The sequence below is a fragment of the Dreissena polymorpha genome, chromosome 2, assembly GCF_020536995.1.
Source record: "Dreissena polymorpha isolate Duluth1 chromosome 2, UMN_Dpol_1.0, whole genome shotgun sequence".
Classification (NCBI taxonomy): Eukaryota; Metazoa; Mollusca; class Bivalvia; order Myida; family Dreissenidae; genus Dreissena; species Dreissena polymorpha.
Genome location: NC_068356.1, coordinates 80915106 through 80987194, shown reverse-complemented (window position 1 = coordinate 80987194; position 72089 = coordinate 80915106). Strand labels below are relative to the sequence as shown.

Genomic DNA, 72089 nt, shown 5'->3' with positions numbered 1-72089 from the left:
AATATGGGTTTTCTCAGATTTTACCTTGTGACCTTTTTTTGGACGCGTGTGAGCCAGATTAAAACTTTGCATAGATATTGTCAAGATAAACATTCTGACTAAGTTTCATCGATAATTAGTCATTTATTTGGCCTCTTAAGCAGTAACAAGTTGTTTCTAATATTTTATCAAGTGACACAGATTTTGGACGTACGTTATCCGGATTCGATATCGGTCTAGAGATTGTCAGTAGGCCTACAAACATTCTGACCAACTTTATCGTGAGTTATACATATGACCTCTAGAGTGGAAGCAAGGTCTTTCCAAGAATCGACACGTGGCCCAGATTCGAAATCGACCCAGACATTGTCAATGTAAACATCCAGACCAGTTAGCCTTAAGACTGTTAACGAGCTCAAAGCTGAAGACGCACAACGGACGAGGGCGATCACAGTACGTCACCATTAGCACTTCTTGCTCGGGTGAGCTCAAAATAGCATCAACAATAATTGAAATAAAAAAGTTCGTCTCCAATTTCGTAGCTTTAAAAAAGTTTACAAATGTCAGGGTTTCATTGCTAGTTGTTCGCGCTAGCAAATAACTAATGTAGAGCGAGTTTTGCAAGTCAGTCTGCTCTTAATTACGCTAGGCGAAGCGTCGTTGTATTGGAGAGTCGATATTGGCCAATGAGAGCGCACGCTTTGCATGAGCGACAGCACTCGTAGGACTGCACTACCTGCAGTAAAATTATGACGAACAAGCAAATTCGTTGAATTGATATTCCCCGCCAATATGCTTCTGGACACCAAAGTGTTATATTTGACACTCAAAAAAGCATTTTTTCAAGATACAAAGGGCCATAACTCCGTTATTAACAGATGGTTTACAATGCCATTCTGCGTGCATCATCCTCTTATCCATATATATATACTCATACCAAGTTTCAATGAAATCCGCCAAAGCACTTCCAAGATATGGCTCCGGACGGACGGACGAAAAGACGGACGGACAACGCCAAAACAATATCCCTCCGCCTATGGCGGGGGATAATAACGTACATGCCTCTAGGAGCGTCTGCTCTACTACGCTAAAATCACCGCATCTGCCTGTTTATACTTCACCACTGGTACACTGCAGACAGCGAGTGTGTGTATAATTTATCATCAATAGTGTTTAACAGCTTGTGCGACAACATTGGCCAGTCTAGTGTTTATCATTGAAATCTGTACATATTGGCTGCTTTCATGGAAAACGGGGTTTAATGCATGTCAAATAAGATTAGCCTGTGCACACTGATTAGCCTGTGCAATGCACACAAACTAATCAAGGACGACACTTTCTGATTATATGGTGTTTTTCGTTTAAAGAGAGTCTCTGGTACTGGGATGACAATTAATGCATATGCATTAAACCCTGTTTTCCCAAAATGAAGCTTAAATTATCTTTTGTATTAATGATTTGAAAAAAAAACACATCTCTACCTGTGCTTTAAGACACACTCTTTATAAATTTGAATGTGTTGTGTTCATTTCAAACTTGCAATATAAAAAGATAAAATAATTTTGAAAACTGAGTTGCGCCTAATATTATGCAATAGCGAACAACTTCAGTGCCTTCAGCGCTTTGATTATATATTTACCAGTAATACGAATTTAAAGAATTATATTCTGCAAAAACACATTTGCACTAAAACAAAGAGCAACCACTCGATAATTGCCGGTATTTATGTAACGTATTGCAGTTTCTTCCCTTATACATGTATGGTTGAGCGGTAACGGGTAAGGGCATCTCAAACATGACGGCCACAGCCCTCGGGCGCCTATAGTTCGGAAGTTTATTACTCCCATTTGCGCGTCTATGACCATGTTCTCTATTAACAATGTCTTCTTATTTACGCTTAAATTCATTTAACAATGTTTGTTAATAGCTATTCATTGTCGATTTTTGTTGATCGTTGCTGTACATAAGACCACGGCAAAGAGCGGCATTTGCAGTTTTTTGACGAATGTTGTAATTATCGTTTTGCTGTTTCGTCGTACGCCCTGGTTAGTTAAGTAGTCAAAGCACTGTTTATTACGTATTTTGTCGTACATCCTGTTTAAACGAAACCATTGTCCTAGCACATATTTTAAATGTTGAATGTGCGACGGGGTCCATCCCATGTCTCATGTCACTGCTGCGCTTACACCTTGGAAGAGGCGACAGGCGACAGGCTTTGTGATGGACGGCATTTATACATGAAAACTCATGTATTCACCTTAAGGCAGCTCCGTATCATATCGTTGGAAAAAAGATAGACACAGGAAAGGCCGATTTTGGTCAGAGGCGCGTGATTTGAACACACTTGGCAGAGAATTATCGCGTGATGCTTCTTACCAAATATTACAACTCCTTGCCTTGGTGTTCTTATATTTTCTAAACATTCCGGTGAATTTTAATTACAATTTGCGGTTCAGAACGAGAAAACGTTAGAATATAAGGTTAACTCACAAACTGACGGACAAAACGGTATCCGTAAATCTCCCCATGGGCACAATGTGCTCACGTGAATTAAAAATTCGGATAAACAGATGGATTGTCCATATTACATAGGCTTAATATTCAGAGATTGGAAAGATGTTCGTACCCTGAAGTATGCAAGTTTTTCAATCGATCGTATTAAGTAGGGATAGTAGTCAACGTTTTATTATTTTAAATTAACCAATTCTGAGATACAATTGTGAAGGACATAAATATGTCCTAAGTATAAAACGAATGCGTCGATATGTACTGTAATTTTCATTTAAGGAAGGCGAAGACTGGTTGATAATCTCATAAAAATGTACAAATAAAGGATGTCAAAATCATTATTTTATTATTTTGTAAGATATGAATAATTTAATTGCACCCCCATATCTTACGGACAACTATCTCAACACGAGTATTTTTTCGTTTACTAACTCCGTTTTCCAAGAGTTCTACAATAACAAGTGTTTCAATGTTCCTAAGTCAACTGATCACTACACCTATTGAGCATGTTTACCAGAACATTGGCCTAGGCACGTCATAATTGTCACAGCATGACGGAAGCAGTCTCTTGTCTACTTATTCAAGCAAAACTAATTAAAATCACTGGTAACAGTTGAACGTCGTAACCCGTGGCCATGGTAATACAACGGCTCTTTGAATAGTTTTCTCCAACTCGTCAGAACAAAACATCAGGATAAAGACAGAATTAAAATAAAAGGAAACAACACAGGGTGTCTATATGCTCTAATTTATAAAATATTTATTCAGATCTGTTTCGGTAGTGCGTATAACCCCTGATAACATCACCACAGGCAAATGTCAGTTTGCAAGCTCGCACATTTACCTCAGCCGGTGCCTATGCTATTTATTAGTGAAAACATAATTTGGAATGACAAATAATAAAATTATAACGAAAAATCAACTTATCTGAAAAACAGATCTCTATCAAATATATACATAACACGTTATTCAACTCGAAACGACCCGACTAAGAGGTGCATCGCTTTGAACAGCCATTTTTTCTTATCAATTTTGCAGCGATTTTCACGAACTCGGTCTTATTAAACGCAGAAATAAATTTTCCTTTCTGGAAATGTATATATCTTGCAATATTTTTACAAATGCTGGGTCAAATTTTAACAACTCGTGTGACCTACTCGTCAACGATCTGACCCGATCAAAGACTATAATCTTCACGGAGTAAAGGGCGCTTTACCAGTAAAATTCACGGTCCTCGATACCATAATTAAATAAAACGTAAGTAAAAAACATTCTAACCGTTCTTGCCATTACATTATGCATCAAAACTAAATGTCCAGTGCCTTTTGAAACCTTTGTTTACATACATTTCAACTAGCCGACATTTTAAACACACGAGCGATTTTATTTGTCCAACGCGAAGGTGTGTCTTTACGTCGTGAAGAATTCATACTTAAATCGGGTCAGATAGTTGATGAGTAGGTAACACGTGTTGTGTCGCCCCTAATTAACCTCTGCGGGCCTCACAGGCTAATCTGGGACGACAATCTACCCTTATGCATAATACCAGGTTTCCCCCGAGCGAGGGTCTGTTTTCACAAAATCGAACCGTAAAAGCAAGACACGATGTTTAGAAGACATGGATCGGAATTAACATAGTTTAATTAAAACACCACGTATCATTCTACATCAAAGAAAGAAGTGATATTATGGTTTGGAAAAGCCCATTTGATAGTATGATGATAACTATAGCCTTGTCTTGGATAGCATTGGTATTTGATTTAACCGAAGATCGCCGTAGCCATGCCTCGATTAAAATATAATTTATTTGATTAACTAAAACTATGATGATGACAAATGTTTAAAGTTACACAGTTATGACCTACACCATGAACAGTTGTCACAGAAAAATGTTTTTAATCGACTAGTTTGTTTCCTGCCTGGTCTATAGGTTAAAAAATAATGCGGCAGCTAAACATAGAACCAAAGTGATATGTTAGCTTTGATAATTTGCATTCGCATTAAGCTGAAGTTGCCATGTTTTTTATGCCCCGAAGGAGGGCATATGGTGATCGGACTGTCCGTCCGTCACACTTTGCGTTTAGGTTTCGAAAAATAACCATAACTTCTATGTCGCTTCAGATAGCAATTTCATATTTGGCATGCATGTGTATATGGACAAGGCCTTTCCATACGCACACAAATTTTGACCCCTGTGACCTTAACCTTGAACTTAGGGTCCGCGTTTAGGTTTCGAAAAAAGCTCATAACTTCTATCAAGCGTTTATAGGGGGAATAAGTCATCCTATGGTGACAGCTCTTGTGTATAAATCTTTTTTTTTAAACTGTGAAAACAGAGCTTGTGAGTTTTACAAAAATATTGATAGAAATAAATGCTTTAAATATTAAAAACGATTGTATTTTCATATAAAGAAATAGATATTTGATTAATTCTCATCTAATCTGGGACGGCACTAAATGCACATGCATTAAGCCCCGTTTTATCAGAACGCGACTCATATGTTCATGGTCATAAATGTTCACCCGAAACATCAATCACTTAAATTTCCACCATCTTAGCAATTTTGCTCATTCAGTTAAAACTATTTTTGCTAGAACTTAAACCATGTTTTATAACACTTATTTACCTTATGACACGACAAACTGGTAAAAATGAGTAAAGGTAATGTTTCTACAGAACTATTAAAATAGAAATATTTATCCATTATAATTAGATTAAATCTTTTGTTTCGTGGTTAAAAGACGAACAATTTATGGGCAGCACTGAAAATTGTATATAATGGACTAATTCGAATGAGAAAGGTAAATCAATCAATATATTGTATTAAATAATTTATATTTTAGCGCATACAGGTTTTAATGGTGCAGAATGTCCGTAAATGAAAAATGTATTGTTTTTTCGAGTTTTCACGATGACAATCTAAAAAAAAGAAAAAAAAAGAAGGTATCGTTTCAAAAAAGAAGCTTCAATCATTCCTTTTGTGTTTTGTGTCATATTTCTTCTTCACGTGTCATTATATTATGTTTTTGATTGATAAAATATTTTTCTCTATTGAAAAATCGATGTATAGCGGTGGCGAGAAAAACAAAAAACTACGGAAGCCTCTTCATGCCATAAAATCTTTTGTTATTTTACTTTCGCTAGGACAAAATTGACAAAACTGGCTCTAAATTATTATAATTAAAAGTTTGAGGGTTTTGTATTATATGTATACACGTTTTTGTCTCATTTCAGAACGTCCAGTAACAAGGAACTGTGCATAATGTGCAACATCTGTATAGTCGATGCAAAAAGCAGCAAAGCTTACAGAAAAATGGTGCAGTTCGATAAACGGAGCAAGAAAAAAAACAAAGTAATACCATATTTGGCAGACCCGGTCAGTTCGTTCATGTGGAATGTAGACAATAGTATTGTAATCAAAATATAATTTCCCAGGACGAATAACAGAAGAACCAACAATCTGAATGTAGGGCATCAAGATCCAAACTTGATTAATTATTTTTTAAAGAACACTGCTTGTTTTGTTTAGCCGGCAAAATGTATTAAGAAAAAAAGCGGTCATGCTGCATTGGCTGTTCGGACTCTGGACTTTCAGAGGACATTTCAAGACATCTGTGAAACAAACAAAGATGATTGGGCTGCTGCCTTTCGTTCACGTTTGCAAATTGTATCCGACTTGCCAGCAGCAGCTGCAGATGCCGTGTACCGTCAAATGTGCAATATCAATTTCAGAACCAATAAGGCAATTCCTGTCTACTTCCAACAAGAACACCTGGAAAAAAGCAAGACATCCTCAGGAAGACCAAGAGACGCTGATGCAGGAGACGCATGAAGACAGTTGACTTTTTAAATGGAAATGGGGATAAACAAATAACTTTTGATGACTTTACAGACAAAATGAAGAAAATGTATGGTGATAAAGCTTATAGAGCTCAATACAATGAACATAGATTGAACGAATATTTTGAGGAATCTGCGATTATAACAGAGATAAATGGCAAACAAAACATCGAAAAAACTGCAGCATTAATACTTCATGATTTGTATTGTGCAAAGAGATATGACGATCCTTATAAAGAACTTTTTGAAAGCAGCTGCAAAGCTTTTCAGTAATGATTTAAAGACTGCTTATACAGACACAACTATTTTGTGTATCCAAAGTCCACGTTCACGGGGACTTTGTTGAAATCACAATGTCAAGGGCAGGCGACTTAAAAAAACTGAAACATTTTAACCGTGCTCTGGGAAAAACGGTGCCTGTGCATTTTTCACATGCTATTAATGAACGACACTTTGCGCTTGTATTGTATTTTTCCTTTAAGGGGAGTCGCTTGCTACCGAAAATCCAGTGTGGGCGGAATGTGTCGTCTCTTATTAGCCTTTGCGGACTGCACGGGCTAATTTAGGACGCACGTTTTACAAGACGAGGTTCATTTATATCATTTCCATTAAATTTAACTGAAGTTCGCATGTTTTGGGAAGATGTATGCTTTATGGATAATCTGGTATGTTTAATTTAACAAATTAGTCTGAATATTAACAGTATTTGTTTGATAACACTCCTACTACTTACAAATGAATACTCCTAATACTTAAAAATGAATATACAGATGTAAATTTTTTAATTAGGCTTTGTTGTCATTTTTTTCAATATTGGGGAAAGGGTCAAGGAGACTTATATTTATGTGCGTGTTAGTTATTTGTTGTTGTGTTATTTATTTTATTTAAAAAAAAATTTTTTTTTTTTTTTTTGGGGGGGGGGGGGCATTTATTTCCCTCCGAAGAGGAAATAGCATTACAAAGGTAATTATATATGTCTCTATAATTTGCCCAAATATAGCCTCAGTAATACTAGATACTATTAATATGATCATCCAATATTTCTGCGAGAGTAGCCTTGGTAGCTTGTCTTCAACTTAAATGCTACAGTTCGGCCTAAACAGAAAATGTCCCACCCTGCTCCCGTGAACCCTCACCATGCCCTTTTTTAAACAAATTGTTAAACAATACATTTTATTTTAAGATCTAATAAATTGAATAAGTGTCCTCAGTAACACTTGTTCTATTAACTGTAGAATCAATGTATTAAATGAAAATACATGTCATGTGAAATATTTGAAAGACACATACTATATAAAAAGGCCAAACGGAAAATACATGTTTGGTTGTGTGTGCTAAAGTGTCCTTTTGAAAAACCTAACCATTTCCTTTTCAAATCCAAGCTTATATGTGTGTTTTATTTACAATTATTTTCATCCCCAAAAGATGCATAGAATAAGAATCACATAGATCACACATGGGCTATGCTGAGTCAATAGGAATTTGTCAATCTTAGATTAGCCATTTTTTCAATTTGAAGTGCGAAGCCACCATCAAATGGTTTGTTAGCAGTTATAATATATAAGGTTAAAAATCCTTAAAGCTGAAGACCAGTTAAGCATGTTGTCTTAGCTCATGTTGAAAAGGCTTTCCTCGCAAAGTTTCGAAGTTTTATCACTTTCTGTATTTTTATTCTATACTATAAAACAAACAAGTGTTTTTACACATTTTATATCAATTCATAAATATTTGACAAAATCGTGCATACTCACTTTGAGAAATTTTATTTTATTCTTGTACAAAGTTAACTACGGTACAATGAATGAGACAAACTACAAGCTATCCTACTATAATTTAAATATGCATAAGTCTTTGTAAAATAAAGATGTACATGTTTAATATTTCTATGATAAGGAAATCACATTGATTTATTCACTAAATTGAGGCAGCACTACAGATTTTGAGATAATTGTATTGCAACACTATCTTTAAGCACAATTTTATACATATAGAACAGAAGATTTAAGCATAAACAGCACATCGTCAAAATAACACTATAGCAATAATAAATGCATACACATGCGTCAAAATAACAACGATTTTGTTTAATATGCATTTTTACTAATATATGATTTTTGTGAGAATATAAAATGTAAGAGAAGGCTCTTCCTTATTTTTAACAAAGTTTAGTGGATGATAATGATTGAGAAAAAATATTCAGTTATGTATCATATACAAAATTTCAATTCTGGGGAAAAATATTCTCTATATATTTCCAGCTCTAAGTTAAAATGCTTTTAAAAATACAGAAATTAGTAAGACGTATCACTATAGATTTTCTGGTATCATTCCAAAAATTGGAACATAATCATACTTGGTCTTCTTCTATTAACGTCAGGTAAAAGTGTATTTCTAAAATTATCAAACAAAGGGAATATCAAAACGAAAAACAAAGGGAATATCAAAACGGAATGCTACTCATCTTCTATAGACATTGTATTAAGCTAATTTGAACTGCCTAATTAATTGTCTGATAACAAGCAACACCCTATAGGTATGGTAATGCTGTCGTCTTTGGCGAATTATATCAATCAGACAAATTCCCCAGTTTATTGTACTCCAGATTCTATAGTCAATGTGCTGAATTAATCAAATGCACCAGTTTGTTGAACTCTAGATTATTTATCTTGCCTGATTGAAATAACAAATCATGCCTCTTTTTTTTCTAACATAATTATTTGCTGAAATTGATGATTGACAGCATTTACTCTTTATGACTCTTTATAGTATCAAAAAGTAAAATGTTCACTTGTTTATAAGACCTCCAAAGTTCAGGCACAATGTGCCCATACTTGATAAGCCTTTGTGGTTTCTAGTGCAACTATACTGATGCAAGACTGACTTAAGGGAATACTCATTGTGGTATTTATGTATTCGGAAAATGATGTTAAGTATGGAAGCTGTTGTATTTGGCTTTGAGATCTTATTTGAGGTGTCATCGCAAAAGGAAATCAACTGCTTTTGGAAGCCACGTGTGAGCGCTTAAAGGCAATCATGGCCCTCTTGGTCATTCCTTAACTACTACAAGTAATTTCGCTGATTGTTTCTTTTTTTTTTCGCAATCGAGACAGCAATTTGATAAAAGAAAAGTAAATTGTTTTTGTGTGTCCGTTATTGTAGGATTGATGTCCAAGGACATACTCAATATAGATAACTATTTCCTAATACCTTTAGATCATTTTCCAGTGAATAAACCTCTGTACATTAGCAGAAAAAAATATCAGAAAATCAGACACAACGCTTACAGCAATTTTGTGGGTGGCATCCAGGATTATGCCATAGGTGATCGAGAACAGGAACAAAACAACAGCCTAGAAACATATGACTAATGGCACTTTGTAGCACTTCTATGATTCACGCAATTCGGTTTTCCAATTTTGTATAAGCATACCTGTAACTCTTACTCCAAAATTTTCAAAAATATGTCTACATCCCCTACCCCTTGATTCAGCCACACATCGTTAAAACCACAATTACCTAATATATTGTTTACCATGTAGACCCAAGATCCGTGATTGGGGTATGTTTCTAATTCTCGGAACATAATATCACAAACAAGTTTTACATATTTAATATAATGCGTGTTTACTATCTTTTACCAATATCTAATTACATTAATGCTATGTCAGACAGATAACGATGTTATTCCTTGTTCTCCATATATAAAGTTATTCTGTGTTTGCCTTCGGATATTTTGCAATAATTCAAATGTATTCGTTCTATCTTTATATTGCTCTGTAAACCCCATTTTTCAGAGCCATAACTTAAAACCGGGTAAATTAATTTATCAAACATTTCTAACCTGTGTTGCATTGCAATGTTATAAAGTTTCGACAGATATTCTCTTAATTTAAAAATAGCTTTCAAAGAATGTCCTCACAGGCTACCACACGTTTGGGAAGAAGAGCCCCCTGAGGAAAAGACAAAACCAAAATATGTGAAGTTATCAACAATTTTTAAAACGTCGAATAGGAATATCATATTTCGTCTTAGTCTTCCTCCTTTTTTTTAAAACCATGACTTTAGTTTTTTGTGTATTATACGTTTACTTCCATCGATCACAGTATTGTTTTAACAAATCTAACCCTTTCTGTAAACCGGTTTCACTTTCTGAAATCAAAACAATATCGTCGGCATATAACATTATGAATAATTTTAAAGTGTCTAAATTTATTCCATTATAATTATTTGTCAACAAATATTCATCAATGTCATTCAAATACATCGCAAATAAAAATGGAGAAAATGATTCGCCCTGACGTATCCCTAACAGGCGTGTAAAACAATCTCTAACCTCATTATCATATTTTACCATTGACTTAACAATACTATTCATTGAACGGATAATGTTTAATATTTTCCCTATAATACCTAACTTTCTGTTCATATCACAGAATATCGCTATGTTATCAAATGCTTTTGTAAAAGCTATAAATGCTACGAACAGTTTCTTTTTCTTGTTTAATAAATGCTTTATTACATATGCGTACGAAAATATTATCTATTGTGCCCATGTTGTGTCTAAATCCTGCCTGAGCCTCAATATTAACATTATACTTTTTCCACCCAAATCCTTAGCCGGTCATTTAAAACTTTCGTAAATAATTTGCATAGTGTACTCAGTAAAGTAATACCCCTATAGTTATTCGTATTAATATATCATCTTTCTTATGCACTGTGACCACATAACCCTCTGACCATGTTTCAGGGAAGTAACCCGAATAAAATTTTTTAAATAACGTGCAAAAGCTATCGCGAACGTGTCTATCTCACATCCATAATTAAAAAATTCGTTAAGAAATTTAACTGGACCACCCGATTTACCATTTTATCCCCACGCTCCGAATAAGAACGGGGGATATATGGTTATCTCCGCCGTCTGTACGTCCGTCGTCCGTCTGGCCACTATCTCCTCCTATTAGCACTAGAACCTTGAAACTTAAAAACATGGTAGCTATGAGCATATGTGCAACAGTGCACTATTTGGAATTTTGATCTGACCCCTGGGTCAAAAGTTGTGGCGTGGGGACACCCGTCGGCCGCGCCATTTCTAGTTTAGTTTTTTTTAAACATTTTTTTTATTTCTTGTGTGGTAATTATATAATTTATTTCTCCAAACGTAATGTTTAATTCTCCCCCTAGATATCTCTCATTTGAAAAATATAAAATGTCTTCATCTGGTTGAAAAATCACAGAATCGGGATCGTGTTTGCAGTTTATCATAATAATATTCTATTTCTAACGCATTGTTTATAACCTAGCTGTCACCAGGTCCCTCCTTGTTTCATAGCAAGGGTTATTTCTGTAGTAATAAAGAGAAGTATAACAATAATTCTTTAAATTCTTACAATTATGGTCAAAGTATACAGCATCCTTATTCATGGGCGTCTGCAGGAATTTTCCAGGGGGGGGGGGGGGGGGGTCAAGGGGGGGGGTTCTTTCCCCTTGCCGCCGGAGGCGTAGAAAATTTTGAGAGTAAGGCCAGATAATGGTGCATCATGAAGTATATCTGGAAGGTTACGAGTTAGAATTTGGAATTGATAAATTGACTGTATTGGAGTAGGTTATACCTATTTTTCTCTCCTTTGATCATAGTGACTTTTCTCATATAAATCTAAATACAATTTCTGACGCACATAGGGACTGTAAAAGCAAACATTAAGTATTTCAGAGAGAGCCCTAAGAGAAGACGGCTTGTTCCGAACACACCATTGTAAAGCGAAATAAGGTTGACTGCAAAGTAAAAAAGTATACGAATCTTTGCTAACCATTTCATCGAAATACGCCGTCAGTTAAAATATATAGCGCAAAACGAGCAGAATACAAAACTACGACAGACTGCACATCAGCTATGGACGGCAAGTGGAACGGCGACATTTGTGATAACGCTCCACATAATAGCCAAATATTCGTCCATTTTAGAGCCCATCACGCAAGTACTTCAGGTTGTTCAATTAGACATAATCGGTGTCAAAAAACACGTTGATAAACTGACATCGATGTTCACCGATCATCTAGAAAATGCGGATTCGATTTTCGCGGAGGATATATTCGGTCCGGCATTAAAAACAGCCGAGGATATTGGTGTTACAATGACAATACCACGGCAATGTGGCCGTCAAGTAACCGAGCAAATGTTGGTGGAACCAGTGAAGAATAATATCGACGCACAATTTATATTCCGTCCAGTCTCTAGGAAGCCATTTTTCATAATCTAATATGCCTGCGTTCATGTTATATCAACTCCATCCGAACCACATCAAAATTTCAATCGATCAGACTATAAAGATACAGTCCTAACCATCGACGAATTTTATCAAATCGATTATTTTGAACAAGACGCTATGTCATGGTACAACAGGAACAAGAAGGAATCCATCAAACAGAATGAGTAAGATTTTGTTGACTTGGTCAAAAAACGGATTTGTTTCCGGCCCTGCGTTAGGTGATGATCATATTATTAACCCTGCCCCCACCACTTGTACGGTGAAACGATCATTTAGGTTACAGTATACTTAATAACCGTTTCATGTAGTGCTGTAATCTCTAAAAAAATATCATAGTTGATTCGAAGCCATGCTGTGCACTTTAAACTAGTGTTCTGTCTTTATCTTTTGGAGAAAGTAGTAAGGCATGAATATGTGCTCACTACTAAATCCCTGAAATATGATTACCTTAGAGACTAAAGGAAAACATTGCACTGAAAAAGGTTACATTGCACTATAAAACGGCCGGAAAAAAAGTTGCAAAAACAGTCGATTTTGACTTTAGACAAGTTCTTTCTTGGTTCGTGCATGACATATCTTTTTTATTGCACAAATCGACTCCACTTAGAATGGCCTTTAAGCAAAGGTATGGGTATGGGGGTCTCTATGTGCAAAATGTTGCATTTATTTTCGCTTAAAGATGGCGCCTTTACATTGAATTATATAGGGAAACTATTTAGTATATTGTGACCTAAATTTAGCACGCTGAGACGAGTCAAGACATGGCTAAGATCCACCATGTCCGACGACAGGCTCTCATGATTATGCATGATGAGGTTCACAGGGATCGGATCAACACCGACAGGAATATTTTTATTCAAAAAATCATCGAGAAATTCAGCAGAGACCCACATCGCCTTCACTTCCTATTAAGGGATTGAATACATGTTGATTGTTAATAAATTGACTTCTCCGCACGAATGAATAATTTTTAAAACAATTTTTGAGAGTTAATAAATTGTGCAATAACCGCATCCATGACTTGCTTACATGTAAATGGGAGTTGGTGTTCGTGTGAAAAAAACTAACCAGGGGTCATTCTGACCCAAATTGTTCAATTCAGGAATCATAATTGTACATGTATATATTTTTCCATATTCAACAATCTTTTTCGCTCATCGATTTTCTAGTCCGGGGGGGGGGGGGGGGGTCAGCTGACCCCATTTGCCCCTATGTGCGGACGCCAATGTCCTTATTATGATTTTTGTTACAAAAATTACTATGTAAATTTTGTTTAAATATAGGTTTACATGCCCCATCTAATATATCTGTAAAAGCTTGAACATCTAAGTCTTAATCCTCATGTGAGTTTGCCACAAGAATGTTTTAACATAGAGATTCAAACTGTATACCGGTAGTATTTTCTTCCGAGCTTAATACATGCATATACAAATCTTTTTGACTATCATCCCATTTAAAATAAACGAAATAAAACAATGATCGGACACAATATAAGGGTCGTCAATGTCAAATGTTTAAAACAATTTAAGAATATCACTTTTGCACAAAACATATTCGACAACGCTACACGCTTGTGTGTTTACACATGTGAATTTACCAATGCCTTTATTTGTATCACATCGGCCGTTTACTATCCTTTAACCTGTCGATATACAAAAATCTAGAAATATTTTACCATAATCATTTACTGTTTTATCTTGACTGTTTCTTTCAATTGCATCATCCATTACATAATCATCTGACAACATGTTTAAACTATGTTTATTTTCATATTCTGCATACTCTGGCTTAATGCCCACACGTGCATTTAAATCCCCACATAGTATAAAGTTACAATTATTGCCATATACCATACTCCTGTTCGAAATAAATAATATCATTTGTTAATAAATCAAAGATATTTTCATTATTTAGGATTTCTTTACTACTACATTGAGGCACAGTGTATATCAAATCAAACAGAGAAAAACGTCATTCTGCAAACCAAATAAGTTAACTTTCAATTTAAGCAAAATTATTATACAGTCCAACCCCATTGTCGCCCTCTGGATTTTAGTGTGTAACCACGATGACTAACGGTATTCCGTAGTGTTCTGCCTCGTTGCCTTTGCAATTCATGGGATCCCACGCTTGTTTTCACATTAGATCTAATTTTAGAATGCGCTGCAACGTCACTTTTGATTGGGGGATTTACGTCGGGGATTTACATCGTTTGTCGTGTTAACATTTCTGGAGTTCGGAATCATCTTTTGTGTGGTGTTTTTATCTGTGTGTGTGATAGAGAGAGTTTCTGCGTACGACGGTTCATGTTGGAGTTCACGTTCCGTGCACAACCGAGGTATGTTTTCACGTTCTTTCAGCTCAGTTTGTTCAATGTCACATGTTATGGTTTTGTTTTCATTCTCGGTGTATTGTAATTCGGATGGTTCTTTCTTCTTCTTCGTGTATTGTACTATATCTCTCTCTTGGGCATTGTCGTACAAGTAAAATGGTTTAAAAGATCGCGGTGTGGCGCAGTTAAAATAATTTTTAAAACTATTTACAGATTCATTGTGGCTTATTAAATAATAAGTTATTTCGATGCCATCCCTTCCTTGAACGCTTCAATACTGGGGGCCGTCACAAGGTGGTTAGGCAGTTGGTTCCACAGTCTTGTTGCTGACGGAAAGAAGGATTGACGGAGGCAGTCAGTTCTGCAGTATGGTGCGATGTATCTAATACTGCTGCCTCTTGTGGATGATATAGCAGGGCGGAGGTAGGGGTCTGACAGAATATCAATACGGTTATTGATTATGCGGTACATTATGGTAACCTTAGATGTTTGGCGTCTCGCTTGAAGGGGCTGCCATCCAATGTTTGCTATCATCTGTGAACTACTGCTTGTGGTTCGGTAATCCCCTTTCACAAAACGAGCAGCTCGTCTCTGGACTGCTTGAAGTTGGTCAATACATGTTTGGGTGTGAGGATCCCATGCGGTAGCAGCGTACTCCAGTATTAAACGCACTAATATGGAGTATGTACGTTCTTTGACAGTGGGACGGCAGCTGGACAGGTTGCGCCTCAGGAAGCCTAGACTGTTGTTTGCCTTCCGGGTGACTGCAGCTACATGTGGTTTCCAGGACAAGTTCTCCGAGATAGTCACACCAAGGTATTTGCCTTCCTTTACAGGTGCGAGCTTCTGACCATGAATAAGGTACTCTGACTTTATGGGATGCCGCTTTTTGGAGATGTGTATGACTTCACACTTTGAAGGGTTGAAGGACATCTGCCAGTCTTTTTCCCATCTCTGTAAGGAATCCAGGTCAGACTGGAGTGTTATTGCGTCTTGTGCTGTCTTGATCCTTCTGTATAGGAGTGTCATCAGCAAATAGCCCTGTTTTTGAAGTTACAGAGCCTGGGAGGTCATTGATGTAGACCAGAAAGAGCAGAGGTCCAAGGACAGAGCCCTGGGGGACGCCTGATGTGACGTTGTCCGTGTTGGAGAACTGTCCTTCAACTAGTACCCGTTGGCTTCGACCAGATAGAAAACTTTCTATCCAGGTTAGGACTGAGCCTCTGATTCCTTAATGACTCAGTTTCATGAGGAGTCGTTGATGCGGAACAACACCGAAGGCTTTCGAGAAGTAGTCGAGTAGAATCGCATCGATCTGTTCGCCAGCGTCGAGGGATGCAGCAAGGTCCTGTAGGGTGAGGATAAGTTGCGATTCGCAACTGGGTCTTCGCCGAAAGCCATGTTGTTGGTCAGCCAAGATGTTATGTTTGTCTAGATGAGACATGACTTGGCTGTGGATGATGTGTTCCATGGGTTTGCAGCATACAGATGTCAGAGAGATTGGGCGATAGTTAGCCGGGTTGCTTCTGTCCCCTTTTTTGAAAACTGGGGTTACATGTGCCGACTTCCATTCATCTGGGGCGCGTCCTTGCTGTAGGGAAGCAGCAAAGACAAGCCTAAGCGCTGGGGCAATTTCAGCTGCACTCTCCCTCAGGAACCGTGTTGGTATCGCGTCAGATCCAGTGGCCTTGTGGGGATCAAGTGTCTCTAAGGGCCGTTTAACTCCATCAAGTCCAATAGAGAAGTTGTGGATTGTTGGAGATGGTCACCAATCAGTGTTGGGCGGTAGCTGTGGTCCTCAGTGGTGAACACACTACTAAACTGCTGGTTTAGTATGGTGGCCTTTATTTTGGGGTCACTGTGAGCTACGCCATCTCTATTCAGTTGTCAAGTTGTTTACATATGAGTTGTAAGCTCGCTTTCACTCCTACTTGGAGCTTTTAGGCAGCTGATTGTAGTGCTCTTTGTCTTGGGTGTCATTGGATTTTACAGGCTTTCCTGTATGCACGTTTTTCTTGTTCAAGAGACGTCTGATCTTTTTATTTACCCAAGGTTGACTGTATCTTGGTGAAGTCATTTTTGATGGTACATTGCTGTCAATGGCTGTCGTGCAGAATTCTTTGGACCAAATCGTGTCGATGTTTGTCCTCTAGCTGAATTTTGAGGTGAAATCAGATGAGAGATTTCTGTCATGTAACAGCTTATAACATATCGTTTATTCTTATGAGTTTATTCTTATGATGGAAATTAATAAGGGGATATTTCAATAATATGTATATGCAATGGTAAGATAAGTTTGAGAATTTAATAATACATCTTGGTAGGTATTTACATAATGTAACACTTTTTCTGTTTAGTCATCATTGTCCTAGTAATAAGAGGTGCATGGTCACTGGCGAAATACATAGTGGACAACAATGACGTACATTCGACCATATCTGGCGGTCAACATAGTGTTAATTATACACGAACTGCTTATATAAACAGCTTATATAAACAGGTTAAATAAGCCTAAATAGTAAGAAATAATTTAACGACCAGAAAGTGATGGACATTGTTATAACCCGTTTAAAGCTATATTTTTTATGGTTATGAGCTTATGTCAAAGTGATGGATAAGGCTGTTTACTCCTTAAAACAAGTGGGTCGACGCCAAGGTCACCATTTTTGTATAAAAGGGAGCCGAGCCACCGTCGAGGAGAATCGGTGGTTAGATTTGAAAAGAACTTGGAGAGTTGTCACGTCTTCTTGACGTGGCAGCCATGTTGGCTGCCGCGCTGTAAAATTGTATTTCGTGTACATTAGCAAGCGTTGTGTTAAAAGAAATATTCGACAGAAATAAATCTCGATGAAATCAGAAATGAACTTTGGTTGTTACTGTGTGTTATCAACGAACTACGTGTAATTACGTGACATTTCTAGCCATTTGTTTGAGGCCTTCGATATTTGCTTGTTTCCAGAGGAAGATTTTGTGGCTGATGGGTCGTTGTTTGGGTACGCTATCAGTTGTTTGGATAAGGACGATGTCATGATCACTTATTCCAGGAAGGGGTTTTGACTTTTCTATGAGGGATGGTCTATTTGTAATGAAGAGGTCGAGTGTAATTGTTGTTTCTTGTTGGGAATGTTACTATTTGCTCAGAGCCCGTATCAAAGATGGTGTCAATTAACAGCTGGTTAGTGCCGACCGGGTTGGAGTTTCCATCTATAGCGGAGCTGACCCAGTTAATGTCGGGGAGATTCATGTCACCTGCAATCTAGATAGTGGACTTGGTGTAGTTGGAATGTAAATCCCTGATCTTAAGGCACATTTCTTCCATGTAAGCTTGGTCTGTGCATGGTGAACGGTACACTGCGCAAACTATAAGGGTTGGCTCCCTGGTCTTTCAATAGAGGCTGCACAGATCTCAGTGTTGGTTGTTATGTTTATTTCCGTGCCAACGATACTGTCCTTGGCTGCTATCATAACCCCACCATGGTGGCTATAGGTTCTGTCCCTTCTAGTTATAAAGTGATAGCCAGGAGGGATTATTTCCCTTTCGTAGAAGCCCTGGTGCAGCCATGTTTCGCTTCCAATTACGATGTCTGGCTCTGCCTCCTTTAGGAGTAGCCAGAATTCAGCTTTCTTAGCCCGCATACTTAGGAAATTGATAACAAGTGCGCGTAGGGACCAAGTGTTGCTGTCTTTTTCGCTGCCTTTGGTGGGTTTCCTTGCGGGTGAAGCAGTGTGCATTGGAGAGCCGTTAGAGCTGATAAAGGACGTGGAGCTGCTTTGTGTGGTGTTTGGGCTTCTCGGTTAATCGTTGTTTTGATATAGTATACTGTACGAATTTTCTGTGGCTATCGAGGTTGCAATGGAGTCAATGTGTGTTGTTTCAAAGAGAGTAGTCGAGAAGTTTGGTAGTCCGCATGTACAGCAGATCCAGCTGATGTTTTTCGTTGCTTAGAAGTCTGTTAGCGGCATGTTTATGCATTTACGATGAAACCACTGGTCACAGGAATCACAGGCAATACATTCTTGATTGGATTTACACGGCTTTGCACATACACCGCACGGAAATCTATAGGTTGGTCCTGGGTGGGGATGAGAGTCACCGGATCTGGCGAGCTTAAGGTTAGGTGCGTAGAATTTTGATGGAGAGGCTTCGATAGATAATAGGAGAAGTAATAACGATATCATGGAGATATGTTGAAGATCATTAGGGAATGGATCTTCAGTCACCAGAATTGGTTTTGTATCCGCGAGTTTGGATGTCCTGACACTGGTGCACTTCTGCCGAAAGTTACATTGTTGACATCTGTCGTTTACATTTTTATCTTCACAGGCTTTGTTAGTGACTACTGCCAAGAAAGTATGGCATGGACATAAAGGGACACCGAAACAAACCATAAATCTTACAAATCGGATGTCTTAGATGTTGATTTCGTGCGAGTGAAAAATAATCTTTGGATGAGAGAAAAAATTTCTGTTTGCGTCACACAACGACCTGGACCTTTTTTCCCTATTGTTTTTCCGGACAATCTGATTCTTCAAAAAGTACGCTCTCACTTTCACTTTCACTGCCAGCTGTGCTTACCTCATCGTCTATTACTGTATTTGCCGAGTACAATCTTTCTTCTTTGCCTGTACGTGTTTTGAGGTATTTTATGTTCATTTTTGTAAGTGTTTCCTACTACTAATCTGTCATGACGTAGTACTTGAAGGACCAACTAATTGTTTTTAATGAAAATTCAATACTGCTCCAGCAGCTGGAGTTTCACTTCTTTATATTGAAACCATTCGGGATACATGTCTATAATTGTTCTGCCATTTACACAGAGCCTGGCTGGATATTTAATTTGAATTTGTGCCTATGCAGTCTAGAATTTCTGGCTTTTTAAGATTTATACAGGCTTGATAGTGCTTTTGATATCTCTTTAGTGTACTGCCTATGAAGTCCAAATGGCCTCCCTTTTAGTTTATAACCATTTTCCATGATTGGTAGGTATCCACGTAATCCCTAAAACGGACTACCATGGTTCTTGTAGCATCTCTACTCTTAGGGTCAAAACGGACCATTCTATGTGCTCTTTCAATATGCATATCATAAGTGTCAATATCTAGCTCATTACTAATTAAATTCAAAACAAGTTGCGTGCGGTTACCTTTCAGTCTCTCAGTAAGTCCGTATATCACTATGTTGTTCCTCGTGGCATGCTTCTAGACTCTGCATCTATTGATTTGTATGTGAGTACTTCAGACTTTGATCTTCGAGGAGTCTCTCAATTTAAGTAGGCTTACCCTGTAACTCCTTTATAGGTAATTCTTGTTGATATATACTGTATTTCCTTGTTACATTTACCCTACTGATTTTCAATTTCACTAATTTGTTGATAATTTTTGTTCAGTTTTTCATTATAGATGTGAGTTTATCATCTACTGTCATTTTTGCTAATGAATTTGAGGAAATAGACTCACTTGATCCACTTTTAAATGTTCTCTTCTTTGTTTTGTTTACAGTTTCAAACCCGCTATTTGCGCATTTTTGACCTTCCGTAAACGTGTTGTTTGTTTCAATGTTAAACATCATATAATCCTCACTTTCCAAGAAAATTGTATCTTCCATTCTTTTATGAACACTTCACTATATGAACGCACACACAAAATTAAATTATTACTCTTTAAAGCTTAAACGCGACTTTTAAAAATTTTCTCCGTTTACATAACTACACGGACCAGTGACCCGTTCCATGATATTAATAAGGACGATTGTAGTATTGTAATGAGCCCTGCTCTGAAAAAAACAGGGCTTACATGTAACTCATGTGCGTAATGTGTAGTCTCAGAACAGGGCTTACATGTAACTCATGTGCGTAACGTGTAGTCTCAGATTAGCCTGTGAACCGCACAGGTTAATATTGAAAAAAATACTTTGCGCTTTCTTTGTTTAAAGGAAGTCTCTGTTATGAAAAATGGTGTCTATGCAGAAAGTGTTGTCCCTGATTAGTCTGTCGGGACTTCACAGGCTGTTTTCTGGGACGACACTTTACGCACATGCATCATGCATTCAGTCTGGTTTTCACAGAGTGAGGCTGACATATATTTCCTTTCTACTTCCTGGATTATGAGATAGTAAGGAAATAAAAAAAGATAAAGAGTTATATGGCAAACATAAGTATTGAAATTGTGTTCTTTTCTTTCTTTCAGAATTGTGAAATAACAAGGTGAAGCATCGAAAAAGAGACATGATGAACAACAACTTCTTTGCCTCCGATAAAGAGGAATGTTTTGAGGATGAGCAGGAAGAGGTGAAGCCGAACAAGGCACCGGATGGGGGATGGGGCTTGGTGATTGTGTGCGGGGCCTTTGTTGTCACACTGTTTATGGCAGGTCTGCCTGCATGCTTCATAGGACTGATAGAAGAGATGCAGGAGGATTTTCCTGTTCCATACTTGTTGTACGCGCCACTTGTGATGGACGCTTTCATTTTTTTGTCAGGTTAGAATACCTTTACTTATTACCAGTATTTAGTATAAGGTAGTTGGCGATCATATTGTGATGCATAATTGCAAAAAAAAAACTGGCTTCTTACAGAATTTTGTTAAGGATTTTGTTTAGTCTAAAATGTCTCTGCCATACATAAACGTTAATAAAAATACTTCTTTTTTTTGTAATGTGGTGAATGAGAAAACCATTTGAAAGCATGAATCAATATGAATGGTACAAAAATCAACTTAACACAACTGTCCTATGTCTGCATTGAAAACCTTTCAAATCATAAACATCATTTCAAATTGCTACATGAATATACTCAGGACTTTTTTCCTTTGTTGTGAAGCGGCCTTGGTCCCCTCATTTTGTGAAGAAAAAGAGTCACAAACTCTTCACAATTGGGATGTGTCGCAAACTGTTCAAAATTGTGATCAAAATTAGCCGTGAACTTCTTCAATTGGGAAAATGTGAGCTGCTAACTTATTAAAATTGTGAAAATTTTAGTGGGAAAGTTTTCAAATTTGTGGAAAAACATCAGCCATTCTATACAAAGGGATAAAGCCATGATACTAAACTACGGTAATAACTTTTTTAACGGTAGTAAAACAATTTTTAATTATCACTGTCATATATATGCAAATTGTAAGAATTTAAATAAAATAATTAAATACCATCTTGTTAATTTATATTTTCCTCTAGGGCCCCTTGCCAGCTTCCTGATACACAAGTTTGGGAATAAAATAACAACGTTTGTGGGAGGTGTCCTCGCCTTCCTGGGAACTCTAGTCAGCTCGCTGGTACCCCACCCTGCGCTCATTGTGGTCTTCTTTGGTGCAATAGGAGGTGAGTAGGCGCGCGTTAGAGTAACAATGCAGAGATCAAAATGAGCGCAACACCTCAAGCCCTGCACTTTAAAAAATTGTGAACTTGGCTCGCCCAGGTTCTTGGGTTCATATTTGGGCCCTTTAACTTATCTAAAATAATACCATTAAAATGTGTGAAAGTTTGGTAGAATACCTTATTTCGATGACCTCTTACCATGATCATTACGTTCCATTTGTCACACATGGGGGTCTTATCGGATGCCATTTCTTCAGAACATTTTTTTCCCAAGCAAACAGTTGTCCTTTAAAACTGGTCATATCCCAATAAGGTTAGAAACTTAACTTTTAGCCATTATGCCCACTGTTGTTCTTTCAACACTTCTTGTAGAGAGGATATACGAGTTCTCTCAGAGAATTATTTCCATGACGGTTCATTCCTACGCTAAAAGTTTTTAGCCCAAATACCAAACTAAGAACATTTAATTGCTGTCAAAGTACTGAAACATCGAAACTAGCACCTATGTAGTTACTAGAGTTACAATATATTAAGATGACATTTAATTCGCTGTTCTGCTGCCAGTATGTCTACTGAATTTCTGCTGCATTGTCCTGAGGTGTTTGATATAGTGTTTCTATAATGCCTAACATATGTTTTTCACAACAACTATTTTGTGTGCTGCGCATACATTACTTATAAATTCTTATTAAATTTTGACATTTTTCGGTCTTTTGAGCTTACCTTCAATGTATTTGCCCAAGTCACTGGTTCTCATACTTCAAATTTGTTGCTTTTCAGGGACTGGGCTTGGCATAGCCTATCTTCCATCGAAGGTTATCATCGCCCAGTGGTTCCAACACAAGCGAGCCTTGGCCACAGGCTTTGCAGTCATGGGCGTTGGTGTCGGATACCTTGTGTTCAACTCAATGGTGAAACAACTTCTAATGTCATGGAACTGGAAACACATTGTAGCCATCATGGCTGCAGTATCCTTGCACATTTGTGCGTCCGCACTGCTGTATAGGTCGTTAAAGCAATTGAAACGTGGTGTGATTCAACATGGTGTCATGATGAAAGCCTTAATTGCAAAGAAAGAGAAACAGAGAATGTATGGCTTCAGTTCAATGAGCCTGAACAAATCAAATAACTCTTTGATCGTCCCTCAAGGGCCACAGCGACAACTATCGCAACTATCGCTTTCCTCAGTGCAGTCGGTCATTACGCCTAAACCAGCATCGCCCGAACCCCTTCGACCCTTGCAGCTTCAACAACAACTACAGCAAGAGCAGCATGCCGTTACTGACAGTGGGTGCGGAAGTCTGGAGAATTCGCCGAAACTTCTTAACCTCATCGAGCATGTAAAACATAATGTGCCCGCTTTGGACATGGCAAGTAATTCGCCACAAATATATGGGAGTGTGCGGAGCAGTGTTGTCCCTTTCGGGAGCAGCATGAAAAGCGTGAACACTCAAGTGCCGACTATTTCGAACTCGAGCTCTGGGCAGATTAGCGTGATGTCCAGTGCCAATGGCGAACAGTTTCTGGACATTGTGGGGGTGGAGGAGGTATCCAAGTACAAATTGGTGCGAATATTGTGCAAGACATTTGAATTTAAGATGCTCACAAATGTGTCCTTCTGGTTGCTGATTGTTTCCTACGTATTAACTATCTTTGGTAAGTTAATGCATTAATAAATATCTTTCGTAAGTTTTGTTTCACAATATTAACTACTTTTGTCAGTTTGATGCAAGTTATAAGCAATAATTGGTCAGTTTTGTTAAATTGTATTTACTGTCTTCAAAAAATATATATATGCAATATGTTTGTGTATAAATAAGTGAAAAGTCCCAATGAAGTTTATATGCTGATATTTGTACATTTGATCGATGTGAAGAAGGAGGCTTACAAGTCAAAACAGATTTGCACAATTATATTAAATTTGGACACTTTTTGTCTTAAACTAAATCACCCTTGAGTAGTTGTCTTTAAAGACTGTTAAGACTGGGCTAAATTTTATTATCTGTGTTTTTTTTAACAAGGCTGTATGACTATGTTATAGATGATGAATGGATTTTGCTATTTTCAAGAAAAGTTATAATTATAAAAAAGATGTATTTTTTCGTAACGTTACTATCTCGCTGTATTTCGTTTAAAAGGCAAGTCAATAATTCTAAATTAATATGAGCCTTGGGTCTTACTGCATGTACCTGAAGTGTTTCCCTGATTTATTTTAAAGGGTTTCTCTTCTTAGTGGAATTCTAATTCAGGCAGAAAGTGTTATCCCTGATTATCCTGTGTGGACTGCACAGACTCATCTGAAACAACACTTTACGCACATTCAAATTTCATGATACTTGCTATGTTAATTAAACTAGCTAGTACATAGTAGCTAGAAGATCTTGAGATATAATACAAATAAATGAAATCAAGCGTGCCTTTCCCAGGCTGTGTCATTTCGTTTTACCACCTTCCCGACCAAGGCACAAGCCTTGGTCTCAAAGAGGAGAAATCTTTCTAGGAATATGTGGTTAAATGGATATGCGTTAAGTGTTGTTCGAGATTAGCCTGTGCAGTTCCACAGAGGCTTATCAGGGACAACGCTTTCCGCTTCAATAATTTCTTTTGTTTAAAGAAAGTCACCTCTCGGTATAAATCTAGTTAATCTGGAAAGTGTCTACCCTGATTAGACTCTACAGACTTCACATGCTAATCTGGGGCAATACTTTACGCACAAAACGTATTCCTTTCCCAGGCTACGTCATGCAGTTCTACCACCTGCCCAAGCACGGCACCAGCCTTGGTCTCACAGAAGAGAAATACAAGTACCTGATCACGATATTCTGGGTGACGAGCATGATTAGCCGGCCGGTGATTGGCTTCATAGCGGACCGGCCTGTCGTGAACCCTGTCTACTTTAACAGCTTCATGGTGACCATCGCAGGCATCGTGTCGCTATGCAGCTCCCTTTTCACGGATTCACTGGAGCTCTACGCAGTCCTCTTTGGGCTTTTCTCAGGTTCTGAGCTCCTTTTATTAGCTCATCTGCTGTGCAACAGGCTTAATTTTATAATTTTGTGATTGTTTTTGTCTATTTGAATCATCCTGTTGTTCCTTCAAGATATTTCATTTTTAATCTGCATATCAATTTGTAGATATGTTTATTTCTTGTGAATGTGTTGATACCCTGCAATACGTTGCTATAACTTGTGTGGTTTCTATGTTCCAGCGTCATTCTTCACCCTGCAGTCTATCATTCTGATGCAGCTGTATGACAAAGACAAGCTGGTGTCCAGTCTCGGATTACTCGAGTTCTTTCAAGGCATTGCCGTCTGTGCCAGCCATGTCATCAGTCGTAAGTCGTGGATTGGGTTTTATGAAGTTTAAAGCCATACAAAACTTAACATTAAATAGTGGTATTTCTGACTGACAAGAACATTAATATTTTTGGAAGTTCTGTCATTTAAATCTATGGCTTTATAAATAGAATGTTTAAATAATTATTCTAAGAAGATACACAATATTTAAGTGTGATTGAACCCTTTCCTGCTCAGAAGTATGTGAAAACGGCTATATGCATTCAGCTTAAAACCAGAACAGCCTGCCATTAACTCCCAGCCTGTTCAGGTTTTATGTTGTGTTTTTTTTACTCATCAGTATCTTGGGGTTTGAAATGAAACCTTTAAAACTTCAATCGAGTAAGAAAGGTTTAAAATGTAAATTGTTTTTATAAGGGACAACAAAAGTGTCATAAGTATCTGAGGTGTGAGGAATACAAATTATTCCAATAAAAATAAACAAAATTTCATATGTTATTTAAGGATTTAACTTGAAATGCTAAATATAACAAATGTTGTTATTTTCTCCAGATGTGCTGACCAGCCAAGTGGCTCTGATGGCAATGGGAGGAGCCATGTTCGTGGGCGGCCTGGTTGGGTTCACCGTCCCTCGGGCGCGCGCCATGGAGACGCGCCGGGAGTATTCTCCGGAGATGGACCGCCTTGAAGGTATCCCCGAGGAGGAAGTGGTGCATTGTGAGAGTTCCATATTACTAGATGACTGGGATGGTACCGGGGAACAGGTGAGCAGGGTCTTTTCAGTTTACTTATTGATTACAAGTTGCATTGAAATTCTGTTTCAAGGGCACTGCAAGTGTAATTGTGCAGGTAGTTACTAGTCACTGCATTTAAATCAAGTAAACCGTTCGGTTTTCATGATACATTTTACTAGGCTTCGGTGTAACAAGACAGGGATTTTGAGTTCGATCCTCAGTCCGGCCACATACATATGTACCTTTTGTGGGCATTGGTCATGAAATCCTTTCTATAGCCATTATCTCCCTTCATCTGATTCAAGTAGGCCAGTTATCAGTTATTATGGTAAGTATATGCAATCTGGTAAACCAGCTTCCTCAAGAAAAATGAGGCAAGTACTGTTCAAACGGAAAACAATCCATGTAAATAAACAACATTTTGTGGTTGACAGCTGCAGGTTGACATAATGTTTTCTGACATAAACACGCTGTATGTGTAAGCTTTCCTTAGCCACTAGTGGCAATATGACACAGCATGCGTAAGCTGCACTTTTAGATGATCTGTGAAGATTTATGAAAGGTCACTGCACATTCACACAAAATAGTGCAGAGTCTGATATAAAAAAAATGCTCTTCTGCGTGACTGTATTTCAGAAAAAGGTCTGTTTGTTTTCATTCTGTATATACTTACCATATAATATCATCTATTTTCAGGTTTAAGCTACTTGGGCATTGGGGAAAGTGAAAAGAAGGCAGGAGTCAAGTTATACGTGACGTTATACATGCTGACCACATGTGAAATACTTTATGTTGTTTCCTAGAGAGCCAAAATGTGTGAACTCTGACTTTATTGTAATAGTTTGGTTAAAAAGAGCAATCTTTGACGGGCACATGTACTGAATAACTGCCATGCAGTTGAACGTGGTGTATTTGTGGAGGTCAAAGATTACAATGCTCTGATCACATTGATTTGATAATGGAAAGAGAAACCACACACAACACCATTGTGTTGACTTATTACTAGAATGACTTAGATGATGCTGTGTAACCCAACGATGTGACACCTAGAGAACCAGTACTGATAAAAAAGTATTCTGTACAAAGGCTTGGTGTATTGAGGAATAATGATGAGGGGTGTCAAAATGAATGATATCACACGTATCTGGTTTGACGGATCACCACATGAAGTTGATTCTAATGGCTGAGGACTATTGGATACTGGCTGTTGTGTACTCATCGTGTACTTTGTTCAAAAACAGACTCTAAGCTGCTATGAAAGTGACTGTTTTAAAAGATGTGTTATAGATGGATAGATTGCTAGCCATATATAGTGCATTTTACTCATTTCAACAGTCATTTTGTAAGAAACAAAGAGATTAAAACAAAATAACAAACATACAAATAATTGAAAGAGCAACACACGGTTGACAGCTTAATGTGTGCTTGGACCATATCTCCTCATGAAAATATGTTTATCAAAAAACATGTGGCAGGCCAGAAAAGTTACATCAGAGAGCTGTATTATGTGGCCTTCACAATTTGGCCAATTCTAGCTGCTGAGTGACAGAGAATTTGTCATCCGGTGTGAGAAATACTATTGCAATCAAGGTCTAGACAAATCTGATTGAAAATTGTTGAATTGGTTAGTGTATTCACGCAAATATTTTTGTATTAGATGAAAAACGTAGATTCAGTTGTAAGTTCAGAATTTCGTCCAGGGATCCTTGTCTGACCATGGTACAAAATAATAAAAGTGTAAACTATAATCAGTGTTTTGTTTGATCAAAGGTTTCTTATGCTTCGAACCAGAGAATGCTATGTGTTTGCCGTGGAATCGTTATTTAAGTATGTAATATTCGTCTGTGATAGCTGATAACCATTTTGTAAACAATCCTTAAGTGCTAAACGTTTTCCTTTCCGATTACGGAGAATCTCAGATAGTTTTTATTGGAAAACGTGATATGTTTAATTAAAGGGCTTTTTTCCTTCTTTAGTAAGGGCCTTATACAGGCCCTTTTCCCAAAGAGAATTGCCCCTTCACCTTTGAGAATGTCTTTTAAATAATGTAAATTTACCCAAAGTTCAAATTTAATTTGGGGAAATTTCTCCCCCTTTTTCAGTATTGTCGATAAGTTATTCCCCAAAATGGAAGGCCGTGCCCTTTCCCCAAATCAAGAAACAAAGCCCTGCATTGATTTCTAGATATTCATATGGAATATGTACTGCAAGCGAATATTGGAAAGAAAATTATAATCTAGACATCAGTGATAAAAATTTGTTATTAAACAGCCTCGGATGGTTAAATGACAAACATATGACCGCAGTTTCTGACATTTTACATAAAGAGTTTTAAGACATAAATGGACTTCAGTCTACTTTGAATGCTGCACATTACAATGTCGATTTGACACACTGGAACATTTCGAAAAAGACTAATAATATTGAAGGGCCTTCCATTCAGATTCATCACAGGGTAACAATCATCGGATTGCTTCATATCGAGACAGTAATGATGCCATTCAAGTTTTAGATAGTCTGAAATCAAACCGGACATAACATTCTTATGTTAAAATCCAGTTGTGTCAAATTTATGGTAATTCTGACTTCAAATATATCGATGTTAATGTACCCCATATTCATTAACAAAAGAATTCTTCCGATTGCGACGTGTTTGTAGTAGAATTATGCTTTAACAAATATAGCATTGACTTAAATTTAAGGTTTAAAATTCACGAAATGAGAAAACATTTGATTGCTTGTATAGAAAATGGTACTTTTCAGCCTTTTCCAAAAATTGCCGAAATTCCAAAGATGCCTACAGAGGAAACAAAAAAGAATAAAATACCTTTGTATTGTTTTGTAAGCACCCAGCGTTTTAAGATTATGTTGTTAAGTGTGGCAATAAAAATGTCCCGTTCAATGGTTTCACAAACGTTGCATAGGATTTTTACATGAGGATTGGATCTGCAAAAGCTGCAGAAAATGAACTGGTTTTGTTTTCGGACCACACGTACGCTATTAATGTTTATAGAAGTGTATTTGTAGGTAAACATGCCTACTCATATTATCACTTCACAACAGTTGTAGGTTTTATAAATACATTTCTTAATGTACATATATATCATGCTACCTCGACTTATGTATTTTGTTTTAATCAAATTATTTATGCTACACGTATGTGTTTTTTGACATTATTGTATAAATGTCTGTACATTTTTATGATGTAAATAAAGTTTTGATACTTTCTTAGTAAATAATGCTATCTTTTTTTTATATTTTATTTAGTTAATGTAATTCAGCGGTTTGTGTATAATATAAGACAGTTTCATTATTAGAAATCATACTTACGCTCGTCCGTAATTTTACAGTTTCCAACCTACCCATCTCTTATCTAGCTATTTTCAATTCGAAACTTTGTTATCATTAATAATAATTATCTTAAAAAAATTAAACAAAAATGTTAAATCAATTATTTATTTTGTCTAATTTAAACAAGTTGTACATTTTTTGTAAGTGTGTTCTTGTACATTTTTTGTAAGTGCGTTCGTAAGTAAATAACATTTTTACATGTTTTTAACTTCAGTACATTTTCAAATATTTACTGGTGTTTTTTATCTTTGATTTATTTTTCTATTTCTGGCAGTAGCTTGAGAAATATCATTCTTAAGATTTAAGTATTTTTAAGTATTACAATTAATTAACTTATCTTTGGATTTTTTTTCTATTTTTTGCAGTTTTCTTTCTATAAAAATTACAATTAATAAACGTATCATTGGATTTTTATTTTTTTGTGTGACAGTTTTCTTTCAATTAAATTTTCAAAAACAGTAGGTAATTGTGCCGTCGTCGGGTCCCAAGTCCCGAGTGAGAAAGCAGGAGGGCCTACAAGAAATAAATAAATCGTTGTAATCTTTATATTCTATATTTACCGAGTAGCTTGACAAAATATACTTCTTAAGATTTAAGTATTTTAAGTGGATCTATTACAATTAATAAACTTTCATGAGTTATATTATGTCAATTAACATTCCAATTCTTATTTATAAAATAATCTAACACTTGCACATATTAATGATAATTATCAACAGTATGTGGTATATATCTTATCATCTTATCAATCAATAAATCAATGATAATGCACTCAATTTTGCCCGCCGAATGGCCACATTAAGCGCCGCAGATATGGCCGCAGTGGCAGCAGAATAGGGATGTCCTTGAAATAGGGCACTTTTTTTATCAAATTGTCATTTTTGGATAACAGTAATATATGTTTCTTTGTTATATATAAGTGTACAAATGGAAAAAAACTTCTGAATGTGTGACTGCCTAAATATAGCATGTATTTTTCGACATTAAATGTCGCAATGGTATAATTATGTATGTACTATGATTTGGTTGAAAAGGACTGTATATGTTTGTTGTCCAAGCCTTTTGCTTTTGTTTTATACATTTAGAACTTACCTTATATTGAATATATTGGTTCTTTTGGGTCATGTTATTGGAATGAAGTTATTACTAGTATCTGGTACATATTTGAGTCATTATAAAAGGTTAGTATTAAATGTAATTTACAAATTTCCATGTATCTGAATATCTGCAAAAAGACTGATAATCCATAATGGCTTTTGAGTGACACTTGATAGAATAATAGTATACAGTGGCATCGTAAGAAAATATACAATGTATATTTATAGCATAGATAAAATATGAAAACTAGCATACTTTGGCCCTTAGGCTTGCTTTGTATGTTTTCTTTGCATTTCCTTTTCTTATGTTCTTGTTATTAAAATATCCACATGGTGTTTCATTGTGTATGGTTAAGTGTCAGCTAGATTTAACATAAATGTTACTATAAATGAGTATTACTCTGTTAAAACCGGGCTTAATGCATGTGTAAAGTGTCGTCCCAGATTAGCCTGTTCGGTTTGCAGTCTAACAAGGGGCGATAATTTAAGCTTTTATGATATCTTTTCGTTTAAAGGAAGTCTCTTGTTAGAGAAAAATCCAGTCCAAGTGTTAATTGGCATCCCTGTTTAGCCTGTGCAGTTTTCACAGGCTAATCAGGGATGACACGTAACAAACATGCATTAAGCCTTATTTTCTCACAGGGAGGCTCAATTGATTGTTGGCACATTTCAAATCGTTGAGTTAATTGATATTAATTGATACCTTTTTGTCTGTATGCTTCTGAATGGAAACTGCTCTATGAAGGATCTCAGCAGTGGGGTGTACCTTTTATGAAAGGTGGTTATACATATTAAGACAAAGTAAAGTTTAACATATTCACTTTAAAGCATTTTTAAAACCTTGATGGTGTTAAATATTGTTGATTCTTTTTATTACATGTTGTGATACTATTGTGTGCTTGTTGTTTTTCATTTTTTGTGCGATTTTAGTTACATTTCGTATGTGCTATTACATGTATACATTTTAATTTTTATTTTTATCATAATAATTTATTATTTTAAAATCATTAAGCCAAAATAACACACTATTTATATTTGATTGAAGGAAAAGTTTCTGCACTTCTGCGTAACAAGTTGCACTGTAAAGTTGTTCACACTTAGAATTATCCTTGACCGCTCAGAAGCAAAGTGAAAATGGCTATATGCATCCAGCATAAAAACGGAACAACCTGCAATTAACTAGCTGCCTGCTGGTCTAGTTAAATACTGTTTGCTTCTGTTTCAGTATTCCAAGGCTCGGAAATAAAGGCTTTAAATTTAAAATCTAGTGGGAAAGATACATAATTATAATTATTTTCTAAGGGACTACAAAACGGTGCGTATCTGAGTGGTAAATGATTGACTCTTACTTGTTTGATATCCAGTGTACATGTCTTGTAAATTAAGCTCCCACTTTCAGGATTTTTCTACAGTAGAGAGATTGAGTGTACACCAATCATTTACAATGTGAAGAGGGTGGTTTAAAGCATGTGCATTAAGTGTTGTCCCAGATTAACCTGTGTAGTCATAACCAGGGACGACACTTCCCCTAAACTGGATTTTTTCTAAGACTTTTTTTAAGGGAAAGATATCATAAAATTGTCAAGTGTCATCCCTGATTTACCTGCACAGGCTTATCTGCGACAACACTTTACGTACATGCATAAAACTCCTTTTCGCAGAGCACTGCCCATATGTAATTGGTACTGTTAGCTTTGAGTATTTTTAAATTTTGAATCTACGGGGAAAGGTATTATAATTATAATTATTTTCTAAGGGACTACAAAATGGTCACAGTGCATATCTGAGTGGTAAATGGTTGACTCGCACTTGTTTGATATCCTGAATATATGGCTTGTAAATTCAGCTCGCCCTTTGAGCATTTTTATCTGCAGTAGAGAGATTGAGTGTACACCAATTATTTACAATGGGCCATGCTCTGTGAAAAGGCGTAGTGTTGTCCCAGATTAACCTGTGTAGTCCTAACCAGGGACGACACTTTTCCCCTAATCTGGATTTTTTTCTTTAAGCGAAAGATATCATAAAAGTGTCAAGTGTCATCCCTGATTAACCTGCACAGATTGCACAGGCTAATCTGTGACAACACTTTACGCACATGCATTAAACTCCTTTTCGCAGAGCAATGCCCAGATGTAATTAGTACTGTTAGCTTTGAGTATTTTGTTTAACTGAGCTGTTAATTAATACCGTTTTGGAAAAAAGGGAACTATAACTTTGGTGTATGGTGTAGTTGTGATCATCTTGGTTTCATTTGTTGATCTATCCTCATCATCTGGAATGAATGTTGTTTTTCTATTAGGAATTTTTGAAGTGTTGTATGGTTATTACACCGCTATATTGAAGTCTGCTTATTGAAGTAATATGAAATTAAACCAGCATTTATTTTGTTGTATGTATCAAACGTGCAACAGGTGAAATGTTTATGCAACTTATGACATCTTTTAACAATTCTACAGTATTACATAATTTTAACATACACAATCATTTTCCTTTAAATTTACTTGTGGTTATATATCCTGTACTAATGTACAGTCAGAAATGCATCGAAGTGTAATTAAATAAAAAAAAGGGGTTTACGATTCATTGAACTTAGTAGTTTATGTTTCTTAAGTGGCGTTTTGAAAGTAAAACGATAAGTTACCATTTTAGGTATTTAAAACACGATATGGCTTTTGCAGACTCGGATTAATCTGGAAGACGCTTTACGCACATTAGGTATGTGTATTAGCTAATACACATACCTGCGCACATGTATTAAAGCCTGTATTAGCTAATACACATAACTGCGCACATGCATTAAAGCCTGTTTTCCCAGAGCGAGGCTCATATACACAGCTTTAGGTTAGCATAATGATCACATGAACTGGCGTCCTTTGAAAGGCGTTTAAAGATAGCATAATGATCACATGAACTGGCGTGCTTTGAAAGGCGTATAAAGATAGCATAATGATCACATTAACTGGCGTCCTTTGAAAGGCGTATAAAGTTGAATTTTCATACAACGCTACAGGAATATCCTATTCGACCCAACTCCTCAGATGTATGATGGGGTACGGGGAATGCGAATGACGAGTCAGTTTTAGTGGATCGAACCTGCGACCCCTGACGTCAGAGTTTTGGCACCAGTGTTTTACCTCTAGACTACTAATTCGGTTCTTTTGAATGTCATCTCTGATATATACTGCGAATTACCAAGTATTAGTCAAGAATGTATTGCATAAACATGAATGTCAAAGCACAGGAATAATATCGACATGGAGAAGATGAACGAATTATCTTAGCGCTGAACTAAAGTACTCGTTAGCTATGGCGAGTACTTGTATAATGTACTTGTAATTTAATAAGTCAAGCTCGTAGACTCGATGATTGATGAGTGCCTGTTGCAAGAGCATCTAATCGGCTCTTGACATGGCAGTTATCGATAGATTCTGATTAAAAAGATTTAACCGTGTATCAAAACTAGTAACTAGGTCGCTGTGACGTCACTGCGATCTCAACAGCCGATACAAATAATTCCCTAAGCTAATGTTGCGGATCTATGGTTTAGTTTGTAGGCCTACTTTTTGCGAACGGGCTTTAAAAAATCTTCACCTAAATTATCAACTACCGGTACATGTTTTACCGGATATCACTGAAATTTCGATGCCCACGCCTTTGATGTAGCAAATATTTTTCCGGACTAAAATAACTAGCTTGTCCTGCGCACAAAGATCTATCAAAAAAACTTCGTTTCGCTCTTTGCGACTGGTCCTATACTAAGTGTAGTAAATATTGTTTAAAAAACAGCTGCAATTTCTTTTCATGCAACTTTTAATTGCTAAAATATTTTCAATTTAGTTCTTGTTGGGATGGGGGGCGGGGGCACAGAAAACCCCACCTCTCAGGTACGTTGCCCACCAAATAAAATCCCATGCGCATAGATAGGAAGGGATAAATTTTGCACCAACCGCTGCCCTAACCGAAATCTTTGGAAATGCTGATAATATGAAAGAAACTGCCACCCGAGGCATTCGAGAAAAATGCACTGTTTTCACTGGTCTGATTTATTTTGTAGGTGGTTCCTAATCATACGAAAATAATTATATTCTGGACATGAAAATAGCCACCAAATGAATAAAACATTTGTATGTCTTTAAATAGATAGAAACGTAATGTGGTCATAGATCAGTTATGATAGCAAATTTTTAGTCATATAACCTCGGGTAAAATGACTCACCAATAATATGCGGGATGTAGGTAAGATACAATAGTACGCAAAACTGGAATACAAAATGAACCTTATTTGAAATGTATTTGATGAAAAGCAACTTTATTGATTTACAAGTGAATATAGTATAAATAGTTATAATTATCTATATCTATGGTTAGGGGCTGCATTTAATGTTATCTACGCCCGGGTTTAATGTACATGGCAACATTTACATAGTTATTAAAACGTAGCATAATAAATGAACCCTCGTATCGGGCACATTCTTAGCGGTTTTCAATTTAAATAAAAATATGATTATACATGACAGACAGACAGACAGACAATTTTATTGGCGAATACAATCAGTACATAGCCATTTTAACAATTCATATTTCAATTAAATAGCATGTCAAGGAAATGTGATTGATAGAAATCAGTTGACATACGGAGAATGTTCTTAACATATTCGATGTGAACTTAATATTTGGAATCTTACTTTTACTGAAACAATAGATATTAAGTTAAGTATTATAACTGCTATAACATTTAAACGTTCTTATTAAGAGCGACAAACGAAGACAATACCATAAAGATATTAAATTAATTAAAATAATTACTGAAATTAAAATTTAAGTATTCCTATTTAAAGATACTTACAACAACGACAATACAAATACCTTTCGAATAAAACAAGAGGGTCAGGATGGTCCCGAATCGCTTACCTGATTTCAAGGTACAACAATCGCCGAAGACTTGACATCGTGACTTGTTGATATAGATTTTGACCACACATGACCAGATTCAAACATATTCTTGATATTGTCAGATAAACATGCTGACAAAGTTTCATCAAGGTTGAGTCGTAATATGGGCTTCTCAGATTGTATCTGGTGACTTTATTTTTGGACATGTGTGAGCCAGATTCAAATTTTGCATAGATATTGTCAAGATAAAGATTAGTCATTAATTAGGCCTCTTAAGCGGTGACAAGTTGTCTCTAACATTTTACCAAGTGACAAAGTTTTTGGACGCACGTTATCTCAAAATAGCATCATTAATAATTGAAAGTAAAAAGTCCGTCTGCAAGTTCGAAGCATTAAAAAAGTTAACGAATGTCAAGGTTTTATTATTGATCCTATAGTTTTACCAGTAATACGAATTTTAAGAATGATATTCTACAAAAACACATTCGCACTAAAACAAAGAGCAACCACTCGATAATTAGCGGTATTTATATAACGTGTTGCAGTTTCTTCCCTTATACATGTATGTTTGTGCGGTAACGGGTAAGACCATTACAAAGAGCGGCATTTGCAGTTGTGTATTGTATGTTGTAATTATCGTAATTATCATTTTGCTCCTGCTGTTTCGTCGTGCGCCCTGGTTAGTTAAGTAGTCAAGGCACTGTTTATTTTGTCGTCCATCTTGTTTAAACGAAACGAAACAATTGTCATGGCACAGATTTCAAATGTCGAATGTGCGGTGGGGTCCATCCCATGTCTCCTGTCACTGCTGCGCTTGGTGTTTATCTACCTACACCTTAGAAAAAGAAACAGGCTTTGTGATGGGCGGCATTTATACATAAAAACTCCTATATTCCCCAAATTGCAGCTCCGTATCCTATTGTTGGAAACAAGAAAGAAACAGGAAAGTCCGATTTTGGTCAGAGGCGCGTGATTTGAACAAACTTGGCAGAGAATTACCACATGATTCTACTTGCCAAATATTACAAACATGTGCCTTTGTGTTTTCCGATTTTCAATTATATGCAAGTCTTTGTAAATCATGCCATCCTTGGGGTGTGACCATATTTATTGATCCCACGGGCATGCGTTGAAAAACTTAATTAGAGAATCAGAAGATGAAGCAAGGCACCAAATCTGATCTTTATGGTTACGTGAATGTTTAAGTTGTCATGTTTAAATCTATTTTAATCTAATTAATAATATCTTTGAAGAACTACATATATGCAATGTAACGGAATATTTTTTGACATTCCGGTGAGTTTTAATTACAATATGCGGTTCAGAGTGAGAAACGTATGTACATACGGTTAGCTCACAAACTGACGGACAATACGGTATCCGTTAATCTCCACGTGGGCGCTTTGTGCTCAGATGAGTTAAAACAACTGTTATTAAGATTGGACAATAAGGAAACAGGCCCCGCCTCCTAGCGGCCAAGTTTTTAAACCAACCGGAACCATTTCCGAACTCGCCCAAGATGCTATTGGGATAAATCTTCTTACCAAGTTTCATCAAGATCAGACAATAAATGAGGCCTCTAGAGAGGTTACAGGGCTTTACTATATAGCCATATAAGGAAAAATGCCCCGCCCCCTGGTGGCCATGTTTTTTAACAGACCAGGACCAATTTCGAACTTATCCAAGATGTCATTGGGACGTATGTTCTGACCAAGTTTCATGAAGATGCCACTAAGGTGTTAACAAGGTTTTACTATAGCCATATACGGAAAAATTTCCCGCACAATAGCGCAATGTTTTTCAACCAACCGGAACCATTTTTGAACTCGTCCAAGATCTGATTGGGACAAATCTTCTAACCAAGTTTCATGAAAATCGGAAAACAAATGTGGTCTCTAGCGTGTTAACAAGGTTTTACAATAGCCATATTAGGAAAAATGCCCGCCCTCTGGTGGACATGTTTTTCAAGCAACCGTGACCATTTTCGAACTCATCCAAGATATCACTAAGACGAATCTTCTGACCAAATTTGATAAAGCTCTGACTATAAATGTGGCCTCCGGAGTGTTAACAATGCAACTGTTAACGCCGCACGACGCACAAAGGACGCAATGCGATCAAAAAAGCTCACCATGAGCACATAGTGCTTAGGTGAGCTAAATTAGCTAAAACAAGAGGGCCAAGAGAGCCCTAGTTCGCTCACCTGAGAGGAGTCGGTTCATTCAATCTTTACCAAATGTCAAACTTGACCTAGATATTGTCCAGACAAACATCCTTGTCTAGTTTCATCATTATTTCATCTGCGAGTCATGATCAATATACCTATGAAGTTTCATGATCCTAGGCGTTAGCATTCTTGAGTTATCATCCAGAAACCATTTTTCTAAGTCAAGTCACCGTGACCTTGACAGCCAATGTGTGAATACGTTATTTGGCACTGTGACCTTGACCTTTGACCTAGTGACCTGATAATCAATAGGGGTCATCTGCGAGTCATGATCAATATACCTATGAAGTTTCATGAACCTAGGCATAAGCGTTCTTCAGTTATCATCCAGAAACCATTTTACTATTTCAGGTCACCGTGACCTTGACCTTTGACCTAGTGACCTGAAAATCATTAGGGGTCATCTGCGAGTCATGATCATTGTACCTATGAGGTTTCATGACCAACTTTTATGATGATTGGGCAAAAATTGTGACTTCTAAAGTGTTTCTCTATAGCCAAATAAGGAAAACTGCCCACTGGCGGGCATGTTTTTCAACGGATCGGAACCAATTTTGAACTCAACCAAGATATCATTAATACAAACTTTTTGACAAAGTTACATGAAGATTGGGCATGATATGTGACTTCTACAGTGTTTACAAGGTTTTTCTATTTTTTTGACTAATTGACCTAGTTTTTGACACGGCACAATCCAGTTTCGAACTCGGCCGAGATTTCATTGGGACAAAGCTTCTGACCAAGTTTCATGAAGATGGGACAAGAAATGTGGCCTCTAGAGTGTTTACGAGGAAATGTTAACGGACGGACGGACAAACGACGGACAAAGACCGGTAACAAAAGCTCACATGAGCAATCATGTGAGCTAAAAATATATCAAGCAGTTCAACCAGCTTTTATTACTGACCACTGATATTAATATCTGGCATACAGCAAAGTGAGAGGGTCAGAAAGCTGAGTGGTAAATAGTTACACACTGCAATGATCAATATCTGGGGTCTAACAAATTCTAGAGCAGAACTAAAACTAGATTGGGAAATATGACTCAGCAGGTTAAACAATGGAGATAGATACTGCAAAATTGTGTACATGTTGTCTTCATTTCAGCTTTCTCTTATTTGATTGGCTTACCATAAGTAATAATGACTAAAACAGTTGTTAATTATGAAAATTCTGTGTTATGATAACTTAAATAAAACAGTTAATGATACATAATACTGACATAATAAAACTAAACTTTACTACACAGGACACAAATGTTCTGACCAAATTTCATGAAGATAGGGCAACTGAATTAAATAAAACTAGAGTGTTAACAAGATTTTACTATAGCCGTTTAAGGAAAAATGCCCCGCCCCATTGGAAGCCATGTTTTTGAAGCAAACATAATTATTTTCGAACTCATCCAAGATATTATTGAGACCAATCTTCTGACCAAATTTCATGAAGATTGGACAATAAATGTGGCCTCTAGAGTGTTAACAAGGTTTTACTAAAGCCATATATAGCCATTTAAGGAAAAATTCCCCGCCCCTGGTGGCCATGCTTTTAAAGCAACAAAAACCATTTTCGAACTCATCCAAGATATTATTTGGACAAATCTTCAGACCAAGTTTCATGATGATCGGAAAATAAATGTGACCTCTAGAGTGTTAACAAGGTCATACATTTCAATATAATTAAAAATATAACTTAAAAAGAACATGTGTCGAAAAATGCGAAATAAGCGAGATATTTAATTCTGAAATCGAAAATGTCTGTTCAGTAGAATTCGCCAGAATGTATATCATGCATGTACGATGTGAATCTTAATTTAGTTTAATGGTTGTTTTTAAATTTCTGCAGCGATGTCTATTCATCGACACACGAACACTAACTCCGATCCTAATAAAAAGACGTATTCTTCGGTTATTGTAGGAAAATATGAACGAAATATCTTCGTCACCATCAGCTCGGGACGCTTATTTGTCTTTGCTGCATTTTATGAAATTCGTCTTCAATATCTTGCCTATTTTGTGTTATTGTAACATGTATTTATCAATATATTACAATTTAACACATATAAAAATCGTATAGTCTCGCTTTAATTGTTTGACAAAAGAATGCCATATTGCACAGAATCATCAAAATTAAAAAAATATTCAAAAGTTTGCTATCTTCCAGAATATAAAACTATCATTTATAATTAATTCCACATAATATCCTTGTTCTTAAAACAAATATTTTTAAAAGGGAGACAACTCTGTCAATTCAACATATTTTTCATTTGCAGTTACTTCCCTTGACACGATAAACTAGTGTTCAAAAGCTGTAATTACTATATAAATATAAGGAAAATGCCGCCCCCCCCCCCAGCGGCCATGCTTTTTTACCGATCCGAACAATTTTCGAACACAACTGTCATATCCAAAAAACACTTGTTCTGACCAAATTTCATGAACATTGGACCAAAAATGTGACTTCTAGAGTGTTCCCATGTTTTTACTATATACATATAGAGAAAACTGCCCCGCCCCATGGCGGCCATGTTTTTTCACCGTTCTGGACCTTTTTCGAACTCGTCCAAGAAATCAATAAAACCAATGTTTTGACCAACGTTCATGATGATTGGGCAAAAATTGTGACTTCTAGAGAGTTTACAAGGTTTCTCTATAGCCAAATAAGGAAAACTGCCCCGCCCACTGGCGGCCATGTTTTTCAACACACCGGAACCACTTTTGAACTCAATAAAGATATCATTAAGACACACATTTTGACAAAGTTACATGAAGATTGAACATAAAATGTGACTTCTACAGTGTTTACAAGGTTTTTCTTTTTTTATAATAGTGACCTAGTTTTTGACCCGGCACAACCCAGTTTCGAACTCGGCCGAGATTTTATTGGGGCAAAGCTTTTGACCAAGTTTCATGAAGATGGGACAAGAAATGTGGCTTCAAGAGTGTTTACGAGCAAATGTTTACGGACGGACGGATATACGACGGACAAAGACCGGTCAGAAAAGCTCACCTGAGCAATCAGATGAGCTAAAAATAAGAGGGCCTTCAAGGTCCAAGGTTGCTTACCTGAGTTACGAAGGAACTGGCCTGTTCTGTGCTGCCCAAGATATCATTAGAACAAATGTTCTTACCCAGTTTCATGAAGAGTGAACTATAAATGTTACTTTTAGAGTGCTATCAAGGTTTTGGTATATAATAGCCAAATAAGGATAAATTTCCCGCTCCCTGGAGGAAATGTTTTTCAACAGGCCCGAACCAGTTTCAAACTCATCCAAAATCTTTAAAACAAATGTTCTGAACAAGTTTCTTGAAGAATGGAAATGAATGTGACTTTAAGAGTATCAACATGTTTTTAGTAGAGCCGTATAAGAAAAATGCCCCGCCCCCTAGTGGCCATGTTTTTCAACCAACCGGAACCCTTTTGGAACTCTTCCAAGATATCATTCGGACAAATCTTCTGAACAAGCTTCATGAAGATTGGACAATAAATGTGGCCTCTAGAGTGTTAACAAGGTTTTACTGTAGCCATATAAAGCAACTAAAACATTTTCGAACTAGTCAAAGATGTCTCATAGTTTTTTCCATAGCCATATAAGGAAGAATGCCACGCCCCTGTTTTTCAACCAACCGGAACCATTTTTGAACTCATTAGATATCATTGGGACAAATCTTCTGACTAAATATATTGATGATTGGACAACAAATGTGGCCTTATAACGTGTAAACAAGGTGTTTCCATAGTCATACTAGGAAAAAATGTCTCGCCCCCTGGTGGGCATGTTTTTCAACCAACCGGAACCAATTTCGAACTCATCCAAGATATCATTGGCACAAATCTTCTGAACAAATTTAAAGAAGATCGGACAATAAATGCCCATAGAGTGTCAACAAGCCAATTAATGACGCCGCACGACGGACAAAATGCGCTCACAAAAGCGCACCAGGTGAGCTAAAAACGGATTAACAGACTGGTTGTCCATAGAACATGGGCTTAATATTCAAACATTGGAATGGTGTTCGTCCCCTGAAGTATATACATGTATACATGTTAGTATTTTCAATAGATCGTATAAAGTCGGGAGTGTAGTCAACGTTGTCTTGTTTAAATTAACCAATTCTGAGATTCAATTTTGAAGGACATTAATGTAAAGTAAAAAACGAATGTTTCGATGTGTATTGTAATTTTCATTTTTAGGAAGGTGACGACTGGTCGATAATATCATAAACATGTACGAATTATGGATGTCTTATTCATTATTTCATGTATATTATTTTGTTAGATATCAATGATTTAATTACCTCTCCCCCATATCTTACGGGGCAACTATCTTAACACGAGTATTTTTTTCATTTACAAACCCTCTACCTAGAGTTCTACAATAACACGTGACGAGACACGTTTCAATGTTCCAAAGTCAACTGTTCACTACAACTATTAAGTATGTTTACCAGAACATTGGCCTAGGCACGTTATAATTGTCACAGCATGACAGAAGCAGACTCTTGTCTAATTATTCAAGCAAAACTAATTAACATCACTGGTAACTGTTGAACGTCGTAAGCCCGTAGCCATGGAAATACAACGGCTCTTTGAATAGTTTTTTCTCCATCTCGTCAGAAAAAAAACACCAGGATAAAAAAAAAACGAGAGCTTTGTCACAGACGTGAGGTACATGTATACGCCCGAATGCTGCATTGACACAGAATATTTTGCATGCTGTCTTCACAAAACAAGAGAAGCTAATTTATGGCGATTTTTAAGAATTATTATGCCATTACAATTTATGGCCATTTTGACCTTTGAACTCTTTCGCGCATGACACACCGTCCAATGATTTGTTCCAGTCATTTTAAAATCTCACAATGAATGACATAGTTATGACCCGGACATGATCATTTATGGCCATTTTTGACCTTTGAAATCAAAGTGTGACCTTGACCTTCGGGATTTCGACGTAATTCTTTCGCATGGCACACTGTCCGATGATTGTGAACATATATTCATAGTTATTTTAGCAATGAACGACATAGAATGGCCCGGACAAGATCATTTATGGCCATGTTTGACCTTTGAACTCAAAATTGAGACATTGCAGATATCTACGTAATTCTTTCGCACGACACATCGTCTAATGATGGAGAACACATGTGCCATATGATTTAAAAATCTCACAGTGAACAAATAGTTATGGGCTTATGGCCCGGACAAGCTCATTTATGGCCATTTTTGACCTTTGAACTCAAAATATGACCTTCACCTTGGAGATATCGACCGTCCAATGATGGTGATCAAATGTGCGAAATGATTTTAAAGTCTCACAAATATATTGACAAAGATATGGCATGGACAAGCATTTGACCTTTGAACTCAAAGTGTATCCTTTGAGCGATCGGCGTACTTTTTCGCATGACACACCATCCTCATGATGGTGAACAAATGTACTAAGTCATTTTAATATCTAACGAAAAATGCCATAGTTATGGTCCGGACAAATTTTCGGTTTAAAATGCACTAAGTCATCATCATCTAAATACAACTTCTGACCAAGTTTGGTGAAGATTTGATAAAATGTCCGGGACAGACAGACAGACAAACTGACAAAGTGACCTCTATTATATACAGCCCCTATTACTAATGGTAATGGTGGTTTAATAACAGATACAACGCAGTGTGTTTGTATGCTATAAAATATTTATTCAGATCTGTTTTGGTAGTGAGGCTAACACCTGATAACATCATCACAGAGAAATGTTAGTTTGCAAGGTCGCACATAACTGCCAATGATCACATATTGACATTAAACAGATTACAATAAAACTCTCTTTTCCACACCACTGCGATAACAAACATGTAAGCTTGATGGAAACTTGTACATGTAAGATTTACAACAAGGAACTTAATTTGTAGCTGCTCAAAGACAGGGCACTTTAATTTACCCTGATATTTTGTTTTCAGTCCAAACATATCACGATATAACAAATCCTATGTTTCTCATAATTATAATGAGTCAACATGTAGAAATAAAATAAATAACAAATCAATTTGAATAACCTGTATAAAGGAATAAAACTGGCACATAAAATATATAATAAAATGTGTGAATCCCTTTGACTATGGCATATGAAAATCTAAAAACAACAATGAAATGGAAATGAAGGTTGTATTGATTTCTATCAAAGATGGGCGAGAGATTCCACATGGCAACTAGGACCTCAATTTTGGTACTGAAGACTGGAACACACTAGCAAATTTCACTTGAACAGCTGCATCCCTCCACTCCACACACAAATGCTGCACACCTGCCTTTTAACTGAACCCAAGGCCAAACAAGAACAAAATCAAACTAAAAAGTTAATTGTACACGTATAATGACCAATAAAAAGTATACTTCACACGTTTTTAACACCCAATATTTGCCCAAATTTTAAACATGATCTTCACAGAATCAAGCAGTATTAAGTGCAGCATTTCCCATCCTGTCTCACTCACTCACCACAGATCTGGGTTTCTGCCCAGAGGTTATATCATTATCTCACTAAAAACTTAATAATTTGGTTGTTTATCATATGCCAAGCCTGTTATGATCATCTCTTTACTAATGGATTCTTTTGTTTTGTTTTATCATTGCTAACAATTTGAATTTCACTATTTGAGCAAAGTAATACCTCATTGACAGAATAAAAATCAATACTTATGTATGTATTGTGAATAGAAAAATTGGATAAATAAATATGCTTTATAAATCAAAATCCACAACAGGCAATACCAACTAAATGAATAACTTGGGCAGAAACAAAACAAGACTACACGTATGAATATAATGAATAACAATGAAAACACACCGTAATAACAACATACACATGCACAACTTTCATGATGGATTCATATCTTAAAATCACAACATATTCTATTCAACTACTAAAATTTGATAATAAAATTAAAATGGCAATATGTAATTTAAACAGGAAAGATGTAGTTCGCAGATAAGCACTTTGCAACATATAAATTTCAATGGATCTTTTAGTGAAATTGTGACTCATTAACTCCATTTAAATTTACAAGTAAATAATAGGGCTCAAACCTGTACACGAAAAAATATGCACTTTGCTGGTAAAAAATACCCGCTGATCAGGGACTAAGGTTTTGCCAATGATACCTGGCCAAGTAGCTTATTTACTTATTCATTGCTAGATCTTATGATTAAGAAGAAAGCACTGGTATTCTGAGAGTCATACGGTGATTTTAATCATCTTCAAACATCATTTAGAGCATACATAAATAATATGATTCTTGTCTTTACCCTGAAGAAAACATTCTTAATTTTATGTTGTTTTTCATGCTATCTATCATCGGAGCCAATAAAAAATTACCTTAGTTTCATTCAATACAAACATTTATTTTCCACAATATTTTGAATACGCCTATAAAAGATAAACTGTTCATATTTCTGACTTTGCGAATAGTCCAATATGTTATATGCATAAGATAATATGCACAAAATGTAGTTTTTATAATTTGTAATCAACCCATTTAAATTTAACCCCTTGTAAACCCAAATAAATCCAGACCCAACCAGAAATCCTTTTTTCATTTTTACGCACCAAACCGACATAAGAAATTGTTTGACCTGTTTGAGCCCCAGTACATACTCTTCCTGCAATACTCCAACTTAAATATCATGGTTGCACATTGAATAATAAATTCTAATAAATAATAGAGCTGTATATATTAGTTCTATACATAGAAAAAATTGATTTAATCCTGTACACAATTTTTAAATTTACAATCCTCAGTTTATTCTATTTACAAATTGCTATTGGAAAAAACAAAACAATAACAAATTAATACAATTTGAAGGAATGACCACAAAAATGAAGATCTTTGAATCAAGTTACAAGCTTAAACGCACACATCTTGTGAAAATAAATAGGAATTGTGTTAGGATTTTCTTACACATTATTTAATACACAGCTTGACAAATTGAAGTTAATACTGCAAAATTTTAATTATTATCTACAAATTCTTCCTTATCACTAATGCACTCATATTTTTGTACTTTGGAACTCACAAGAACCTTTTTTAAGACATATCTAACCCTTATGTACATATTAGTTTATAAGCACATGGCTGCTCTATAACAGAATAAAAAAACAGATATTGACATCTTTCCAAAAATACTGTCCACAAGATTATCACAAACACATAAATACAAGTTGCACTGTTCTTTTCCTACAACAGTTGCCAAAAGCAATGATTAGGTTAATTGTAATATGCAACAGTTCTTCATTTGTTGATATGTTGTGCACTATTCATAATGATTGAGATCATTTAATTATACTACAGTAAATACATAGAAATTAATGTTTGAAAAAAAGTTACTAATACTTACAAATGAAGCAGTGATTATCAATTTTTTTAAACATCAAAAATAGGTACATGATTTAATGGTTATAATACAAAGCCTTTTCTAACTGATGTTATATTACCCATGTGTTTTCATTTAGAATGAATATGTGCATGAAACAAATAAAATCTCAAGTCCATAAATACATGGCAAAAGTCGTCAACAAGTTTAAGACTTAAAAGAGCTCCCATGCCATGCCTGCTACTCAAGTGCAACCAAATAAATACAAATGAACAATCATTGTACATTAAATGTCATAATTAACCTGACTGTTAGCTATAAAGAAGACAATTTTTGATGTAACAAAGGCACCATTTCAGTAGCAGAACAAGACATGTAACTCAAATATCACCCATAGGCTTTTGATTAAATATTACAGAAATCAATTGGGGCTTAGCCTCATGCTTTCCGGTTGCTCAACCGGCTGTTGCCTATTCCGCACCCAGCGGTAACGATCTTTACTTTGAGCGTTAACACCCCCACTGTAATTGCCGCTGCCCGTATTAAAATCGCCTGATCCTCTCCTGTGATGACCAAATGATGAGCTATTTACAGATGCATTATTGTGATAGCCATTTTTGAAGTGAGACTTTTGGAATGGACGTGATGTATGGCCATTTTGGAAGTGATTGTTGTTCATGGCGTTGTGTTGATACTTGCTAAAGGGGTTGCCTAGGGCCTGCTGGTTGAATGCATTCTTCATAGCAAGGGCTTTCAGCTTATTAGCACTTGTGCGTGTGGTGGTAATGTTCAGGTTCATGTTGAAGCGCTGCTGCTGCTGCCTCACTAGATCCTCTATGTTGATGGTGTGGGCCTGATTTTCCAAGTTGCCATCTTCCTTCAGCACTGCTAGCTGGCAGTATGAGCCATGGCTTTCTCCAAATCTGCAATTTACATATGTAATCATGCATGAATATGGAAATAGGAATCTTTTTCAAGAAAGCTAATGGTTACACAGGATATATCTTCATATAATTGCCATTTGGAAATCCAAAACAACAGAAAACAAGAGATTTTAAAATGACTTAGTACATTTGTTCACCATCATGAGGATGATGTGTCATGCGAAAAAGTATGCCGATAGCTCAAAGATAAACCCGTTTAAAGGTTTTGGAAAACTTGATAACTTTACCATGACCGATATTTGAACTTGACCAACATATCATCTAGACACAACTTCTGACCAAATTAAGTGAAGATCGGATAAAAACTACTTCAATTAGAGAGAGGATACCATGCTAAATGCTTGAAATGCACCAAGTGACCTCGTGATCTAGTTTTTGACCCGGCATGACCCATATTTGAACTTAACCTAGATATTGTCTAGACACAACTTCTGACCAAATTTGATGAAGATCGGATGAAAACTACTTCAATAAGAGAGCGGACACCATGCTAAATGCTAGAAATGCACTAAGTGACTCTGTGACCTAGTTTTTGACCCTGCATGACCCATATTCGAACTTGACCTAGATATTGTCTAGATACAACTTCTGACCAAGTATGCTGATTATAGGATGAAAACTACTTCTATTACATAGCAGACACCATGTTAAATGCTTGAAATGCACTAAGTGACCCTGTGACCTAGTTTTTGACCCGGCATGACCCATTTTGGAACTTGACCTAGATATTGCCCGATACAACTTCTGACCAAGTTTGGTGAAGATCAGATAAAAACTACTTCAATTAGAGATATTGTCTAGATAAAACTTCTGACAAAGTTTGTTGAAGATCAGATGAAAACTATTCAGTTAGAGAGCGGACACCATGCTAAATGCTTGAAATGCACTATGTGACCTCGTGACCTCGTTTTTGACCCGGCATGACCCATATTCGAACTTGACCTACATATCATCTAGACACAACTTCTGACCAAATTAAGTGAAGATCGGGTGAAAACTACTTCAATTAGAGAGCGGAAACCATGCTAAATGCTTGAAATGCACTAAGTGACCCTGTGACATAGTTTTTGACCCGGCATGATCCATATTCGAACTTGACCTAGATATTGTCTAGACACAACTTCTGACCAAGTTTGGTGAAGATCATATGAAAACTATTTGAATCAGAGAGCGGACACAGCGTTTTCATTAGGATTCTTTGTAGCAGGCTTTTGAGTTATTTGAGGAGGCCAACTTGTGCGAGCATCTAAGGTGCATGTTGCTAGGGGGGTTCGGAGGCATGCTCCCCCAGACTTTTTTTTAATAAAGATGCCAAATCATGGCTTCTGAGCGATTTTTGGCACATAATTTACATGATTTTGCTCAGTTAAAATAGAGGATAATCATATTTATGTGAATGGTAAAGAAAAAGTAAAGTCCTCAGGTTACATCAACTCTGCAGTTATCAAGATTTTGATAAAAACAGATGTACACGTATAAAAAACATTAAAACATGTAACACCAATTCGACTTTTAATAATAAATTTTCCAAAATAAAACAGAGTTTGATGTAATTCTAATCAAGTTGCCACAAAAATCATCCGATGATTCACTATCTGATTTTCGGTCATATTCCTTTGATGCCAGGTTAGGTTTTTGTATGGCAAGATCGACAGCTGTCTTAATCAGGCTCAGCTCATCATTCCCCTCAGTAACGTCGGTTTGGACACCAGCACCCACAAGTGTAAGAACTGGTGCTGATGCCGAGGCCCTTGGCTGCTTCGGGGCATCTTCCGCCTCTCCTTTTTGTCTAGCCACAGCTAGACTGCTGACTTGATAAGCTGCTTGGCTTCAGGACTTAAAAAATTAAAATAATCAATATGGAAATGTAGCATGTTATTTCAGATTGAATTTTACTTTTGAACTATAATTCAGATTAAATTTTACTTTTGAACTTTATTTTTTTTAAAGAAGAGTATATTGGCCCATTAAATATAGAAGACAATGTGCAAGATCAAAGATGACATTACAATTTTGTCAGAGGACCCCTGGAAAAGATGCATAAAATTTGGGCATTTGTTCTCCTAGCATTGCAATTTAAGAAAAATTTGGCATTTAGACAATGCAGATTTTCCAAAAAATTTGGCATAGGCTGACCCAGCTGGGATTTAAATATGTTGCCGAGGAAGCTTCTTTTGGCCATTGTTTCCAATACAAATTTGGACATAGCTTAACATTGTAGTGCCAATTCAATAAATTTAGCATTTTAGGCATTGTGCCTTCGCCAACTCCGACCTTAATCATGCAAATATCAAGAGAGTTTAGGGCTTGAGAGTTTCATTTATCCTAATGAAAGACTCAACTTTCTGTAAAATGTGGTTATGAATAAATCCTCTTACCGTCGGAGGTTCAAAAATCCGCAGAGAAAACAAACATCGGTATGATCGGAACCACACATCAACAAAATTTGTTGAAAATCGAAAAAAAAAAAGAAATGTAACAGGAATAGGCATTCATCCGGAGGTGCCGGTAAATGATAAACCAGTGCCCCAGCTAGGCCTAAATCGAAGGGCCCCGCGCCCTGCCCCCCGAACCTCTTCCCTGCCCACCCACCCTCAAAAAAAAATAATAATTTTTTTTTACATATGATAATTCATAAATCTCTTATTACTTGTAATTAGTTTAATCCTCATTGTAGACATTATATTTGAATGTTTTAATAATATTGGGAATAATACAATTATTTATAACATATAAATTAACATGCAATAGGAAGCATTCCAGAAACACCCGCGCGCTTGAACGTGCCCTTTTCACAAAATACTGCGCGTCGAAAGTGTCCTTTTGACAAAATACTGCGCGTCGAAAGTGCCCTTTTGACAAAAAAGCCCCCTGCCCTTTTCAAATCCTAGCTGGAGCACTGTAAATATTAACAAAACGGGAACAAAATACATGTAACTTCAACAGCAAACTATCATTCTTACTCAGAACACAAAAGAAAAAGTCATTTTTTTTCTTTTTTTTAGACATGGTGACATTGTCAGTTTGTGGCCTTAAATCAAAGTCGTACACTCCTGTTACCCGCTTCGTGATTGGACAATTATATCGAAACGACCAATGAGAATGCAGTTAACATATAATTCAACCCATGCGAAAGACGTCGGACCTCAGACATTTCCTTTAAAATTTGCTGAGGTCCAGTATCTTTCCCGAAACTGGCGGTCCTCGTGTCGGACACAAAAAAAACAAGTTAAACTATGTTTTGGTTGAAATGAAAACGAAACTACGAATTCATATGTCAACACAAATACTGACTGGCATGAATTAACTTCCTTCGATAGATGGTTTGACGATGAAATAAAAAGGTTTGTTACAAACCAGTCGAACTTGCTATTTTTGCTTGTGGCGTAACATATTTGTAGTACTATTCATTGAACCTGTCAAATACTGCGCGTTGTTTCGTGACGTGGGCGACACAAAAATTTTTTAAAGGTTGTGAATTCGTTGATTTTTGATCAGGTAATGTTGTTTCATATTGTAACTGTTTTATGTTTTTGCATTACCTTTTATTTGTGTAAAGTCCTAATCTATTAATTTCAGAGCCCGATTATTATTTGTTTAACTAAACACTCAAAGTTTAAATAAAACATTAAACAAGCTGTAAAGTGTGTCACTGTCAGACTCCTACTCAGGATGTCACTTTCATTGCTAAGTTATTTTGACGGGACTAACTGTGTTCCCGGGCTAAAAAGGATTTTAATCCTGCGCCTGCTGTTGAGAAGTGGCTGGTATGACGATTAAGCTGTTAATGTGGTATTTTATTTTCCAAATTTTTACTTTATACCAAATGTTCAGAGGTTAAATGCATGACATATAATCCGATTATACTTATTTTTCGGTGATGCTATGAAACCTCATGGTCACAGAAGGCTAACATATTCAAGACGGTGTCTCTCTTTAACTTAGTTGTGATGGCCAAGGCTCTGATGTTGAGGAAGAAGGTAATAAGCTTTTAATCATTATTTACTGACACAAAAAAATTAACAAAAACTAATTATTTATCATGTTTGACTGATTATTAGTCCTCTACCGGTTTTACCGGAGGGAACTTATGGTTTGTGCTCCATCTGTAAGTCCGTCCGTCACACTTTTCTGGATCCAGCGATTACTTTAAAAGTTCTTAATATTTGTTCATGAAACTTGGAACATGGATAGATGCCAATATGGACATAATGCACGTCATTTCATTTTGTTCCTACGTAAAAAATTATTGTTGCTATGGCAACAAATAGACTTAAAATACTGCTAAAATGGTGGTTTTCTGGATCCTGCGATAACTTTTAAAGTTCTAAATATTTTTTCATGAAACTTGAAACATGGATAGAAAGCAATATGGACATTATGCACATCAATTCATTTTGTTCCTACGTCAAAAATTCTGGTTGCTATGGCAACAAATATATTTATTTTTTTTAATCTGAAAAGGGTGGAATTTCTGACAATGGTGGAGCCGGTAGGGGACTTATATTGCTTGACAATAGTCTTATTATAACATAAAATTTAAGCATCAATTTACCAGATTTAAATTTCTTGTTCTTATTTTCTTTTGAATGTTTAAATAATCCTTTACAGGATATGTGGAAAAGCAGTTGGACTCGGATGAAACAGATTCCAAATATGATTCAGAGTGAATTTACATGCATAAAATAGCGACGTTTTGATGTGAACTTATGATGTGTTTTTTTGCATTGATAATTCACATTATATCCATTGTGTTAAAAAGAACAGGTCTACATTTAGTTGTTATATTACTGTATTTTGAATGGTTAAACATTGTGAACAAAATAATGATAAAATAAATTCTTTAAAAAGTATTCTCTTGTGTATTTGGTTAAAGAAAAACAAGGTCCGGTAAAATCTGGTGAGGTCCTGTAAATTTTAAAAGCTATAGGACCTCATGTCTGGTAAGATTTTTTTGTCTTTCGCATGGGTTGCATATATTGGTTACAGTTGTTTACTTCCGTTTGATAATTTTTTTTCGAATTTGAGCTGGCCGCCTCCTAATGAAAATGCTGCAGACACTGCTGTGGACGCCGCCCGCCAAGGGTAAAATTATAATACGTCCCGTTTTTTAAAAACGGGCGTATAAAAATAAATTTTAAAGTATAAAACTATTCAACTAAATGATGCAGAACTGTACCTGCAGCAAACTTCATTTGGATCTACCCAGAGAGTCAATTCTTGAGGCAAGTTGAGATCAGTGTACTGTAATCCGCATCTGTTGGCAGCTTTCAATATTGCAGGATCAATAGGCTCTGATGGGTTGATACGTATGCACCTATAACCCTGACCCTTGGATGGTTCATCTGTGTACCAATGATTCTTGAACTTTTCAACTAATGCTGATGACAGTTCTGTAGAAAACTCCTCGACCTTTTCTTTAGGAATGCTATCGTTCAATTTTATGAGACGGGTTACGAAAACAACTGCTGCTGCAATTTCTTCCCTCATTGCTGTCTTTTGTAATTAAAACACTGTTAAAAAGCTCTAACATGACAAACAACACTCTGCTTAATTGTGAAGCTGTTTATACAGCCTCGGTTTCACTTCTCTTTGTCATAAAACGATCGCTCAACTTTCGCCACCCGTCAGCTTTTCATGGGAGTTCCTCGCTCCTATAAATTATAAATATGGATTAAATGAAGGAACTTTAACAAATAAGAACTGTTACTTTAGTTATGTCATGGTAAATTACAAAATATTGTCATAGTTTTCATGAGTAATGTACGAGTAAGGAGAGAGAAAGTAGGTTAGCAGTCTGCATTTTGTTTTACCTGTTATAAGCTACATACGCGTTTCACTGCATGTTTATTTGGAAATAATGTTGTATGAGAATGTTATTGAGCAGCATCTATGCATATTTTGTTTCTTACTCTTCTTACAAAAACGAATTTACCTTTTTCCAGCGAGGTAATTATGCCCTCCGACTCCAGTAAACTATGTTGGTCATCTGATCGCTTCAACCAATGAAATCCTTCGTGTATCGTTACGTCAAAATGAAATTCATTGCCGAACTTATCATGTGGTTAGAAAACACTTAACGTATTACTTGCTGTGAGTGCACACTGTCCAATAAAAAGACTAAATCAAATTCATATATTGCATTTACATTGTGTCCTATAAGAAAAAAGCAGCATGAACAGCCCCGGATACGCGTAAGGCTGAGAATGCAACTGCTTATGAGGGCAACGTTTAGAGACCGTCACAATTTTTTTTTAAACTTATTTATTTGTTTGCAATTCGATAATATCGCTGTACTAACATTACCGTATTCAAGACATGTTTATACATATACAAGGATATTTATAAAGTTAAATGTATTATTAGCCTTGACATTGGTAGGCTAATTAACGAGTGAATTCGCCGGGGCACTAACGTTTGGTAGGCACTTGGCCCAAAGGGGCATGAGTCCCAAAAAGTTCATACCCATGGGCCTCCACGGTTCTTAATCCGGCACCGAGTATGAAGTGGTTGTTTCCACTGCAGTTCATTAATCCAGTGCGTTTTGATTTTATTGTCTATATTACCATCGCCCAATTAGATGTTATTTGTGGAGCAGAACATATAAATTTTACAGACCACCAATGCTTCGATGCAAACAAAGCAGTAAGTACATACGACAGCTGACGGTGACTATGAGATATAATTCAACCCTCAAGTTTGAATTGAGAATACATTTGTTACAAAAAAGCAGCAAAGAAATCTTGCCATTGAATGTCATTGTTAAAGCTTTTTATTTGATGGCCGAAATTTATCACGAACAGATAAGTTTAAAAATGTTTATTTTAGCTCGATTGCATAGGCATTTATGAAACGCTATAGAGTCCGTTTCCTGGGACTAGAACCAGTACTAAGTGTCTATGGGGGAAATCTTAAGAACGCTCCCACAAAGGGGATCTAACCTCGTTACCTCCCGATCGCTAGGCCTGGTATTCGGCCTGGGCTGATGGAAGCTTGGAAAACTAGGGTCAGTGCAGGAGCAGTATCACTGGCAAAGAGGACATGAGGAAATCAGAACAGTGGTAGGGAGATTGGCAAATGCAGTTCAACTCTTCCAACTGTGAGACTATCCACTTCACCAAAAAACGTAATCCTATCAAGTGGACCTATGAGCTTCACGACCATCTGCTCGCAAACGTCACAGGTGGGAAATACTCAGGGGTCACACTGCAAGAAAAACTGCGTTGGAACAGCCACGTTGATGAGGTCTCCAAGAAAGCCAACAACTCTCTTGCCTTCTTGAGAAGAAACATCAACACCTGCCAAACCAATGTGACGGATCAATGTTACAAAGCTCTTGTGCGTCCAATCCTGGTGTATGCATCGAAAGCATGGGATCCATACAGTGCGGCAAACATTACCCAGCTAGAATCAGTGCGGCGCAGGGCTGCCAGATTTGCCGATGGAGATTGCAGTACAACAAGCAGCACGAGCCAAATGATCGCCTCCCTATGCGACCAATCCCTACAGAAACGTCGTGCTGACTTTCGACTGGTACTGATATACAAAAAATCAAATACCTGATTGAAATACCATCCAACCTCTACCTCCATCCAGCTACTGTGTCCCTTCAGAGAGAGAGAGAGAGAGAGAGAGAGAGAGAGAGAGAGAGAGAGAGAGAGAGAGAGAGAGAGAGAGAGAGAGAGAGAGAGAGAGAGAGAGAGAGAGAGAGAGAGAGAGAGAGAGAGAGAGAGAGAGAGAGAGAGAGAGAGAGAGAGAGAGAGAGAGAGAGAGAGAGAGAGAGAGAGAGAGAGGAGAGAGAGAGAGAGAGAGAGAGAGAGAGCTTCCCGTTCCCATTTTGTCGAACAGACTTGTATAGACTCTGGCATCAGCTGCCGGTAGCAGTCAATAGAGCCCAGTCCTTGGGTAGCTTCAAGGCAGGCCTGGTCACCATGCATTAGACCACAAACACAGTTTTTTATCCGGTTTTATCTTGCACTTGTTTTTGTTACCTCACAACGATCATCTACAGTCACAGTGCGTCGATGCTCCAGAGGAGACCTGCATTTTAAGGGAAGAAGAAGAAGAGATTGTTTAAGTAACACGCTGATAAAAAAAAATTGTACGAGCATGTTAAGTACAAGCGATGTGTTGTACTTTTTTCAAAATAAGTCATCGAACTTTTTATTGATAAAAATATTGTTATACACGTGTCCGAAATGGATTACATGTGGATAGATAATGTTATATTAATTAATGTATACTCACGGGCCTTTTATTATAGACTAATGTATTTCAAAGTTGGTGAAACGGAGACTGAGTAGTTACCGACTTAAGATAAAATTAGAAGTATTTAGAGCTTGCAGAGATGAACAGAGATCGCACACAAATACGCATTATGCATTATCAATTAGTGCATCTCGAATTACTCGCATGGCCGGTACACCATAAATAAACTTTCATTTTGAAGTTACGTCAGTCTCGTTTCAGTTTTGCCGCTTGCCAAAGGTATTTCAAATCGCTATCATCAAAATCAACGTGCGACCGAACTTTGCATCGATGTTGCTTCAAATAACGTTTGGTCAAATATAACTCATTGTCAATGTGATTTAAACGTTTTTTTGTTTTGCATAATTGGCAAACCTTATGTGCTCTGTTGAATCTATCATCATAATTCAAGATTTACTGACGTTTCGAAATTAAAGCTTCTTACAGGCAAAACTTGCACGAGACAAATCTATACCAATTCTAGTAGACTGTATTACGCTTACCCATTCCAAGCTATACCCATTCTAGTAGACTGTATTACGGTTACCCATTCCAAGCTATACCCATTCTATTAGACTGTATTACGCTTACCCATTCCAAACATGACAAGGCTATCGGACTGCTGAAAGAAAAATTAAGTCGGTCACATAAATTCATTCAGGTCTTTATGTAATCGTCGATCCAAATATCCTCACGAACAAAAAACGTTCACAAAAGTTTGCGCAGATGACAGGACTCATTTGGATGTTGACTTGTTCCTGGTGTAATGGATACATTGATAAAAACTAGGTGCTTACCCAAAACGGATATTACCGGAAAAAGGTGCGTTACCGGCTTATTCGCGAAACGGCAACGGATCATACCAGAAATACACATCTATAAAACAGTAGACGCCAAGTATTCCTGGTGAAAATGTAAACAAAACCACGTAAGTGTGCGGAACACTGTGGTATTTCTACAATGGTGTACGTCAAAATTCGATATGAAATCAAAAGATTTTATCACCACGAATTAAAACAAATAAAAAACACCTTTCTCTTTGTCATAAAGTAGTTAAATACAACTGCATACAACAGAAACCAGTGCTACTGAAAGCCGCCATGGCCGAAGCCGATCCGATACACAAGCTGCGAATGAGAACATGTTTACCGGTAGATGAGGGAGCACAACTTGCATTTATTTCCTACAAACTTACAAGCAATCTCATTGGGTCATTGTCGACCTGGAATGGCTTGAAGTCACCCGGCGGTGACTGGCGTCGGCTTGAAGTCACCCCAGGTTGACATGAATCGGCTTCTAGTCACCCCCGGGTGACTTGTGGGCCATTTCAGGTCGACAATGATCCAATGAGCGCAAGCAAGTTACAGTTACAGCCAGATGTTCATGACGTCATTTACTTGACGACGTTTGGTAACGTAAGTATAAGAACCTTCATCATCTGCCTCATCTGCATAATGCCACCATAAACGTGATTTTACAGTCAGGAACGCATTACAATAAAGATGTGCGGTGTTCCATCATTATCTCAGCAACAAGTACATTTTCGCGCCGCGAAACTTATGTACCTCCAAAATCCACGTACGGTTTCAAGTGAAGATGAAATTGAAATGACTTTTTTATCGGCTCATATTTCTATTAGTAATTTGAACAGAAGAAATGATGAAAAGGAGAGGGACCAATTGTTCTGTCAAATCTAGCTGATATATGGTCAGGCCCTGTTCCGGAACCCACACCTGCTGACCACGCCCCGTCTGTGATTGTAACACACATGTGGGCTGAATGCTTGCAACAGTTGGTTAGCATCGTAAATTCCGGTGAATATTAAACGCATACAAAGGAGTGTTGCATTTCCATTCGAATAACAACGAGATTGGGCTTAGCTTTCAGTTTTCATGACAGTCTTACTAATCTCTATATTCCCCATCGAATCCCCGCTCGATATGTTAACACACGGAAGTGCTGAAACTATTTCCAGTAGACGATGGTGAACAATATCTGTTACAACAACGAGACATTATGTGATACTGTAAGACAACTGCTCCAAGAAAGCTGTTAATGTACAACGTGTTTAGCTTTCCCTCCATTCATTATCTGAAAAATTTGGAAATTTTAATGGATGAAACGCATGAAACATACACAGCAAAGCATCGTCATTTGACCCTTTGAAAACTTGATGAGGCTTCTTTCTGAATTTGCACGACCATGATCTGAATGTAGTTATATTATGATGCAATGTGTCACAAGCTTTTTTATAACGACGAGATTTGGTTGATATTCGTTTTCGTTTCATCTGATTGGACTTCAGAATTTTGTGGTTCCGACTCTCTGGTCTATAAATTACTATTGCGTAGTTAAATGGTAATTAAATTAAATTGTATTCACATTTACTGGTATTAAATTTTAATTGCTTTTTATGAGGTTCATTTTAATGTACACTTAAATGTTAAATTAATAATTTAAGTGTGAGGTTTGGCTCTCCTTAAAACCAGTTGAAACCCCGTTTCTGCATTGACCGTTTCAAAGCTGTGACCCCAGGTATTTTCATGTTTGTGCATAGTTTCTGTACGTATGATTGTTAATTACTATTTGAAATTGTGCTCCTTTCCATGACAAACTGAACGGGTTGTTTAATGAGGTTTCTCTCCAGACGAGGCAGCTGAAGTTTCACTTTTTGTGTTGTTTTGCTAAATTGCATACGTGTTTCTTAAAGGACTGCGCAGAAGAAAACATATTAACATTCAACTATTTATTTGCGCCGTGCTTGGTGAAAAGGCGGTTTCATGCATGTAGGTAAAGTGTCGTCCCAGATAAACATGCTAATCAGGGACGTCACTTTCCGCTTTTATGATTTTTTTTTCCTTTCAATTAAATCTCTTCTTAGAAAAAATCCGGTTTAGGCGGAAAGTGTCGTACCTGATTAGCCTGTGCGGACTGCATTGGCTAATCTGGGACGACACTTTACGCACATGCATTTAACCCCCTTTTACCAGAGCGCGATTCATTTGTATATTTTGAATACATTTTAACTATTATTGACGCAATCTACCGGTTTTTCTTGAAAGTTGTGGTAAATTTGTATTTGACAATTTTTCGGAGGGAAAAAGAAGCCTTGCGTGTCGCTGCCATTTTGGCGCGTAAACCAATCGCACATTCTCGGCCCTTTCCGTCAAACATCGGATAAGTACGATTATCGATTAGTGATAATCTGCGAGGGGTATCGATTGGCGCGTAAACATCGCTCTTCATGGTGGTTGGCGTCATTGTTATTGTAAGGTTTTCGTAGACTCAATATGGTCACAATATACTAAATAGTTTCCCTATATAATTCAATGTAAAAGCAACATCTTTAAGCAAAAATAAATGCAACATTTTGCACATAGAGACCCCCATACCCATACATTTTCTTGAAGGCCATTCTAAGCGGAGTCGATTTGTGCAGTAAAAAAAAGATATGTCATGTACAAACCAAGAAAGAACTTGTCAAAAGTCAAAATCGACTGTTTTTGCAACTTTTTTTCCCGGCCGTTTTATAGTGCGATGTTACCTTTTTCGGTGCAATGTTTTCCTTTAGCCTCTAAACTTATCATATTTCAGGGATTTAGTAGTGAGAACCTATTCATGCCCTACTACTTTCTCCAAAAGATAAAGCCAGAACACTAGTTTAAAGTGCACAACATGCCTTCGAATCAACTATAATATTTTTAGAGAGTACAGCACTACATGAAACGGTTATTTAGTATACTGTAACCTATAATAAGAATGAACCGTAAAAACGTGTTGGACAATCTCTTTAAGTTAGACGATCTCTATTTCACACATTATACTCCAAATTTCTAACTATAGTCGCTTGTACAAACAACTACAGGCGTGGCTTAACCATGTTAAGGTATTTTTATTATAGTGTCACCCCTATTGAAAGGGCCCGCCAATTTTGGCTTATGAGACACTTTTTGCGTGTATACCATGTACCTCCCAACTCCTATCACTTTGCCAGGCGCCAGGCGGAAAGAAGTCGGTAACCATTCATGTTTAAAGCTCGCGGCTCACGAGCCGGCCATATCGGAACAAGTCCCATGACAAACATCCATCCTTCGACAAGCGCTCTCCATGGGGCTCGAACCCTCGACCTTCCGATCACGAGGCGGACGCCTTATCCACTAGGCCACGGCGATCGGTATGTATTTCTATTGATCAATTACCGGCGATAACAATTATCGTCACAAATAGGATCTAGAACAAAGATGCTTGGTTGTTGTAACAAATACAATTAGACGCTTCACAGTCACTGATTCCCTCATGACACATGTTAGGACTTAGACAGATCTACCAGACATATAATGAAGACATCCTTCCTCGCAGACATACATGCAAAACGCAAATTTTTTAATTGGGCCATACTTGCACACAATTGGTTGCTGCTGATATTTGTTCCGTTTCGATTGTAATATCACTGTGGTTGTTCAGCTGTGAAGTTAGTTTATCCCTTTACCACTTAAATACGTATTTCACGCATTTGTAGTCCCTTTAAAAATGTATTTCATTTAAGACCTTTCTTACTAAATTAAAGTTTTAAAGGCTTTATTTCCAACCCTAAGTTACTGATGAGCAGCAAACAGCATAAAACATGACCAGACTGCGAGTTACTCACAGGCTGTTCAGGTTTTATGGTGGTTGCAAAGGCCATTTAAACTTTGCTTCTTATGGGAGTAAGGGTTAAACAATTCAACCGACCAATTTAAGAGGAGTTTACTTATTTTTAAAATATAATAAAATAGAATATGCACATAGTTAAAATTTTGATTTTACAAAAAAAGCAACAGCACTAATTTAAGCAGATATTTACGCTTACTGATTGGTTTTGGAAAAAGTAATGGAAACAAACAGCTAAAAGTTTCTTTAACTAAATATTGTTGTTACATTCTTGATAGTATTTCTTCGTTTGAACGCAAGCTTGCTTCTTCCAGAATAACACCGCATTCAAAATTGCTGACATTTGTGTCGGGCTGTCGTAGTTGTGGCAACAGCGTGGCTCGTTTAACTAAAACAAAAAAAGAATGCGGATACGGTTGAACAGAAATAATAGTTAATAGTTTAGTTTATGTGTGTTTTACATGTCAACATTTATCAACACTAAGATTTATTAACGCTCTCCACCGAGTCTCAAACGTTAGTTTAACATCAATTTAGACAACAAATGTTAATTTAACATCAATGTAGTCGACAACTGTTAGTTTAACTTCAATGTAGACGACAAATCTCAAATGTTTACATTTGCTTGACATACTGCTACGCTAGGATATATACTAAGTATCGTTTCGTTTCACAACTTTGATAACACGTACGTCCTTTCAAAGTTTACGTGATGCTACCTAAGTAATTTTGCTTTTGAAATGTACCATATGCCAGGCATCATTCACAGTACCGTTCTGCTACGATAAGCTATGAATTGCGTTCCACAACGCAGCGCCATCACGTTGTGATACGGTGTCAAATAATTTAGTAAATCTTCGCAAAAGTGTAAAATGAAACTTAGATTAACGATTGCGTGGTTCCTAGAGAGAGCTTCGCGGCATAGTCTAAAAGAATTCGATGACATATTGGAACAACGGATGTGTACTGAAGTACACTGCGAAATAAAAAGACGGTCTAACGTTTTCGTTGTACGCCTTCACATCTAAAAACTCATCTGCTGCAATGTTTAATAAAGTGTTAAACTATTAGAACATGTATGCAGATATTTGTTCAACCAGTGTTTTCTCAGCTACAATGTAAACTGGATGTCATGCGCATATGCTCCCTACCACAAAATCTCGAACACTCGTTGTAGACGCCTTTCTGTAACATGCATAGGCGTCCTCGGGAAGCGGTCGTAATGAAAGGCCGCCGTACAGCTCACTACATCCGGTCTGCGTGGATGTCGTGGACGCCCAGTCATCAAAACAAGGGATTTCCGGCGAGCTCTGTAAGGAGGGCGCATTGTCCTTCAGTACAACATTAAACGACAGAGCGATGACGACAGCATGATGATAAAATGGTAGACATATAAACATTTATATACTTACGTATTATATCATCGAACTTCGTTACTGTTTTCGCGTTTTAGATTATTTTATTGATATGCGATTTCATTAAAAAAAATACCGTCAAAAAGTCATTATAATGTTATATCATATTTGTATTACACATTTTCTTGACCAAACAAATCTATTGAAAAAAGAATGTTGCTCGCAGTTGTTGTTTACCGCCAGGATTCAGCCAAAGACCGTTCGTAGCGTATGGTAAAATTATTTTTGTAAGGGTAAACAATGGATAAAAAATATATGTATATATGTAGGTATATATGAAATAACATAAATGGAAATTACTTAAGCGATACCTCTATTTCAAGTGTTTGTTTACGTGTATAAATACGTTTAAAACTAGTTCTTAATGTGACCTATTTATTAGTTGATATGTTCATCCATAGTGAATATGAGTTTTTAACTCTTTTATTCGTATTAAGATGCAAAATGTTAAGTGCTCTTTATCGCTGTTGTCCTATCATGTTGGAGTCTTAATTGCACAAGTTGTAAAGCATGTTTGTGTGACAAAATAGGGTACTTACATTCGCCTGTTCATCACTATATTCCAGGCCTCGGTCACTGTTATCGTTTGCTACGAAATACAAATTGAACGTATGTGTGAATATATTCATATTTACTTGTAGCGCAATACAATGCCAATAATGTAAGAGGCATTAAACAAGCTTTAATGCTGGGCTTTTAATTATTTGCAGAAAAACATTTAAACCGTTACCGATAATATTCAGATAATACAAATATTACCTACCTGCCATATGATAATTGTTTTTGTTTTTAAATGAAAACGACGTGACGTTACCGATAACGTTATTGACAAATTGGCGTACAAATTTAGAGCAATGCTTCTATCAAGTAAACCACAAATAAAAGTATAAATGCAATTAAGAACCCCACAGACGCCATAATTACAAAAAGCAAACTACTTTTCGGAGTTAACTTAAAAATCAAATACATTTTATACAAGTACACAATTCAGTTGATGTTGCTTTGTTAAGAAGCCTTTTCACGTTTTGTTAACTTAACAAAACTCAAAAAAGTTGTTTCAGATTCGCAAATTTTCGTTTCAAACATGATATTTGCGAGGAAACAGTAATAGTGAACATTTACGATGCTCTAAAATAGCCATTATATGCATCGTTTGACGATTTAAAAACCTGAAAATTATAAAGCGTTGCAACGCGAAACGATTGAATAATTTGGAGAGTTCTGTTGTTGTCGTCATATTTTGTGAAACTACGAGGATTGCTTATATAAAATATAAGATACATCGTTCATTGTGTGAGGACGGATGGCCGAGTGGTAGACTTTTACTTCCGGGGGTCAGCGGATCGAGCCCTGCTGCGGTTTACTTTGCTTTTCATTTTTAAAATTTTTGTTTTGATTTTTTACTGGAGCATTATAAATACAATGTTTACATTTATCAATATAAAGCTTTTAATGACAAACATCAAAACATGCCAAAATCTTCGAAAATGCCCCTTAAATATGCGTGTATGGTTGAGAGCATGATGCATAGAAGTGTTAAACTACATTTACATAATGCATTTTCTAGCAATTTCAATGTATATAGAAAAACAATAAGAAAACAACATTTATACTTAATTTTTATACTGGTTTCTAGCCTCACATCTTTGGAGAGTTTTTTGTATGCTTGCTCAAAATTGCAGCTTTAGAAGCACCGAATGCCGGTGTGAAATTTCTAAAGTAAAGGTTTTAAGTTGCGAGTAACTGTATGTAGAATTTTAAATTTTTCTTTTAAAGTTATTGCCTTATCTTTCCAACCATTAATGCGAATCTTTTTACATAATCTTCATAATGGTTAAACTTGACATCAAACATGGCAAACGTTGTATAAAGCTTTGAAGGTATTTATTTGCCCATGTTTATTTGTTTAATATAGTTTCAATGGTCTAAGTCATGTTTTGAAATTATTTCGACTCCGGGAGTTTTAAATGCGTATTCTTGTGGGTCGTGCAGCATGCAGAAATAATAAAAACAAGTTATATGCAACCATATGCTACTTTGTCCACTGAATATTCATATCAACTATGGTGTCAAAATAAACAAATTGGTGTAATGTGTTAACAATTTGACATATCAGCAAACATTACACAGTGTGATGCAACAAACATAAAAAGCAGAATGTTCATATGAATCTTATTATACACGGATCAATTGATATGTAAATTAAAGCATGTTTGTAACTTTGTATGTTCCAGGGGTGAACGTAAACGGTACATCAGTATGATTTAAGCGAGATCTATGTAATAAAGATTGCGGATTTTGTTTACGCTTCATTCCCAATTTTGAAGTTTTTGATCAGTGGAGTGTTCTATAGAGGTATATATATGAAATATAACAACAATTATTCTGTTTAATGTGCTCTCTGCTTGTTCAGATAAAACGCCATAACAAACGGTTACTGAATAAACAGTCGGTTATCATGTGGTAAAGTCGCCCGACTGGTTAAATATAGAAAACAAATGTAACAAACTCAATGCGTTAGTACGGAAACGTATATGGTACACCCCAATACTGTGGTCATGCCGGAATAATTTATATCGATTTACTGTGAAATAACATGGTATGTCGACATTGTTTTGTAGCTTTTCCCGCCTTAATTTTACTCGTCATAACGACATTAAGTTGAAGTCTCGACGTAAATGTTTCCGGCTTTTCCCGAAAATATATTTGGTCGACATGATCTAAGTCGACAAATCTACATAACTTGTGGCGTCATGCTCTTGTGAAAATGACTTGCCATCATAGTTTTAGTCGACACGATGAGTTCTTTTTTACGCCAAGACACCTTTTTCATATCATGCCGTCGTAAAATTTTGACATCATCACATTATTGCAACATTGGCTCATGACTTCCGGCGTCGAACAGATTTTTAGTTTCTGGTATATTCTTTCGAAACACGCAAGACCTCAGACAGTCCATTTTTACAGCAGGAATGCTTGGTATAAAGGTACAAATAACATACACGGTTTGCAAACAAGAAATAACTATGTGTTCGTTGAGTTTTATGAGCATTTAGAGAGCTCAAATCTCGATTGATTCATTTAGATATTTTTCTTTAACTAGTACATGCAAAACGTGTGTTTAACGACTCACAACTTTTTTATATTGCAGATTTGTGTCTTTGTGGCACTGATATATGTTGACTATTCGTAAGCTGTACTTTCAAATCAAGAAAGGGATGTTTGGATTTCGCGTTATCACAAACAGGGCTATACGCGTCTGGATATATGTGGATTTTTGCTTTTCCTACACAACACTGCTCTCAGTTTGAGTCAACTGAAACGGATACTGCGAAGGTTAGGGCTCCAAAGACACAACGCGTCATCTCCTCTTCCAGACGTTATACGAGCGATTCGCTCAGTATATAAAAGAGGGATGGCTGTATGTGGTTATAAAACTATATGGAAACTGGTCAACACAACCACAAATGTCAAAGTAAGCCAAGAAACAAGGTGTGTATTGAAGGTAATTGACCCTGAGGGTGTTGCTCTCAGGTCTGCACATCGCCTGCGACGCAGAGTCTATACCAATAAAGGTCCTAATTTTACTCTACACATTGATGGGTATGATAAGCTAAAGCCTTTTGGAATTGCTATACACGGGGCGGTTGATGGATTTTCCAGATGCATATTATGGCTAGAGGCATGCTATTCGAATAATGAACCTCGAATTATCACGGGCTTCTTTGTTTACTTTGTGAAACGGATTGGTCGCGTTCCACGTCTGGTTCGTGGCGATGCAGGGACAGAAAACGTTTGGGTACGGGCTATGCAGATAGCGTTTAGGTTTAATGACAGGGATAACATGTCTGGAATGAACAGTTACATCACTGGGAGATTCACTGGCAATCAAAGAATTGAACGTTTGTGGGTAAATTTAAGTCAGTTCTACTGTGTTTTGGAGGAACTATTTTAAGGATATGGTAGACAGCGGCTTGCTTCGGATTGATGATCCTGTGCATTTAGAATGCTTGGGATTCTGTTTCATACCATTAATACAACGTGATCTGAACTCTTTCGCCCATCTATGGAATTCTCATCGGATTCGGCAGCAAAGACATGTGGAAGCACCAAATGGGATACCGATAGTAAGTTACTACCAGCCTGAGGCGTTTGGAACACGAGATTTTTCATTTCGGCTTCCTTGCGAATTGGAAACCATTGATCGTATTTAAGAGAGATACTTTGTAAAGAAACCACACTTTGGATGTAAAGATGACTTCATACCCGTCCTAGAACATGTGTGTGAAATGCGGCGGGAGCAACTGCCAATTCCTGAATCGATTTAACGTGCGACTTCTTTGTTCTTGGCCTTGACTGAAATATTAGATGGTTACTAATTACATATGCAAAAATATATGCTTGAAAAATGGTTATATTTTGCAAATTTAATCGTTAAGTTAGTTTAGTTCAAGTAAGTTTCGTTTAGAGTTTTATTTACAATGTGTCGATAAGCAACACAAAATTGATATTCTCGTTATTGGAATTGATCATGAAGTTGTTAAACGTTTTTTTTTCTTTGCTAATATAAATTCACTCATATTGTTGTACACATTTACAGACATTGCAAACTTGGCAAAACAGATTAATCATGTTCATCATTTCATTGTTAGATTGCAAAAGAATGAATGAAACGTCACTAATTGTTTGAAAACATGGCGGTCATTTAGTTATGAAATCCTCGTTAATTGTGGAATGTTCCTTTCAAAATATGGTTCTTTCAAAATATTTAGTAACATTTCATTTCAAACTTCAATATATTAAACGAAACGACTGTTGTAAATCTTATATTTAATATTAACACGGGCGCAAATTTATGATATATTAATTTTGTATATTCTTACTTGATTTGCTGTTCCTGAAACTCTAGTGTTTATAGTACATGTTTGAAATTAATGTTCATACTGCAATTCGATCTTTATTTTTTGAATGGTCAAATAATGCGTTTTTGAGGAAATAGAAAATTATTCAAATATGACACAAAATTGGGCTATTTGTAGATCAATTTTAGGGCTAGTTAATGTGATCGGTCTTTCTTCGTCGTCCGTCAACATTTTCACTAAAGTGAAATCACCTACTCAGCTGTGTCAATAATACCAAAACATGCACAGTCCTCAAAGCTAGTATTATGTCCACATCGCACCTTATTTTTCAAAATATTTAAAAAAAAAATGAAATATTTGTTTACGATCCGGTATAGTTTTATATGAGTGGTGATACACGTAACCTTGACTAGATCGGTCTATGGTCTGACCATATATATATATATATATATATATATATATATATATATATATATATATATACTCAACCGGATTATTAATGTGTTATTGAAAGCGAATGTTGCATTTAATCGCCAATTATACGTGCAGTCATCATTGTAAAACGACAAAAATGAACGGCGAATATAAAAGTAACGCTTGACTTTAATGGCATTTTATTTTTCTTGCAGTTGATTACATTATTAAAAGTGCCCTATATATATTTCACTAGGGTACATTATTCTGATTGGCTTTAGTATATCATTTGACTGGGCTTTAATATTCAATGAAGTTGCCTCCACGAAGCGCACGAGGAAATCGAGCTTGGGACTACTTGGATTAATTAATGTGCGACATGTACACAGTCGAAACTGCGTATTGGAAAAAGAGGCGCTTACTAAATTCATGCACGAATAAATCCCAAATTATATTGTCTTTTAGCCAAACCATTAAAAACATATGCACATGCAGACTGATATTGTAATAACATGTATAAGAATTGAAACGATCTTTTCTTCGCTTCGTCGATGTAAGTAGGTTTGTTTTGGTATTCAATTGGGCTTTATGCAAATTAGTTCCTCACAAAAAAACATGCACATTTTCAACTACATACAACTAAACATCTTACATTTAAAAGACCGGAAAGCGCGTTCAAGATAACACTTTAATAGCTGCAGTGAAGTATCAAGCAGATACTATAATGGTGAGCATTAAAATCCGATTCAATAAAAACTTTATTCAGATTTAACAAAAGTTGAGCTTCCAATCTTAGCTTCAAATCTTAGCATAGAAGCTTATAATTTAAATTATAAATCTCTTATTCTAAATATCAAATTTAAAAAGATTATTTATAAAACAACATAACAGCTAATGAGTTTCAAACTGTTCTTCAGTACTTATTCAGAATAAGTAAGACAAATGAAAACAAAGTAGAGGACATATCACTTTCTGAAATGGTCAGAAGTGGGTGGGATAATGTAATTGCTTATATTAACATTATATTATTAAGTTTGGAACAATGTGCACAATTAAAATAACATATACTTCAGTGATACATGAACAAGTTCTAATGAAATCTTTCAAAAAGAGTAAATAATAACATGTTTTCACCTTATAAACCACTTTCTTCTTGGGCTTTGGAAGTCCTTATTTTCTTGTTTTGTTCATAAAAACATTGACACCAGCTGGAACCTACACTACTGTACAAGATAATGTTGAAGTATTATTAAATATAACACACTAGAAGCACTGAAAAAGGGATACTTTTGTGCAAGAAAAGAATGTAAACAACAAGAGAAAAAAATAGTACACTTGAAAAAGTATGGTGGGCCAGAAATGATAGTTTAAAAAAATATAATATGAAAGATACATAAATATTGAAAACATGTTAATTAAATTGCTTTTATTTTATAGCGTATGTTAGTACTATAAAGATAAGGATTTATCACATGCTATACCCTGTTTCCCATTTAATATAACCATTACATATTTTTTTTTATTACACATGTGTAATACAACATTTTTAAGCGTTTTCATTGGCTTAGTTATCGTTTATTGACCAATCGCATTTTGTTATTTTGCTGAAATGACGTTGCAACGTCAAATGACGTCACGAAATATAAACAACATTCGGGATTTATCATTATGTTTGCGTAAATATTTATTTAATTTGCTCATTTAAAACATGTGATAAAAAAGATCTGACACTCGTTGTCATATCATACTATATTTTATTAAACTCGTCCAGGAAATTCGTTAGTAAGCTCGCCAAAGGCTCGCTTATAACAAAATTCCTGAACTCGTTTAATAAAATATGGTATGATATGACAACTTGTGCCAGATCCTATATGTATCAAAGTGTTTGTAAAAGTGATATTTTACACTGTTTCCAAAAGTTTCAATCAAATTTATATTTGTCATCGTGGTCAACCATACTTTTTCCAACTACTTTTAGACTCCATTTGTTTACATTTTTTCTTACAAAAAGATCTTTTTTTTTCAGTGTTTCAAGTCTGTTATGTTTAATCATACTCTAGCATTATCTTCTACAGTAGGTTCCAGCTGGTGTCAATGGATTTATGAACAAAAAAAAGAAAATAAGGACTTACAACGCCCAAGAAGAAAGTTGTTTATAAGGTTAAAACATGTGATTATTTTCTCTTTTTGAAAGATTTCATTAGAACTGGTTCATGTATCACTTAAGTATATGTTATTTTAGTTCTGCATATTGTTCCAAACTTAATATAGAATGCTAATATGAGGAATTATTATTTGACATTACTCCAACCACCTCTGACTATTTCAGAAAGTGATATCTACTTAAACAACAAAACAAGTAACACAAACAAGAGGGCAAAGAGGCCCTAGGTCGTTCATCTGATGGAATGAGATCAAAAGAAAGACGAGTTTAACTCGTGTGCAAATAATTCAGAACATTTATATGACAAAGGCTGACTTCAATTCAAGGTTTAGGTCTTCCAAAGAATTTAATATAAGCATATATACAAAATTACCAGATCCCCTGGTAGACATGGGTTTTAATACTGATTGACCAGAACCATTTAACAACTCAAAAGTGTCAAGGAAACACAAGTTTTAACCAAAGTTCATGTATATTGGGCTTAAAATGCAACTTCTAGAGTTTTCACATGTTTATATTATAAACAAAAAGAGAAAACTGCCCCACCTATCAGTACCAATTTCGAACTTGTCTGAAAAATCAATAATACCAATTTTCTGACTAAGTTTCATAATGATTGGCAAAAGAAAGTGACTTTAAGGGTGTTCACAAGTTTCTTTCCCTACATAAAATATATGGAAAATGACCCCACAGTGGCTATGTTTTTTGACGGACCAGAACCAGTTTCAAACAAACTATACATATAGAGAAAACTGCCCCACACCCTGAAAGCCATACTTTCCCACCGATTTTGACCATTTTCGAACTCGTCCATGATATCAATAAAACCAATATTCTGACCAAGTTTCATGATAGGGAAAAAATGTGACTTACAATGTAACTTTATAGCCATGTCCGGAAAACTGCCCCGCCCCCCTGGCGGCCATGTTTCTCAACCGACCAGAACCATTTTCAAACTCAAGAAGCGACATATCCTTTACACAAACATTTTGGCAAAGTCAATGTGACTTCTAGAGTATTCACAAGGTCTTTATTTGTTTGACCAAGTGACCTAGTTTTCGACCCCACATGACCAGATTAGAACTCAGTTTAAGTATGATTTGGGCAAATGTCCTGACAAAGTTTCATGAAGATCGGAGAAGAAATGCGGTCTCTAGTGTTCCTAAGGCAAAGGTTCACGACGGACACAGGTCGATCAAATATAAACATGAGCACTAAAGTGCTTATGTGAGCTCAACACTGGGCAGCCAATTTGTTGACACAGGCATTGAAAGGACCAATAGCTGTTGAAGGACGGAGCGCTCTACTTTTCCGTCACGTACGTAGATACATACGTATGTACGTATGTACGTATGTATGTTTATACATATGTGACCATATGCGCATCTTGGTACTTCTATTTTTTTAATATAAATTCAATTTTTGGCTGCTGAGTGCAGAAACCTAAAAGGTTATACCTTATAATGCCTATGGCATCAAAGGGCAATAACTCATCGAATCAGAATGATTTACATTGACATGAATAACATTGTTTTGTAGCTTCATTCAAATGTTTTCAGAATTATAGAAATGGTTAAAGTTGAAAAAACAACAGCAACATTTGAACGTCCATTATTTGTAGAAAAATATATCATAAACATACAAACATTATGGGCAATAACTCATCTAATCAGAATGATTACATTGACATGAATAACAGTGTTTTGTACTTCCATTCAAATGTTTTGAATATTATAGAAATGGTTAAAGTTGAATAAAGAAGAGCTGTCTCCATAGTATGACATATGCCCCCGAAAAATGCTTTGATAGAAGTTATGAGCATTTTTCGAAACCTAAACGCTGATTTTGAAACATAAACGCGGACCCTAAGTTCAAGGTCAAGGTCAAAGGGGTCAAAATATTTGTGCGTATGGTAAGGTCTTGTTCATATATGCCTGCTTACCAAATATGAAGGTTACATCTGAAGCGACATAGAAGTAATATGAGGATTTTGTGACACCCTAACGCAGATTTTGAAACCCAAACGCGGACCATAAGTTCAAGGTCAAGGTCAAAGGGTTCAAAATGTGTGTGCGCATGGAAAGGCCTTGTTCATGTACACATGCATACCAAATATGAAGGTTACATCTGAAGTGACATAGAAGTAATAAGCATTTAACAAAAAAAAGTATGACGGACAGTCCGATCACTATATGCCCTCCTTCGGGGCATAAAAAACAAAAACACTTGACCTCCATCATTTTGAGAATAATATATCATAAACATACAAACATTAAAATAACAAGCAAATTCCTTGAATTAATATCCCTGCCAAATAAATTGTGTTTATGGATGGGTGTAGAACTAAAAGAAAAGGTATAGGTGAAGGGTTGTGCCTTTTCTCAATTATTTTTTTAACTCATTTGATGGGTTTGCAGACAATAAAATGCAGTTAATACATAATCCTTTGATGCATAGTAAAGGAATGACCTAATAATGAATCAAATTTGTGACATTTGACCTCAATGTGTGACCTTGACCTTAGACCCTAGAATTATGGGTGTTGAATGTGAAGCACCCGGGGCGTCCCCCAGATGATTGAGAACAACTATGGCAAGTTGCATGGCTCTGACTCATGTGTTAATAGAGATAAATCCCTAAGCTTATATTAAAACGCATTTTTTTCAAGATATAAAGGATCATAACTCCATTATTAACAGATGGTGTACAATGCCATTTGCGTGCATCATCCTCTTATCCATATATATACTCATACCAAGTTTCAATAAAATCCGCCACAGCACTTCTAAGATATGGCTCCGGACACAAAAGTGCCGGACGGACGGACGGAAGGACGGACGGATGGACAACGCCAAAACAATATAAACAAAATGTCGGATAACAAAATTAAGATTAACAGCAGACATATCACGTTTAAACTTAAAAAAAATGTCCCTCAATTAGGTTTATCTGAAAGAACTGAACAAAAGTGTCACTATCTATGTAAAAGCCATACAGCACTAGTGTATGGATGAATCGTACTGAAAGTACTGAAGTACGCTCAATAGAACATTTGCGATAAAAATTGAACTAAAAATGAGCAAAAATAAACAAAACAATATAGCACAATAAAAACTGAACTAAAAAATAAATAAAAAATTTCACAGTAAGTCGATATAAACTAATCCGGCATGACCATATTATTTTGGTACCA

The 72089-nt window shown here is 36.3% G+C and overlaps 3 protein-coding genes across 6 annotated transcripts; 1 reads left to right on the top strand and 2 right to left on the bottom strand.

The window, feature by feature from the left end:
• Positions 1-14756: 14756 nt before the first annotated feature.
• Positions 14757-28015, top strand: LOC127867780 (uncharacterized). Of its 3 annotated transcripts, none has more exons than XM_052409213.1 (8): positions 14757-14932; positions 21113-21403; positions 22097-22240; positions 23018-23893; positions 24972-25235; positions 25446-25571; positions 26086-26297; positions 26964-28015. In XM_052409213.1, exons 2-8 carry the CDS (start codon positions 21151-21153, stop codon positions 26967-26969), a joined length of 1881 nt encoding a protein of 626 aa, XP_052265173.1. In that variant the 5' UTR covers positions 14757-14932; positions 21113-21150; the 3' UTR covers positions 26970-28015. The 3 variants fall into 3 exon arrangements, with proteins under 3 accessions (XP_052265173.1, XP_052265174.1, XP_052265175.1); XM_052409214.1 differs by lacking the exon at positions 14757-14932 and adding an exon at positions 15177-15349; XM_052409215.1 differs by lacking the exons at positions 14757-14932; positions 21113-21403 and adding an exon at positions 21755-21864.
• A 15493-nt stretch (positions 28016-43508) lies between these two features.
• LOC127867770 (protein BTG1-like) lies at positions 43509-53192 on the bottom strand. The gene is made up of 3 exons (XM_052409154.1): positions 53080-53192; positions 52324-52798; positions 43509-47123 (listed from the first exon to the last, which is right to left on the bottom strand). Exons 2-3 carry the CDS (start codon positions 52632-52634, stop codon positions 46622-46624), a joined length of 813 nt encoding a protein of 270 aa, XP_052265114.1. The 5' UTR covers positions 52635-52798; positions 53080-53192; the 3' UTR covers positions 43509-46621.
• A 6928-nt stretch (positions 53193-60120) lies between these two features.
• Positions 60121-62272, bottom strand: LOC127870329 (uncharacterized). 2 transcript variants are annotated; one of them, XM_052412957.1, is made up of 4 exons: positions 62220-62272; positions 61996-62045; positions 61193-61351; positions 60121-60429 (listed from the first exon to the last, which is right to left on the bottom strand). In XM_052412957.1, the coding sequence occupies exons 1-4, from the start codon at positions 62224-62226 to the stop codon at positions 60292-60294; spliced, it is 354 nt and encodes a 117-aa protein (XP_052268917.1). In that variant the 5' UTR covers positions 62227-62272; the 3' UTR covers positions 60121-60291. The 2 variants fall into 2 exon arrangements, with proteins under 2 accessions (XP_052268917.1, XP_052268916.1); XM_052412956.1 differs by having other exon boundaries at positions 61193-61372; positions 62220-62271.
• Positions 62273-72089: the final 9817 nt, after the last annotated feature.

Excerpts from the sequence above, each read along its gene's own strand:
- LOC127867780 (XM_052409213.1), top strand. The coding sequence starts at position 21,151 with ATGATGAACAACAACTTCTTTGCCTCCGATAAAGAGGAATGTTTTGAG. Across the intron at positions 25,236-25,445 it reads CCTCTTTGGGCTTTTCTCAG|CGTCATTCTTCACCCTGCAG; the intron begins GTTCTGAGCTCC and ends TCTATGTTCCAG. Across the intron at positions 25,572-26,085 it reads TGCCAGCCATGTCATCAGTC|ATGTGCTGACCAGCCAAGTG; the intron begins GTAAGTCGTGGA and ends TATTTTCTCCAG.
- LOC127867770 (XM_052409154.1), bottom strand. The coding sequence starts at position 52,634 with ATGAGGGAAGAAATTGCAGCAGCAGTTGTTTTCGTAACCCGTCTCATA. Across the intron at positions 47,124-52,323 it reads CCAAATGAAGTTTGCTGCAG|ATTTGGAGAAAGCCATGGCT; the intron begins GTACAGTTCTGC and ends TGTAAATTGCAG.
- LOC127870329 (XM_052412956.1), bottom strand. Across the intron at positions 61,373-61,995 it reads ATAGTGATGAACAGGCGAAT|GACAATGCGCCCTCCTTACA; the intron begins GTAAGTACCCTA and ends GTTGTACTGAAG. Across the intron at positions 60,430-61,192 it reads CGAGTGTTCGAGATTTTGTG|TTAAACGAGCCACGCTGTTG; the intron begins GTAGGGAGCATA and ends TTTTTGTTTTAG.